General features: G+C 46.5%; 5 protein-coding genes across 7 annotated transcripts; all 5 read left to right on the top strand.

Moving 5' to 3' along the window:
• Positions 1 to 14,572: 14,572 nt before the first annotated feature.
• LOC137323862 (gamma-crystallin S-1-like) lies at positions 14,573 to 15,514 on the top strand. 2 transcript variants are annotated; one of them, XM_067987874.1, is made up of 3 exons: positions 14,573 to 14,581; positions 14,671 to 14,913; positions 15,239 to 15,514. In XM_067987874.1, exons 1-3 carry the CDS (start codon positions 14,573 to 14,575, stop codon positions 15,512 to 15,514), a joined length of 528 nt encoding a protein of 175 aa, XP_067843975.1. The 2 variants fall into 2 exon arrangements, with proteins under 2 accessions (XP_067843975.1, XP_067843977.1); XM_067987876.1 differs by having other exon boundaries at positions 14,671 to 14,917; positions 15,246 to 15,514.
• A 2,607-nt stretch (positions 15,515 to 18,121) lies between these two features.
• On the top strand, positions 18,122 to 19,086 carry LOC137323861 (gamma-crystallin S-1-like). 2 transcript variants are annotated; one of them, XM_067987872.1, is made up of 3 exons: positions 18,122 to 18,130; positions 18,224 to 18,466; positions 18,811 to 19,086. In XM_067987872.1, the coding sequence occupies exons 1-3, from the start codon at positions 18,122 to 18,124 to the stop codon at positions 19,084 to 19,086; spliced, it is 528 nt and encodes a 175-aa protein (XP_067843973.1). The 2 variants fall into 2 exon arrangements, with proteins under 2 accessions (XP_067843973.1, XP_067843974.1); XM_067987873.1 differs by having other exon boundaries at positions 18,224 to 18,470; positions 18,818 to 19,086.
• Positions 19,087 to 22,928: 3,842 nt separating this feature from the next.
• LOC137324036 (gamma-crystallin S-1-like) lies at positions 22,929 to 24,281 on the top strand. Its single transcript, XM_067988207.1, has 3 exons — positions 22,929 to 22,937; positions 22,969 to 23,262; positions 23,959 to 24,281. The coding sequence occupies exons 1-3, from the start codon at positions 22,929 to 22,931 to the stop codon at positions 24,232 to 24,234; spliced, it is 579 nt and encodes a 192-aa protein (XP_067844308.1). The 3' UTR covers positions 24,235 to 24,281.
• Positions 24,282 to 24,453: 172 nt separating this feature from the next.
• Positions 24,454 to 29,187, top strand: LOC137324035 (gamma-crystallin S-1-like). Its single transcript, XM_067988206.1, has 3 exons — positions 24,454 to 24,502; positions 27,843 to 28,120; positions 28,855 to 29,187. The coding sequence occupies exons 1-3, from the start codon at positions 24,454 to 24,456 to the stop codon at positions 29,128 to 29,130; spliced, it is 603 nt and encodes a 200-aa protein (XP_067844307.1). The 3' UTR covers positions 29,131 to 29,187.
• A 4,244-nt stretch (positions 29,188 to 33,431) lies between these two features.
• Positions 33,432 to 58,792, top strand: LOC137324034 (gamma-crystallin S-1-like). The gene is made up of 5 exons (XM_067988204.1): positions 33,432 to 33,536; positions 44,722 to 44,880; positions 55,645 to 55,726; positions 56,439 to 56,716; positions 58,517 to 58,792. The coding sequence occupies exons 1-5, from the start codon at positions 33,432 to 33,434 to the stop codon at positions 58,790 to 58,792; spliced, it is 900 nt and encodes a 299-aa protein (XP_067844305.1).
• The last annotated feature ends 3,251 nt before the right edge of the window (positions 58,793 to 62,043 follow it).

Raw genomic sequence — 62,043 nt, 5'->3', positions numbered from 1 at the left:
TGTATCAGAAAGCCTTGGGGCCAGTTGTTGCTGCTGAACCTCCCCCTCCCCTCCCGTCCCCCAGAGGATGCTTCTCCTTCAGTCATTCCTACAGTCTTTCCATTGCTTTGGTGTGGTTCCAACATCGACAAAAAGCAAACGGCCCTTTAATCAATGGCAGCATTTAAAGTACTGCAGCATAACATGATTCCCCCCACCCCCCCAACCCCTGCCAGAGGTGGTAAGCCAAGGACCAATGGTCTCAACACTGCAAACCCACCATGCTTACACAATGGAAGGCATTATAGGAAAAAGCAATAGGTTAGCACTGGAGTCACATGGACAAGCTGATGTCTCAAACCACTGCTAACCCACCAATCGGAGAAAAATCCAGCCTAATATCTACTAATTTTCTTTTAAACTACAAAAAGTTGCACAACAAATTAATGAACTTGCATTTGTATAGAACATTTCACATCCTCAGGATGTGCCAAAGGGCTTTACAGCCAATTAATTATTTTTGAAGTGTAGTCATGGTTGTTTTGTAGACAAACTCAGAAACAATCTTGTGTACAGCTAGGTCTCACAAACAGCAAATGAGATAAATGACCAGATAATCTGGTTTAGTGATGTTGGTTGAAGGAGGAATGTTGGCCAGGACACTGGGAGAACTCCCTGCCATGCAGGCTGTTCCACCTCAACAAACAGATGGGACCTCAGTTTAACATCTCATCTGACAGACAGCACCTTTGACAATGAACCAATCCCTCATTACTGCACTGAAGTGTCTGCCTAGATTATGTGCTCAAGAACAGGAGTGAGGTTTGAACCCATACTTTTCTGACTCAGAGACAAGGGGCATAATTTTAACATGACAGCAGGAACTCAGCGGGTGAGTGAATAGTCACATGGGAAACCCAGAAAAAATGTCCATACGTCGGCGCGAGTGATTGTGACTAAATTGAAGGCTCTTAATGTAACTTTCGGGTTTCACGTCTCCAAGCTGCGCATTGGGCCGTACTGCAAACCCGAATGACGTGCTGGGAACTGGAGTATTTAAAAGGCCATTGCAACCATGGATTTTGAAGGAGAAAGGTGGAATGTGCAGAGATGCAGCATCAAAGGACTAAGGCAGCACCGCAGTTTAACGACTCTTCGCTTGAGTTGCTACTGGCTGGGGTGAGGAGCAGGAGGGAGATACTGTACCCAGCTGATCGGAGGAAGTGTCCTGCCTCTGCCACCCTGAAGGCCTGGCATGAGATGGCAGAGGAACTGAGCAGCAGGAGCACGATGGCAAGGTCGTGGGTGCAGTGCAGGAAAGGCTTTAATGACCTGACCAGGTCAGGAAAAGAGAGTACAGTTACTGATTCACCTACATCATGTGGTATACATTACCCCCCTCTCACTCTGTCTTGCCAAGCCTACTCCATCACATCACTCCTCACACCCACTTAAGTCTCATTATCAACTTACCTTCACTTTCTGTGCGCTTCCTCATCTCCCCATTTGTGAACCCACCACTCCCACTCACCCCAATCCTGATGCAATGTGATGAATCTGTCTGATACTCACCCTCTGATGCATCTGTTTCATTGGTATCCTCACCCAAAGCAATGCATTCACTGGGTGACCACGTCACCTTCACTCACTCACAAGTCTGTTCTTTCTCCCCTTGAAGGATAAGTGAGCGCAAAATGCATGGGAGAGGAGTAGGACCGGAGGGGGGCCCACTACAACTAGTTGTCCTGACAGAGGAAGAGGAGGTGGCGTGGATCTCAGCCGCAGGGTTGAATGCCTGGCTGTCGGAGATGGCGAAACTGGTGACCCAAAAACAGCTGGTGACAGAACTTTAACGTCCTTGCCGCACATGATGAATTGATGTTATCAATGATTGACCTGTTGCACACCTCAGTTTGTTCATTGCAAACTAACTTCTACGATGATTGTTAATATTGCTTTATGTTCTCTTCCAGGGCCTTCACGGATTGATGAGGAGGCACGCGCCATAGAAGATGGCTATTCCTCAGAGGAGTTCCATTCCTCTGAGGGTGCACCATCACATCATATCCAGCTATGCACCAGCACAGATACTGGCACCTCGGTGGGTCCTGTTAGACAGATAGTTGGGTTATCAACTGGTGATTCACCACTTACAAGTGAGCACAAGCAGTCACTGGTGGCAGGGGCAGCTGTGGAGTGTCCGTGTCAGTGGACGCACTCCTTTCCAAGCTCTGCTCAGCTGGACACAGATGCTGAACCCTGGTGTCCATTGTTGAGAATGAGAATGATAGACGTACAGCTGCACCTTTGTGAGGTACTGGAAAATGTGCCATGCACTCTCTCCACAATAGCGGAGAGCATGGAGGAGTCCACCTCCAGCATTAGTGGAATGGTGGCACTGGTAAGTGTGGGGGTGTCTGCTATGGAGAGAATGTCAGCCTCCATTGACCTTCAAGCACGGCTCGCAATTGAGTCCATTCAGGCCATGACAACAGCTGTCCGGACTTTGGATGCCAAGTTGTCTGCCGCCTTAAACAAGGATGGTGTGTTGCCTCCCTGGTGCAAGGATCAAGGATGTCTCGGAGCGGCTACAGAACATTTTGGAGGGGGAGGGCGAACAACCAGCTGTCGTGGTGCACATAGGCACCAACGATATAGGTAAAAAAGGGGATGAGGTCCTAAAAGCAGAATATAGGGAGTTAGGAGGTAAATTAAAAAATAGGACCTCAAAGGTAGTAATCTCAGGATTGCTGCCAGTGCCACGTGCTAGTCAGAGTAGAAATAGGAGGATATTTCAAATGAATACGTGGCTAGAGGAATGGTGCAAGGGGGAGGGATTCAAATTCCTGGGACACTGGAAACGGTTCTGGGGGAGGTGGGACCAGTACAAACCGGACGGTCTGCACCTGGGCAGGGCCGGGACCGCTGTCCTAGGAGGAGTGTTTGCTAGTGCTGTTGGGGAGGGTTTAAACTAAAGTGGCAGGGGGTTGGGAACCTGAGCAGGGAGAGAGAGGAAAGCGTAACAGGAAGGGACAGAAGGTATGGAGTAATAGGTAAAGTGTTAAAAAAGGAAAAAGCAGGAACTAAGCGTCACAAAACAGATTTGAAAGTTCTTTATCTGAATGCACGTAGCATTCGTAATAAAATGGACGAGTTAACGGCACAAATAACTACGTATGGGTATGATCTTGTGGCCATTACAGAAACATGGCTGCAGGGTGACAACGACTGGGAATTAAATATGCCAGGGTATTTAACAATCAGGAAGGACAGGCAGGAAGGAAGGGGAGGTGGGGTGGCTATGTTAATAAAGGAAGGAATCACTGTAATACAGAGAAGTGATATTGGGACAAAGCATCAAGATAATGAAACAGTTTGGGTGGAGATAAGGAATAATAAGGGAAAAAAAACATTAGTGGGCGTAGTATATAGGCCTCCTAATAGTTGCAACTCTGCTGGAAGAAGTATTAATCAGGAGATAGTCGGGGCATGTAATAAGGGAACAGCCATAATTATGGGGGATTTTAATTATCATATTAACTGGACAAATCAAATTGGGCAGAGCAGCCTTGAGGACGAGTTCATTGAGTGCATCAGGGATGGATTTCTTGAGCAGTATGTAACTGATCCTACAAGGGGGCAGGCAACCTTGGACCTGGTCCTGTGTAATGAGTCAGGATTAATTAATAATGTCCTAGTTAAGGATCCCCTTGGAACGAGCAACCACAACATGGTTGAATTCCATATCCAATTAGAGGGTGAGAAGGTTGATTCTCAAACAAGCGTACTGAGCTTGAATAAAGGAGACTATGATGGTATGAGAGCGGAATTGATTAAAGTGGACTGGGAAAATAGATTAAAGGGTAAGACGGTACATGAGCAGTGGTGTTCATTTAGGGAGTTATTTTACAACTTTCAAAATAAATATATTCCACTGAGGAAAAAAGGGTGTAAAAGAAATGACAGCCACCCGTGGCTAAGTAAAGAAATCAAGGATAGTATCCGACTAAAAACAAGGACATATAAGGTAGCCAAACTTAGTGGAAGGATAGAAGATTGGGAATTCTTCAAAAGACAGCAAAAAGTAACTAAAGGATTGATTAAGAAAGGGAAGTTAGATTATGAAAAGAAATTAGCAAAAAATATAAAAACAGATAGCAAGAGTTTCTATAGTTATATAAAAAGAAAAAGGGTGGCTAAGGCAAACATAGGTCCCTTAGAGGATGAGACCGGGAAATTAATGGTGGGAAACATGGAGATGGCAAAAATGCTGAACAAATATTTTGTTTCAGTCTTTACAGTAGAGGACACTAAGAATATCCCAACACTGGACAAACAGGGGACTCTCGGGGGGGAGGAGCTAAATACGATTAAAATCACTCAAGAGATGGTACTCAGTAAAATAATGGGACTCAAGGCGGATAAATCCCCTGGACCTGATGGCTTCCATCCTAGGGTCTTGAGGGAAGTGGCAGTAGGGATTGTGGATGCTTTGGTGATAGTTTTCCAAAATTCCCTGGACTCAGGAGAGGTCCCGGCAGATTGGAAAACTGCTAATGTAACACCGTTATTTAAAAAGGGTAGTAGGCAGAAGGCTGGAAATTATAGGCCAGTTAGCTTAACATCTGTGGTGGGTAAAATTTTGGAGTCTATTATTAAGGAGACAGTAACGGAACATTTAGATAAGCATAATTTAATAGGACAAAGTCAGCATGGCTTTATGAAGGGGAAGTCATGTCTGACAAATTTGCTTGAGTTCTTCGAGGATATAACGTATAGGGTGGATAAAGGGGAACCAGTGGACGTAGTGTATTTAGACTTCCAGAAGGCATTATTACTTAAGATAAAAAATCACGGGATTGGGGGTAATATTCTGGCATGGGTGGAGGATTGGTTATCAAACAGGAAGCAGAGAGTTGGGATAAATGGTTCATTTTCGGACTGGCAACCAGTAACCAGTGGTGTTCCACAGGGGTCGGTGCTGGGTCCCCAACTCTTTACAATCTATATTAACGATTTGGAGGAGGGGACCGAGTGCAACATATCAAAATTTGCAGATGATACAAAGATGGGAGGGAAAGTAGAGAGTGAGGAGGACATAAAAAACCTGCAAGGGGATATAGACAGGCTGGGTGAGTGGGCGGAGATTTGGCAGATGCAATATAATATTGGAAAATGTGAGGTTATGCACTTTGGCAGGAAAAATCAGAGAGCAAGTTATTTTCTTAATGGCGAGAGACTGGAAAGTACTGCAGTACAAAGGGATCTGGGGGTCCTAGTGCAAGAAAATCAAAAAGTTGGTATGCAGGTGCAGCAGGTGATCAAGAAAGCCAACGGAATGTTGGCTTTTATTGCTAGGGGGATAGAATATAAAAACAAGGAGGTATTGCTGCAGTTATATAAGGTATTGGTGAGACCGCACCTGGAATACTGCATACAGTTTTGGTCTCCATACTTAAGAAAAGACATACTTGCTCTCGAGGCAGTACAAAGAAGGTTCACTCGGTTAATCCCGGGGATGAGGGGGCGGACATATGAGGAGAGGTTGAGTAGATTGAGACTCTACTCATTGGAGTTCAGAAGAATGAGAGGTGATCTTATTGAAACATATAAGATTGTGAAGGGTCTTGATCGGGTGGATGCAGTAAGGATGTTCCCAAAGATGGGTGAAACTAGAACTAGGGGGCATAATCTTAGAATAAGGGGCTGCTCTTTCAAAACTGAGATGAGGAGAAACTTCTTCACTCAGAGGGTGGTAGGTCTGTGGAATTTGCTGCCCCAGGAAGCTGTGGAAGCTACATCATTAGATAAATTTAAAACAGAAATAGACAGTTTCCTAGAAGTAAAGGGAATTAGGGGTTATGGGGAGCGGGCAGGAAATTGGACATGAAGCTGAGTTCGGATCGGTCAATGCCCTGTGGGTGGCGGAGAGGGCCCAGGGGCTATGTGGCCGGGTCCTGCTCCGACTTCTTGTGTTCTTTAGATTTGTGGTTGGGATCAGATCAGCCATGATCTTATTGAATGGCGGAGCAGGCTCGAGGGGCCGATTGGCCTACTCCTGCTCCAATTTCTTATGTTCTTATGTTCTTATGTTCTAGGAGACAGACATTTTAGCCGTGGCCTTAGAACACGTCACAGATCTGCTCCAAGCTCTTGTCCAGCAGGGTGGTAGGAGTGATGTGGCGTTGGCCCAGGAGAGGGATGATGGCGAAAGGGGACATGGAAGTGGAGACTCAAAGTGCTCCCACATCTCACCCGTTGCTCCCCCCTCAACTAGTTCCCACAATGCTGCCTCTTCTCCCAATGGCCATGTCTGCCCCTGCACAGGTGCAGGCGCAGCAGTCTTTGGTGGGGCCCTCACGGGCTCCAAAATCCAGAGGCCATAGGCAAGAGCATCTCAGCAGTCAGGGCAGGGATCTGAGCAACCTGCCACTACCTCTGCTGAAGCCACAGGGGATGCAACACAGAGAAGCAATAGGAAGAGGAAGGCAAAGTTTTGTGATCACCAAGGGGATGCACAAGGGTGTCTGATGCAATGTCATGTTTTTCATTTATATTTGTTTCTTCTTACCTGCACATTAAATGTTACTATTGTCACCACCACTGCCACGTTTTGTCCATTCTTGAGTCCCTTTTGTAAAAGAGCCCTTTCATGTGTTTCATTATGAACACCAAGGCTTGATGCCACCCATTGGATGTGTTGACAATGGGTGTATGCATGGTTGAAGGACTGTTTTGTGCAAATGGAAGGGAGGGAGGCTGGTGTTGGTGGTGGTGGTGGTTGTTCCAGGCGGCCTGAGTAGTTCACTATCTTCAGTTTGAAGATCTCTTTATGATATGAGTGTTAGATATGAGTGACTCCGTGACATCACAAGCAGCCATGTGCAGCAATGTGCACCGCTGCTCTGGCGATAGGTTCCCCATCTTCGTCCTCCTCCTCCTCCTCATTGTCTTCTTCAATTCTGCTGGCAGGTGCGGATGCTTCACGAGCACATTGGAGTTCCTTCACTTGTAATCCACTCTGTTGAGCGATGTTGAGCAGGACGCAACACATGACTATTATTCTGCACACCCTTGCTGGTGAATACTGAAGGGCTCCCCCAGATCGATCCAGGCACCGGAAGCGCATCTTCAGCATTCCTAAGGCTTCTTTAATGATAGATCTAGTGGTGATGTGACTGTCATTGTACCGCTGCTGTGCTTCATTGGTGGGGTTCCTCAGAGGTGTCATGAGTCGCATTTGCAGGGGGTATCCCTTGTCTCTAAGGAGTCAGCCCTTAAGTATGTCTTGTGCGTGAAAGAGGGCCGGGATAATGGATTCGTGCATAATGAAGGAACCATGGCAGCTGCCAGAAACAAAAGATGGGTGTAGAGGAGCTGTAAATGGCAACAGCAGAACCATTACCAGCACCTGCCATCCGAAAAAATGGGAGCAGTGGTTATGATTTTTACAGCTCCTCTAGACTCATCTTTTGATTCTTTACTTGTCCCATTACCACCCTCCTTGCCTTGCACCATCATCCCTTTTGTCATTTAATCACTCCTGCCCTCCACCCTATCACAGACCCTCCCTTTTGTTCTTTCCTCCCCTCTCCTTTCTCCCTCCCCACCTTTCCCTGGCTCTGTGCTTGCTTAAAAACTGTTAAATCTTTAACTTCTTCCAGTTCTGACGAAGGGTCATCGACCTGAAACATTAACTCTGTTTCTTTCTCCACAGATGCTGCCTGACTTGCTGAGTTTCTCCAGCATTTTCTGTTTTTATTTCAGATTTCCAGCATCCGCAGTATTTTGCTTTTGATTTAGGGAATTTATTATACTTAGCTATGAATCGAAAGGTACACCAATATCAATACGAGCTGGGATATGTGTTTCCTTGCTCGGCTGCGTCATCTCACAAACATACATGTTCCCCAATTGTTTCTCACATTATGTATACATTCACATCCTCTTAAATAACGGCAGATCAAAGTTATTCAACCAGAGAAGTTGATTGGCCACCTTGTATGTTGCAGAAACCATGATAAATCCTCATTCAATTTCAATTTAATTATTTTTTTAAAAAGATACATAATTACCATGAGACAAAAGTCCGGTTTTCATTTCAGATGGTAGAAGGGTTTCTGTAAAGTTTAGACTTTGAGGGGGAAGAGAAATACTTGGTGTAAAAGACAAATCCAATTCTTGGAGCCAGCTTTCCAATGGTAGGGATTGGGGGGAAGGATTTCAGGTCACACAGGATAGTAAAATCAAGGGCCCGATGTTAGCAGGCCTGCGGGTTCCCGGCGGGGGGGCTATCGGGCGCGTGGGTAACGCGCCCGGTGAAATGAGTGCATCCCCCGTGCGATCACAGGATAATTGAAGTCATTTACCTGTGGTTACGGGTTTTCCACTGCTCAGCTGCGCGTCGGCGGCCTGCGCATGCGCAGTGACGTCTGAGTGATGGTGGAGCTCTATTTAAAGGGGCAGTCCACCAATGCTCCTCCTGCTGCAAACAAGAAGTAGCACACCATGGAGCACCCCAGGGGTAAGGCTGCCCCACGATTTTCTGACGACTCACTCCAGCTGCTGCTGGACGGGGTAAGGAGGAGGAGGGAGACGTTGTTCCCCAGCGATGGAAGGAAGTGCCCTGCCTCCGCCACCAGGAAGGCATGGGCGGAGGTGGCGGTGGAGGTTAGCAGCAGGGGCAACACCACAAGAACATGGATCCAGTGTCGCAAGAGATTCAATGATCTCACTAGGTCAGGCCAAGTGAGTACACTAACGCATTCTCCCACACTCCGTCTTCCACATCACCTCTAACACCACACAACCCCTTCTGCACTGCCACCACAACGCTCTCGCATCAATCCTCACAGCCACTCAACTATCATCCTCACCGTGCCTGCACGTACTCACCGCCCCTGTCCCCATTCGAACACTACCACACACCCCAATCCCCATACAATGGGATGGGCATGTGGCACACGCATCCTCCCATCCATCTCCCACACGCTCAACCCACCCACACCAATGCTTGAATTGTCTCACAATGCAATCATCACTCAATCACGCATCTGTGTTTTGCCTTGACAGGAGAAGAGATGCAAGAACGCCTGGGAAAGGGCACGCACCGGAGTGGGCCCGCCACACGAGGTGGTTCTAACGCACGCAGAGCTGGACGCCTTGGAGATCAGCCACATGCTGCATTGCCTGTCCGTGGTGGATGGCGAGGCTGGGTCTGCAGAAACGTCCGGTAACGGAAAGCTGACACTCAGCACTCATGATCGCGAATGATCTTAGCATCACTTGGCATCTGCCGCACCTCAACATTTGTCCACATGCCTGATATTGCCCTTTGTTCTCTTGCAGGGCCGTCTGCGAGCGCCGTGTCTGTGGAGGGCGATTCCTCAGAGGACATGCCGGTCTCTGAGGGTCCATCGTCACATATGAGCCATGCATCCACCAGCGCAGATACACACATCTCGGTGGGTCCCCCTCCTCAATTAGTTGGGATTGCACATGGTGAGTCACCGTGCACATGTGAGCACGAGCAGACCCTGGTGGCAGGGGCAGCCGCGGAGGGTCCGCGTCGGTGGGAGCACTCTTCTCCAGGCTCTGCTCAGCCGGATCCAGATGCTGAACCCAGGGGGCCACCAGTCAAAAGGAGAGTCGTCGAGGGGCACCAGCACATTGCTGAGGTGCTGGAGAGCAGGTGCCACGCGCACTCTCCACAATCGCGCAGGTGATGGAGGAGTCCAACTCCTGCATGAAGGCAATGGTGGCACAAGTACAGGAGGGTATCCGCGAGATAGTGTCGCGGGTAGTTGCGGGAATGTCTGCGATGGAGGAAAGGCTAGCCTCCCTCGAGCGTCACGCACAGCTCAACATTGAGTCCACCCAGGCCCTGACAACGGCTGTTCGGATTCAGGGTGAGCAACATTCTGCCACCATAAACAGGCTGACAGATACATTAGAGGTGGCCTTGCAAGGTCTCACACAGGTCATCCAAACTGCCGTCCAGCAGGGTGGAAGGAGTGATGTGGGCCTAGGTCATGAGAGGGAAGATGGTGAACGGGGACATGGAAGTGGGGACGCTACTCAAAGTGCCCCCACGTCTCACCCGTTGCTCCCCTCTCAACCAGTACCCGCAATGGTGCCTCCTCTCCAGGTGGCCGAGTCTGCCCCTGCACAGGTGCAGGAGGAGCAGTCTGTGGAGGTGCCCTCACGGGCACCGAAACCCAGGGGGCGTCGGCCCAAAGCATCTACCAGGTCAGGGCACGAACAAGAGCAACCTGCCACTACCTCTGCTGGAGCCACAGGGGTAGCACCACGTAGGGGTTCCCGCAAACGTAAGGCTAGGGTGTTATGAACACAAAGGGAATGCACCAGGGTGTATGACAATTTGTTATGTTTTTATTTATACTCGTTTACTCCACATACACAATAAACACAATTGTTCTCACCACTACTGCCACCTCTTGTCCATTCTTGAGCAGCTTGTGCAATAGGTCCCTTTCGTGGGGCTCATCATGACGACAAACACATGGTCCCACCCATTGGGTCACACTACAGTGGGTGCAGGAGTAATCGCACCACTCTTCTGTGGAGGGGGCAGGTATGGCCGCTCCTCTGTCCAGGTAATGAGGTCTGGATGCCTCAGACAGTCTGATGTTAGGAGAACCGTTGACATATGAGTGCCTCCCTGGCCTGACGAGCATCCAGGTGAGCCGGTGTTCGGCCCATGGGTCCTTCCTCCTCCTCTTGCTCCTCCTCCTCCTCCTCCTCATCGTCGTCCTCAATATGGGTGGCGGATGTGCATGGGGCCTCCTCCAGCGGCACCCCTCTCTGTAGTGCCATGTTGTGCAGGGCACAACAGACAACTATAATGCGTCCCACTCTGCGTGGCGCGTATTGGAGCGCTCCCCCAGAACGATCAAGGCACCTGAAGCGCATCTTGAGCACCCCTATAGCCTGCTCAATTGTAGACCTGGTAGCAATGTGGCTGTCATTATATCCACGCTGTGGCTCGGTGGTGGGGTTCCTCAGAGGTGTCATAAGCCACGTGTGCAGGGGATATCCCTTGTCGCCGAGGAGCCAGCTGTGGCCGGTGTTGGGAGCTTGGAAGAGGGGCGGGACGGTGGACTCCCTGAGGACGAAGGCATCGTGGCAGCTGCCAGGGTATCTGGCGCACACGTGTAGGAATCTCTGGCGGTGGTCACAGATGAGCTGGGCGTTCATGGAGAGATGCCCCTTCCTGTTGATGAACAGTCCTGGCTCATGTGGAGGTGCCCGTATTGCTATATGGGTGCAATCGATTACACCCTGCACCCGTGGGAAGCCAGCCACAGCATGGAATCCAACCGCCCTCTCCATCTGGCTGCGCTCATCCATGGGGAAGTTGATGTAGTGCGAGGCCCTGTGGAACAACCCATCGGTAACCTGCCTTATGCACTTGTGTGCAGACGACTGACAGACCCCGGTGATGTCCCCGGTGGCACCCTGGAAGGATCCGGAGGCGAAGAAGTTGAGGGCAGTGGTGACTTTGATGGCGACGGGTAAGAAGATGCTGCTTGGTCCATCCTGGAGCAGCTCGTCATTAAGGAGGCTGAAGATGTCGGCGACTACCTGGCGACTGACTCTGAGTCTCCGTGTGTACTGCTCCTCAGAGAGGTCCAGGAAGCTGAGCCTCGGTCTGTGGACCCTGTGGCGAGGGTAGTGCCTCCTGCGACGCATCTCTCTCTGCGGTTGCCCTCCCTCCTGCTGTGCAGGTGGATGTGCCACAGCACCGTGTTGTGGGGCTCCATGTGTCTGAGGCGGACGGCGTGGCCTGCGAGGCTGCTGAGGCTGTTCGTCCTCCGAGGAGGTCAAGGCGGCCCCCATCTGGAAGGTGTAGGTCTGAGGGGTTCTGCAAGGTAGGTAAGTGTGTCCTCGCGGTGAATCTTCTTGCTAGGAGGAGGGTGGTGGAGGGCAAGCGTTGCCCTTTGTGACGGAGTGGCCTCCTGCGTTGGTGAAGGGTCTCCCCCCACCCCCCAACCCCCCACCCCCCCCACCACCCCCACCCCCACCTGTGGAATGCACCTTGCCAGCTGCCACAGGCTGCTGGCTGCAACACGTCCATTTGAACTGGGAGTGTTTCCCCCAGTATGGGAAACAGTCTCAGTTCAGTGTAAAATCCCACCCCTCCTAATAAAACAGCTCAATCAGGCCTGTAAACGACCTGAACGAGCAAGATAAATACTTACAAGTGGCATCCCGCTGGCTTTAATTGCCTGCGGGATTCCCACCTGCGGGGTCTGCGCGCGCACGCCGGCGCGTCCGTGGGGAACCCGGAAGTGGGCAGGTTCGAGACGGGATCCAGTCCCGCTCCGGGATTCCCCAATTTTCGGGGCCCCCCCACCGAGAACGCACCCGATAGCGGGTGGTAAAATCAAGCCCCAAAAGTCCAATAGATGAAATAAGGACCAAGATTAAAACTAAGAGGTGGCAGCTGTTGGTTGGACTTGTGAGAGTCACTTCATAACTTCGAACCCTAAATTCTGGATTCGCTTTTTGTGATTTTCTCTGGACTGGCTCCAGTGTTTTAATTTTTTTGTGAAGGTTTGCACAAAATAGGGCCAATTTTGAGTCCTGGCTGTTCTTGTTAAGAGACACTGGAGCCATTTAGAGGCCTCGGCTCCATTTCCAATCCACTGATGATCTGCAGGGGCCAAATGGGTACTCCACTGGAGCTCGTCGACCTGCTAAAAAAAAATTAGTTATTTCCCAAGCCGTTTAATGTGTGGCCTCCAGCAGCCCCTGTAAGGGCTATGGGTTACGCTGCTCACCGTCTGGTATAATTGGGTGCAGCTTGCATGGTGCTGCTCTGCCAATTTGTACTTTGAAATTTCAATAGGGGTCTAGGGTTGCCAACACTGGTTGGACATATTCCTGGAGGTGTTATCACATGACCTCCTGCCTCCAATCACCCTGCCCCCACCATTGGTCGCCCAACATGTCTGATATTTTTATAATTCAAAAACAAACGTGTTCCCAGAACATTTTTTTAAAAATGTAATTTTTTTAATGCCCCTAGGTTTCTCCTGGGTTTCTCGCAGCAGTGCCCTGGAGATTAATCTTTAATTCCTGGAGACTCGAGGGTTGACATCCATATTGGGGTCCTATATACGCCATAAGCCCTCAATTTGCATATTTTAATAAGGTTCCCGCCTGATTTGGGGGGCGGGGGGATGTGCCTGGTTCGTCCTAAATTTAACAGGACTAGACAGACTAGATGCAGGGAGGATGTTCCCGATGGCTGGGGAGTCCAGAACCAGGGGTCACAGTCTCAGGATACGGGGTATGCCATTTAGAACTGAGATGAGGAGAAATTTCTTCACTCAGTGGTTGGTGAACCTGTGGAATTCTCTACCACAGAAGGCAGTGGAGGCCAAATCATTAGATGTATTCAAGAAGGAGATAGATATATTTCTTAATGCTAAAGGGATCAAGGGATATGGGGAAAAAGCAGGAACAGGGTACTGAGTTAGACGATCAGCCATGATCATTTTGAATGGTGGAGCAGGCCCGAAGGGCCGAATGGCCTACTCTTGTTCCTATTTTCTATTTTCTATGTTTCTATGTCCTTGTAAAAGCTCTGGGCAAAATGGTGGCGGGCAGGATCGGAACGGGAACGGGACTGTAAGTGCAGCACTCCGATTTTAGGGCCGCTACCACCCCATTTCCGCCCAGCAGACCGAGTTAAAATTGGCACTAATATTTTAAATGGGGTCTCAGCAAAGTTAGAATAACTTTCTTTGACATTATCAAACTGTCATCTACTGTCGCAATGCATTCCAGAATTTTGGTCAGCCTTTCTTGGGCCATTTTCCTAATTGGTTCTGAGGTTTTTGAATACTTTTTTGATATTAGTTACGTGGTCATAAAGCTCAGTGTCATCAACAAATCTTATAATTTTAAAAGCCCTACTCTCCTTCAAGCCATTTAAAACCAGTGTAAATAGTAGGGGACCACAGTAGATCCTTGCAGGACTCAGCAGGTTGAGGGATGGCTTATATGCTTCCAAAATCATGCTGACTATTCCAGATTTTGTCTGTGTTCTTTAGATTGATATCAATAGTACCATGTATAATGCTTTTCAGCATTTCCCCACTAAAATCTGATATACAATTTCCAAAATCCTTAGATTTATTCATTTTTATAGTCATACCACTCTGGATGTCCACCATTGTATAACCCAGCCAATTGTTGGTGGACATTTTTGTCCCCCACCTTGATCAGTTTAGCAGGTGATCACACTGCATCATTGTAAACAGAACGGGATGTTTTTGGAATTGAAACTGTTCCAAAAGTTCAGCAGAACCAGAGTATAGCAAGCACAGAACAATCTCAATCTTTATTCTTTTTTTCATGCAACAATTAAAATGACACGTTGGCAAAAGGGAAAGAGGTGATTTGAAGTGATTCTTTTCAATGCATGTGACACGTGTTTAGTTGCTTTTTTGCTGATTTTCAGTCCTGAATCATTAGAATGGCAAAAGTACAGTAGCATATAAATACAAAGCTGTATGAAGCAGGGCTATGATTAGTCAGTCACCAAGCTAACTGTCGACTCAAAATGGGAAAGGTAAGGATTTTGTATACGTTGCATTATAATTCTTCATTAAATATTTCTTAGTTTGACAATTTAGTAATTGAACTTATGTCTCTTCTCAGATCATCTTTTACGAGGACAGGAACTTCCAGGGTCGGCACTACGAGTGCAGTACTGACTATGCTGACCTGTCCTCTTACTTCAGCCGTTGCAACTCCATCCGTGTTGAGAGTGACTGGTGGGTGCTGTATGAGAGACCCAATTACATGGGATATCAGTATGTTCTGAGCAGAGGAGAATATCCTGACTACCAGCACTGGATGGGATTCAATGACAGCATCGGGTCATGTCGCACCTACCCATATGTAAGTTGTTATTTTGTCCTTTGTGTTCCGTAGTAATTGAGGTTTAATGAATGATGAATACGCTCAGCATTGAGTCTGTGGGTGTCAAATGGGTAATTTCATGTCTATTGTGGCTTCTTATGTGCTGCATTTAACTGCCCTCATTTCTGGAACAGCAGTAAGGCCAGTTAGGTTCTTAAGTTATAAAAAGAGTATTCCATGTTCTATATGATATGTACACTGGTGATAAACATTATACACCCCGCCTGATTTTACTTTCCATTGTCAAAATCTATAGCTATATATTTAAGCTTTTTTTTCTAATATGATCTTATTTCTATTACAGTACCGAGGTGGAAATTACAGAATGAGGATTTACGAGAGGCCTGACTTTGGAGGACAGATGATGGAATTCATGGATGACTGTCCATCTGTCTACGATCGTTTCCGCTACCGTGACATTCACTCCTGCCATGTGATGGACGGTTACTGGACCTTCTATGAACAACCCAACTACAGAGGCCGACAGTACTTCATGAGACCCGGTGAATACAGGAGATTCAGTGACTGGGGCGGCAACAGCTCAACTATCGGATCTTTCAGGCGCATGAGGGACTTCTAGATTGTTCTTGAAAAACATGATTTTGTCTCTCTGAAATTTTCTTAAGATTAATAAAATATCCTCTACTTAACAAACATCTTGATTCATTTATATTTGGATAATGGTGAAAATCACAGAGAAATCTGATGGAAATCTCAGGTTGGGCTCTCGTGCCGAGTATTTTATTCTTTGATCTCAGCTCATGAATTGATTTCAATTTAGTAAATGCAGATTTAAGAATGAATGTTGTCCATGATAGTAACAATACAATACATGGACTTCATGAAAGTGAACATCAAAATGTAAGTCATGAATGAGGGCTGCTTGTCCCATGAATGAAATCCAAGGTTCTCATTTCGATATCATCTCAGTTGACTAAAGGAAACCTGGAATAAGAATCAGGCACTTTTAAAGTAAAAATATCCACAGCATTTAGTCCAGCTTCACTCTCGTCCTCAACTCCAAGAGAATGTAACTCCTTTTTAAAGTAAAAACATTGAAGATCACATCAGAAAACAAAATTATAGTGAAACCCACTTCCAATGTTCACCACATTCAGTGAAGAAGTGGATATATTGCTTATTGTAGAAATTCAAAACTCACGTTTGATTCAATGCTGTAACTGTACACACGCTCGTGGTTCTCACTGTAAGTCGATTGTACAACTCAAATCTCAGTAGCAAAAATACTTCCAGGGAACTTATTGGATGGGCTGCGAGAAGGATTTTTAACGAAATCCTGGCTATCTTGCAGTCAGGAAAATGACACTTCCAACGGAGAGTCGATTTGATTGAAGTGCACTCTGCTCCGACATCGCCTGGGAGATCAGCCCTGAAACCTGAGAGAGCAGGCAGTGAAAATAATGAGAAGGTTTGGATCACTGAGCTCTTCTCCACTGTGAAGGGCAAGTTGTGGTCTCACTGTGGATTGACGGAGATCGCAGGAGGTAACATGGCTTTGGGGAGGTAGGATAGGTCCAGTTGTGATGCTCCAACCATCATGCGTGTGGGGCAGCCCTGATGGCCTTTTCCTACCCTACATTTTTGTACGTTCGTATGTTTTCAGGAACCATTTTTGCCATTAAAAGATAAAACATTCACCATGGTTTTATACACAGCAGAATATGTACAATTGGCTAAGTCATGAGTGTATAGTGGCTTAACATTATATTAAAAATCTAGATGTCGAATTTCACTTCCTGTATTCTTTATTTTTACTTATCAGGTGCAAAAAGTCAATTCCACACTTAGCACTTTTTCATTCCACGATTTAGTTAAAAAATTTAATGATTTAACTGACAGTGCTGCTTCTAAATTAACCCAAGTAGAAAAGTTGCTAGTTTGATAAAATATAAATTTACGAATCACAGGAGGTTCTGTTATTGCACTCAGTCAGGTAAGGTGCACATTTGCACTATTTGCCAAATCAATCGCAACTCTGCAACTGGTTCCTTGTTGGAATGTAACCTCAGTCATATTTTTATTAAAAGTCATAATTGATATTCTGTATTGAAGTGACCTTCCTCAGCTCACTGACTTGAACAATGACCAATAATAAATGTTTCTTATCTGTTTTTAATCATTTGTCTACTTTACCCCCTTATATAAGCTTCGAGATTTATGGATCAAATACAGCAAAGGACGGGGGCAAATTGTCACACTACAATCCTCTGCACAGTCTTGTTCCCAACCCAAGTTGTTCTGTTTTGAGGGAGCTCAAAATAGAACTGGATTACTCCTCAATCAACAGGAAAAGGCAGTGGGAAATTACAGTGATCTCTGGGAAAGCAGTGATCCCTGGGAGAGTGCACAGATCTCAGGGAGATGACAATGAACTCACATCTTTTTTCCAAGTTATCTCTAAGGACACCTATCTGGCCCTTAACACTTGCCACTTGGACAAAGACAGCTGAAAGCTACTTTCAATCTTTGTCGTTGTTTTCCACATTTTAACGTTCCATCGTTCTCTTATTTATTTGAATATTCCTATTAGTTGTCCCGGTCATTGAAACAAAAAAGCAGACAGTAAGTTTCTATCCGAGACTCTGTTTAAACGAAATAAACAATGTATGATCTGTAATTTGTGTTAATAAACACCACCTACAATATGGCTGCACATGAAGGCAATAATGTCATCAGATTGGTGCTGGCTGTGATATCATTGTTTGAAGGTTTTTGGGAGGGGGCAGTGGTGCAATCTGGAAACTAAACTCACTCGCAATTATACATCAATCAGATGTGTACAAGGCAATGACCGAATCGACATGCTTTTGTACGTTTGTCTTCATCTTGGCCAGTTTGGGAGCAGAACCAGGCGGCTACACCAAACCATTTGAAACAGACCTGGGCGACTTTGGATCTGAGATTGTTCCAGAACTGCTTTGTTCAAACAACAATTAAAATGACAGGAAGGCAAAGGGGAAAGAATAAATGAAACATCAGGAATCTTTCAGGTGTTTTCTATAATGAATGCAACATGTGTTTTGTTGATTTTTGCTGATTTTCAATCCTGAATCATTAGAATAACAAAGATACAGCCCAGAGTGGCCTTTCTGCCCAGCATATAAATACCAAGCTGTGTGAAGCAATGAAACATTCAGTCAGTTACTAATCTAACTGTGAGCTCAAAATGGGAAAGGTAAGGAGAACTCAGAATTTATTCTTTGTATTGTAATTCTTCAATCTCCTAGTTTGAGAAATTATTAACTTACAAATCTATATCTTTCCACAGATCATCTTTTACGAGGACAGGAACTTCCAGGGTCGGCACTACGAGTGCAGTACTGACTATGCTGACCTGTCCTCTTACTTCAGTCGCTGCAACTCCATCCGTGTTGAGAGTGACTGGTGGGTGCTGTATGAGAGACCCAATTACATGGGATACCAGTATGTTCTGAGCAGTGGAGAATATCCTGACTACCAGCACTGGATGGGATTCAATGACAGCATCGGGTCATGTCGCACCTACCCATATGTAAGTTGTTATTTTGTCCTTTGTGTTCCGTAGTAATTGAGGTTTAATGAATGATGAATACGCTCAGCATTGAGTCTGTGGGTGTCAAATGGGTAATTTCATGTCTATTGTGGCTTCTTATGTGCTGCATTTAACTGCCCTCATTTCTGGAACAGAGGAAGGCCAGTTAGGTTCTTAAGTTATAAAAAGAGTATTCCATGTTCTATATGATATGTACACTGGTGATAAACATTATACACCCCGCCTGATTTTACTTTCCATTGTTTTCCGCCACTGCCCAAAGTGAAAATCTATAGCTATATATTTAAGCTTTCTTTGCTAATATTATTTTCTTTCTACTACAGTACCGAGGTGGAAACTACAGAATGAAGATTTACGAGAGGCCTGACTTTGGAGGACAGATGATGGAATTCACGGATGACTGTCCATCTGTCTACGATCGTTTCCGCTACCGTGACATTCACTCTTGCCATGTGATGGACGGTTACTGGACCTTCTATGAACAACCCAACTACAGAGGCCGACAGTACTTCATGAGACCCGGTGAATACAGGAGATTCAGTGACTGGGGCGCCACCAACGCAACTGTCGGATCTTTCAGGCGTATGAGGGACTTCTAGATTGTTCTTAAAAAACATCATTTTGTCTCTCTGAAATAGTCTTAAGATTAATAAAATCTCGTCTACTTAACAAACATCTTGGTTCATTTATTTTTGGATGATGATCAAAATCACATAGAAATCTGATGGAAATCTCAGGCTGGGGTCTCATGCCGAATATTTTACCTCTGATCTCAGCTAATGAATTGATTTCAATTCAGTAAATGCAGCTTTAGGAATGAATGTTGTCCATGATAGTAACAATACAATACATGGACTTCATGAAAGTGAGCATCAAAATGTAAGTCACGATGAATGAGGGCTGCTTGTCCCATGAATGAAATCCAAGGTTCTCATTTCAATATCATCCCAGTTGACTAAAGAAAACCTGGAATAAGAATCAGGCACTTTTAAAGTAAAAATATCCACAGCATTTAGCCCAGCTTCACTCTCGTCCTCAACTCCAAGGGAATGTAACTGCTTTTTAAAGTAAAAACATTGAAAATCACATCAGAAAACAAAATTATAGTGAAATCCACTTCCAATGTTCACTACTTTCAGCGAAGAAGTGGATATATTGCTGATGTAGAAAGGCAAAAATCACGTCTGATTCGATGCTGTAATTATAAACACGCTCATGGTTCTCACTATAAGTCAATTGTACAAGTCAAACCTCAGTAGCAAAAATACTTCTGGATTACTTATTGGATGGGCTGCGAGAAGGATTTTTAATGAAATCCTGGCTATCTTGCAGTCAGTAAAATGACACTTCTAATGGAGAGTCGATTTGATTGAAGTGCACTCTGCTCCGACATCGCCTGGGAGACCAGCCCTGAAACCTGAGAGAGCAGGCAGTGAAAATAATGAGAAGGTTTGGATCACTGAGCTCTTCTCCACTGTGAAGGGCAAGTTGTGGTCTCACAGTGGATTGATGGAGATAGCAGGAGATAACATGGCTTTGGGGAGTTGGATAGGTCAATTGTGATGCACTCACTCACCTAACGAAGGAGGAAGCCTCCAAAAGTTTGTGATTTCAAATAAAGCTGTTGGACTATAACCTGGTGTTGTAAAACTCCTTACATTTGTCCACCCCAGTCCATCACCGGCATCTCCACATCCCAGCTATCATGCATGTGGAGCAGCCTTGATATACCTGCTGGTCTTTTCCTACCCTTCATTTTTGTATGTTCGTATGTTTTCAGGAACTACTTATTGGTGTTAATACATAGAATGTCTATTAGGATTTTATACACAGCAGAATATGTACAATTGGCTAAGTCATGAGTGTATAGTGCATTAACATTTTACTATATTAAAAACCTGGATGTCGAATTTCACTTCCTGTATTCTTTATTTTTACTTATCAGGTGCACAAAGTCAATGCCATCCTGAGTATTTTGTTTTTTCCACGATTTATTTAAAAAATGTAATGATTTAACTGACAGTACTGCTTCTAAACTACCCTGAGTAAAAAAGTTGCCCGTTTGATAGAATATGAATTTATGAATCACAGGAGGTTCTGTTATTGCACTCAGTCAGGTAAGGTGCACATTTACACTATTTGCCAAATCAATCACAAGACTGCAATTGGTTCCATGTTGGAATACAACTTTAGTCATATTTTTGTTAAAAGTCATAATTGACATTCAGTATTGAAGTGACCTTCCTCAGGTCAGTTACATGAACAATGATCAATGATTAATGTTTCTTATCTGTTTTCAATCATTGGTCTACTTTCCCCCCCTTATGTAAGCGTCAAGATTTATGGGTCAAATACAGCAAAGGTTTGGGGCCAAAGTATCACAGCTACAATCCTCTGCACAACCTTGTTCCCAACCCAAGTTGCACTGCTTTGAGGGAGCTCAAAATAGAACTGGATCACTCCTCAATTAACAGAAAAAGGCAGTGGGAAATTACAGTGATCTCTGGGAAATTATAGTGATCTCTGGGAAAGTACAGTGATCCCTGGGAGGGTACACAGATCTCAGGAAGATCACAATGATCTCACATCCTTTTTTCCAAGTTATTTCTAAGGGGACCTACCTGGCCTCTAAAACTGTGTCGCTTGGACAAAGAAAGCCTAAAGCCTGAGAGAGCAGGCAGTGAAAATAATGAGAAGGTTTGGATCACTGAGCTTTTCTCCATTGTGAAGGACAAGTTGTGGTCTCACAGTGGATTGATGGAGATAGCAGGAGATAACACGGCTTTGGGGAGGTAGGATAGGTCCAGTTGTGATGATCCAGCCATCATGCGTGTGGGGCAGGCTTGATGGACCTGCTGGCCTTTTCCTACGCTTCATTTTTATATGTTCGTATGTTTTCAGGAACCACTTATTGCCATTAAAAGATAGAACGTTTACCAGCGGAATATGTACAATTTGCCAAGTCATGCGTGTGTAGTGCATTAACATTTTACTATATTAAAAATCTAAGATGTCGAATTTCACTTCCTGTATTCTTTATTTTTACTTATCAGGTGACAAAGTCAATTCCATCCTGAGCCCTTATTTCATTCCACGATTTATTTAAAAAATATGAAAATAAAAATATTTAAACTGACAGTACTGCTTCTAAACTACCCCGAGTACAAAAGTTGCTCGTTTGATAGAATATGTATTTATGAATCACAGGAGGTTCTGTTATTGCTCTGAGTCAGGTAAGGTGCACATTTGCACTATTTGCCAAATCAATCACAAGACTGCAACTGGTTCCTTATTGGAATACAACCTCAGTCATATTTGTATTAAAAGTCATAACTGGTATTCTGTATTGAGATGGCCTTCCTCAGGTCAGTGACTTGAAGAATAACCAATAATAAATCGGTCTTATCTGTTTTTAATCATTTGTCTACTACTCCCCCTTTATATACGCTTGAAGATTTATGGATCAAATACAGCAAAGATTTGTGCCGAATTAGCGCAGCTACAATCCTCTGCACAGTCTTGTTCGCAACTCAAGTTGCGCTGATATGAGTGAACTCAAAATAGAAATAGATTGCTCCTCAAATAACAGGAAAAGGCAGTGTTCGCTGGGAAATTACAGTGATCTCCCGGAAAGTGCAATGATCTCACATCCTTTTTTCCAAGTTATCTCTAAGGAGAACTCTCCGGCCATTTCCACTTTGCCGTTGGGACAAAGAAAGCTGAAAGCTCCTTTCAATCTCTGACGTTGTCTCCCACATCTTAACTTTCTATTGTTCTCTTACTGATTTGAATATTCCTATTAGAAGTCACGAATTTTGAAACAAAAAAGCAGACAGTAAGTTTCAATCAAAGACTCTGTTTCAACTAAATAAACAATGTATGATCTGTAATTTGTGTTAATAAATACCACCCACAATATGGTTGCACATGAAGGCAATAATGTCATCAGATTGATGCCGGCCGTGACATCATTGAATGAAGGATTTGGAGAGGGGGCAGTGGTGCAATCTGGAAACTAAACTCACTCGTAATTATACATCAACCAGATGAGTACAAGGCAATAACCGAATCGACATGCTCTGGATATCTTTGTCTTGATCTCGGCCAGTTTGGGAGCAGAATCAGGCGGTTAAACCAAACTATTTGAAACAGACCTGGGTGACTTTGTATCTGTGATTGTCCCAGAAGTGCTTTGTTCAAACAACAATTAAAATGACAGGAAGGAGAATGGGAAAGAATAAATGACACATCAGGCATCTTTCAGGTGTTTTTCTACAATGAATGCAACATGTGTTTTGTTGATGTTTGCTGATTTTCAGTTCTGAATCGTTAGAATAACAAAGATACAGCCCAGAGAGGCCTTTCTGCCCAGCATATAAATACCAAGCTGTGTGAAGCAGTGAAACATTCAGTCAGTTACTAATCTAACTGTGAGCTCAAAATGGGAAAGGTAAGAACTCAGATTTTATATATTGTGTTAGAATTCTTCATTCTCCCTCTTCATTAATTTGCAAATCTATATCTTTCCACAGATCATCTTTTACGAGGACAGGAACTTCCAGGGTCGGCGCCACGAGTGCAGTACTGACTGTGCTGACCTGTCCTCTTACTTCAGCCGCTGCAACTCCATCCGTGTTGAGAGTGACTGGTGGGTGCTGTATGAGAGACCCAATTACATGGGATACCAGTATGTTCTGAGCAGAGGAGAATATCCTGACTACCAGCGCTGGATGGGATACAATGACAACATCAGGTCATGTCGCACATACCCATATGTAAGTTACCTTTGATGATTTGTATATGTTACCCAGATTGAGGACTAGTAAATGATAACTTGCTGAGCAATTGAGCTGTCGGTGTCAACTGAGAAAACAAGTAAGCGGTTTTCACGTGTAGTAAAGCTTTGAGTGCGGTATATCTAAATGATCTTATATTTGTAATAATTATTAAGATACACATTTACGTTCTTATGAGCATAATTATCCAACCTTAAAAGACTAGGTGACATATGATCTGTGTACCAGTCCAAAGTTTCAATAAAATACGGGAATATAATTGGATGAATTAGTTCACAATAATTAACCAATTAGAATTGAATGCCTAATTGTTCGATTGGAAGTTTGGAATGTAAAAATACCACCCACAGTGAGACTCAGAACTTAAGCACCTTATCGTTAATCACCTATCGTAAATAGTTAAGAAAAGCAAGAGAGACCATGTAATCTCAATCTAAAAAAGGAATGATATTGACATTAAAAATGTCCTATCTGAATGTGTCCTAATAGAATCAGTCCTGAATTTGCTGTTACAAACATTTTACTGTTTCTCTGTATCAGTCTACACAAGAGCCGCTTACTGTTCAGAAACATCATCTGTAACCTTTCTTAAGCTCCCTTCTCACCAGGAGGCTGTCTTTCTAGACACTGAACATTTATAGTTTCTTCACTAATATGATCTTATTTATATTACAGTACAGAGGTGGAAACTACAGAATGAGGGTTTACGAGAGGCCTGACTTTGGAGGACAGATGATGGAATTCATGGATGACTGTCCATCTGTCTACGATCGTTTCCGCTGCCGTGACATTCACTCCTGCCATGTGATGGACGGTTACTGGACCTTCTATGAACATCCCAACTACAGGGGCCGACAGTACTTCATGAGACCCGGTGAATACAGGAGATTCAGTGACTGGGGTGGCAACAGCTCAACTATCGGATCTTTCAGGCGCATGAGGGACTTCTAGATTATTCTTGAAAAACATGATTTTGTCTCTCTGAAAGTGACTTAAGATTAATAAAATCTCCTCTACTTAACAAACATCTTGATTCATTTATTTTTAGATTATGGTGGAAATCACAGAGAAATCTGATGGAAATCTCAGGCTGGGGTCTCATGCCGAGTATTTTACCTCTTTGATCTCAGCTAATGAATTGATTTAAATTCAGTGAATGCAGATTTAGTAATGAATGTTGTCCATGATATTGACAATACAATGCACGGACTTCATGAAAGTAAGCATCAAAATGTAAGTCACGATTAATGAGGGCTGCTTGTCCCATGAATGAAATCCAAGGTTCTCATTTCTATATCATCTCAGTTGACTAAAGGAAACCTGGAATAAGAATCAGGCACTTTTAAAGTAAAAATATCCACAGTATTTAGTCCAGCTTCACTCTCGTCCTCAACTCCAAGAGAATGTAACTGCTTTTTAAAGTAAAAACATTGAAGATCACATCAGAAAACAAAATTATAGTGAAATCCACTTCCAATGTTCACTACTTTCAGTGAAGAAGTGGATATATTGCTCATGTAGAAATGCAAAAACCGCATTTGATTCAATGCTGTAACTGTACACACGCTCGTGGTTCTCAATGTAAGTTGGTTGTACAACACAAAACTCAGGAGGAAAAATATTTCCAGGGTACTTATTGGGTGGGCTGCAAGAAGGATTTTTTTAATGGAATCCTGGCTATCTTGCAGTCAGGAAAGCGATCCTTCTAACGGAGAGTCGATTTGATTGAAGTGCACTCTGCTCCGACATCGCCTGGGCGACCAGCCCTAAAACCTGAGAGAGTAGGCAGTGAAAATAATGAGAAGGTTTGGATCACTGAGCTCTTCTCCACTGTGAAGGACAAGTTGTGGTCTCACAGTGGATTGATGGAGATCGCAGGGGATAACATGGCTTTGGGGAGTTGGATAGGTCCAGTTGTGATACTCCAGCCATCATGCATCTGGAACAGGCTTGATGGACCTGCTGGTCTTTTTCTACCTTCATTTTTGTATGTTTGTATGTTTTGAGGAACCACTTATTGCCATTAATACATAGAACATGGTTTAACACACAGCAGAATATGTACATTTGGGCACGTCATGAGTCTGTAGTGCATTAACATTTTACTATATTAAAAATCGAGATGTCGAATTTCATTTCCTGTATTCTTTATTTTTACTTATCAGGTGACAAAGTCAATTCCACCCAGAGCCCTTATTTCATTCCATAATTTATTTTAAAAATGTAGTGATTTAACTGACAGTACTGCTTCTAAACTACACTGAGTACAAAAGTTGCTGGTTTGATAGAATACGAATTTATGAATCACAGGAGGTTCTGTTATTGCACTCAGTCAGGTAAGGTGCACAGTTCACTATTTGCCAAATCAATCACAACTCTGCAATTGGTTCCTTGTTGGAATGCAACCTCAGTCATATTTTTATTAAAAGACATAATTGATATTCTGTATGGAAGTAATCTTCCTCAGGTCAGTGACATTAACAATGATCAATAATAAATGGGTCTTATCTGTTTTTAATCATTGGTCTACTTTCCCCCCCTTATATAAGCTTCAGGATTTATGGGTCAAATACAGCAATGATTTGGGGCCAAAGTATCACAGCTACAATCCTCTGCACAACCTTGTTCTCAACCCAAGTTACGCTGATTTGAGGGGGCTCAAAATTGAACTGGATTAGTGCTCAAATAACAGGAAACGGCAGTGTTCTCTGGGAAAGTACAGTGTTGTCTGGGAGAGTACACGGGTCTCAGGGGACATACAATGATCTCACATCCTTTTTCTCAACTTATCTCTAAAGGGAGCTATCTGACCTTTAACACTTTACTGTTGGGACAAATCAAGCCAGAAGCTACTTTCAGTCTCTGCAGCTGTTTTGATATGGTGGCGGTTGGCAGCGGCAGAGGGTGTGTGAAAACTTACCTTTTCCGGCACGATCGCGATGTAATTGATGGTGATTAAAATTCTTTCAGAATTTCGCACCCCGCAGTCAGCCTGATTGACAGGCTGGCTGGCGACAGGAGCAGCAAATCCGAGGGGGCAGGAGACAAACACAGAGAGCGAGACCTCATCCTGTGCTGGAACAGAGAGTGGAGGACGTTGAAGATCGGGGAGTGGGGGAGGGTGGAAGAATGGAAGATTGGGGGGGAGAGGGGACGATCGGGGGGGGGAAGCTCGAGGAGGGAGGGGGAAATTGGGGAAGAGAGTCCAGCTCGGGGGGAAAGGGGCAGTTTGGGGTAGGGGAGAGAGGGTGATCGGAGAGGGATATTGAGGGGGGGGGAGAGGGGCAGATCAGAGAGGGACATCAGGGGGGGAGAGGGATATCGGAGAAGGACATCGGGTGAGGGGAGAGGGACATCGGAGAGGGAGACATCGGGGGGAGAGGGGGACATCGGAGTCGTAGACATCGGACATTGGTGCAGGGTGGAAAGGTAGGTTTATTTTGCTTTTAACTCTGTGCAATGGTTTTTTATTTAACTTATTTTGTTTATTTTTGCCTGATCTGACGTGACCAGGCGTGAATCAGAAGCTGTGGGAAAGCCGCCCAAGTAAGTTTAAAATCGTTTCAACTATCTACTATGTCAGAAGTAAAGTACCTTAAGTACCTCAACGAGGTACATTTGGTTCTTTAACTATCATGCCGACGGGACTTCTGGTAGCGTGAAGCGGGCGCGCTCACAGGCTCGTCTGTGGGCAACTCGGAAGTCGGCGGGTTGGAGCCGACTTCCGAACCCTCTTGGGATTTTTGCCATTTTCACAGCCCCCCTCCCCCCCACTCCCAACGCACCCACAATTTGATTTTAAAATTGAGCCCCTTAACTTTGTATTGTTCTCTTAATTATTTGAATATTCATATTAGAAGTCCCGAATTTTGAAACAAAAAAAGACAGTAAGTTTCCATCCAAGTCTCTATTTAAACTAAATAAACAATTTATGATCTGTAAATTGTGTTAATATACACCATCCACAATATGGCTGCACATGAAGGTAATAATGTCATCAGATTGGTGCTGGCTGTGATATCATTGTATGAAGGTTTTTGGGAGGGGGCAGTGGCGCAATCTGGAAACTAAACTCACTCGCAATTATACATCAATCAGATGTGTACAAGGCAATAAACGAAGGAACATGCTCTGGATACGTTTGTCTTTACCTCGGCCAGTTTGGGAGCAGAACCAGGCAGTTACATCAAACTATTTGAAACAGACCTGGGTCACTTTGGATCTGAGATTGTTCCAGAACTGCTTTGTTCAGCAACAATTAAAATGACAGGAAGGCAAAGAGGAAAGAATAAATGACACATCAGGAATCTTTCAGGTGTTTTTCTGCAATGAATGCAACATGTGTTTTGATGATTTTTGCTGATTTTCAATCCTGAATCATTAGAATAACAAAGATACAGCCCAGAGAGGCCTTTCTGCCCAGCATATAAATACCAAGCTGTGTGAAGCAGTGAAACATTCAGTCAGTTACTAATCTAACTGTGAGCTCAAAATGGGAAAGGCAAGAAGAACTCAGATTTTATACTTTGTATTATAACTCTTCAATCTCCTAGTTTGAGAAAATATTAATTTGCAAATCTATATCTTTCCACAGATCACCTTTTACGAGGACAGGAACTTCCAGGGTCGGCACCATGAGAGCAGTACTGACTGTGCTGACCTGTCCTCTTACTTCAGCCGCTGCAACTCCATCCGTGTTGAGAGTGACTGGTGGGTGGTGTATGAGAGACCCAATTACATGGGATATCAGTATGTTCTGAGCAGAGGAGAATATCCTGACTACCAGCGCTGGATGGGATTCAATGACAACATCAGGTCATGTCGCACATACCCATATGTAAGTTGATGGTTTGTATATTTAACCCAGATTGAGGACAAGTTAATGACAACTTGTTGAGCAATTGAGTTTGTCAATGTCAACTGCGAAAATACTTCAGCTGTTTTCACGTGTAGTAAATCTTTGTGTGTGGTATATCTAAATGACCTGATATTTGTAATAATAATAATAAAGATACAGTTAGGTTCTGAAGAGCATAATTATCCAAACCTAAAAGATTAGGTGACATATATGATCTGTGTACCAGTCTATAGTTTCCATAAAATATTGGATGAATTAGTTCACAATAATTAACCATTTAGAACTGAAAAGCTAATTGTTAGATTGGAATTATAGAATGTAAAAATACCACCTACTGCAAGACCCTGATCTTAGGCATCTTATCATTAATCACATGACTTAAAAGTAAAAAAAATGGAACCATCAAATTGCAATCTGAAAAAGGGATAAATATTGATACTAAAAATGTCCTATCCGTATGAGCCCAAACAGAATCAGTCCTGAATTTGCTGTTACAAACATTTCACTGTTTTTCTGCATCATTTACACAAGCATGTCTTGGTTACTTCAGTTAGCAGAGAATCAACTTTTTCAATAGATGTTACTGAACTGATTCTTGCTTTTCAGAAACATCATCTGCAACCTTTCTTAAGCTCCCTTCTCACCAGGAGGCTGTCTTTCTAGACACTGAACATTTATAGTTTCTTCACTGATATGATCTTTTTATATTACAGTACAGAGGTGGAAACCACAGAATGAGGGTTTACGAGAGGCCTGACTTTGGAGGACAGATGATGGAATTCATGGATGACTGTCCATCTGTCTACGATCGTTTCCGCTACCGTGACATTCACTCCTGCCATGTGATGGACGGTTACTGGACCTTCTATGAACAACCCAACTACAGAGGCCGACAGTACTTCATGAGACCCGGAGAATACAGGAGATTCAGTGACTGGGGCGGCAACAGCTCAACTATCGGATCTTTCAGGCGCATGAGGGACTTCTAGATTGTTCTTGCAAAACATGTTTTTGTCTCTCTGAAGTGGTCTTAAGATTAATAAAATCACCAGCGCTTAACAAACATTGTCATTTATTTTTAGATTGTGGTGGAAATCACTTAGAAATCTGATGGAAATCTCAGGCTGGGCTCTCATGCCGAGTATTTTACCTCTTTGATCTCAACTAATGAATTGATTTAAATTCAGTGAATGCAGATTTAGGAATGAATGTTGTCCATGATATTGACAATACAATGCATGGACTTCACGAAAGTGAACATCAAAATGTAAGTCACGATGAATGAGGGCTGCTTGTCCCATGAATGAAATCCAAGGTTCTCATTTCTATATCATCTCAGTTGACTAAAGGAAACCTGGAATAAGAATCAGGCACTTTTGAAGTAAAAATATCCACAGCATTTAGTCCAGCTTCACTCTCGTCCTCAACTCCAAGAGAATGTCACTCCTTTTTAAAGTAAAAACATTGAAAATCACATCAGAAACCAATATTATAGTGAAACCCACTTCCAATGTTCACCACATTCAGTGAAGAAGTGGTTATATTGCTCATTGTTGAAACGCAAAAGCCACATTTGATTCAATGCTGTAATTGTACACATGCTCGTGGTTCTCAATGTAAGTCAGTTGTACAACTCAAAAAAATGACACTTCTAATGGTGAGTTGATTTGATTGAAGTGCACTCTGCTCCGACATCGCCTGGGAGAGCAGCCCTGAAACCTGAGAGAGCAGGCAGTGAAAATAATGAGAAGGTTTGGATCACTGAGCTCTTCTCCACTGTGAAGGGCAAGTTGTGGTCTCACAGTGGATTGATGGAGATAGCAGGAGATAACATGGCTTTGGGGAGGTAGGATAGGTCCAGTTGTGATGCTCCAGCCATCATGCGTGTGGGGCAGGCTTGATGGACCTGCTGGCCTTTTCCTATCCTTCAATGTCGTATGTTCGTATGTTTTCTGGAACCACTTATTGCCAATACTACATAGAACATTTACCATGTTTTATACACAGCAGAATACGTACAATTGACAAAATCATGATTGTGCAGTGGTTTAATATTATATTATACCAAAAATCTAGATATCAAATTTCACTTCCTGTATTCTTTATTTTTACTTATCAGGTGCACAAATCGTTCCATGATTTATTTTAAAAATCTAGGGCCATGCAGACACTGCGACAACGGATGAACGGACACCGCGCAACAATCTCCAGACAGGAGGGTTCCCTCCCAGTTGGGGAACACTTCAGCAGTCAAGGACATTCAGCCACCTATCTTCGGGTAAGCGTTCTCCAAGGCGGCCTTCGAGACACACGACAACGCAAAATCGTCGAGCAGAAATTGATAGCCAAGTTCCGCACCCATGATGACGGCCTCAACCGGGATCTTGGGTTCATGTCATGCTACACGTATCCCCACTAGCGAAAAAAGAGTTATCTGTTTTTAATACAACTGATCATTCTCTCTCTTTCTCTTCCTTTTGGATGTTTCTCTCTCTCTCTCTCTGTCTTTGGGTTCTGACCGTTTGTATATTCAGTAGTCCTGTATGTAATGTCTCTCTGTCTGAACACTAAACGACTCCTTTGATTGCCTTGACAACTGGCAGTTGGAAAGATTATCTGTAATCACCAGGCATCGTTCTCTGACTATATATGCGGTACCTTCCATGGAATCCCACACTCACCTGACGAAGGAGAAAGCCTCCGAAAGCTTGTGTTTTTCAAATAAAACTGTTGGACTATAACCTGGTGTTGTAAGATTCCTTACATTTGTAGCTGTGAAGGTCACCGTGGTGCTGAATTTCTAAGGCTCAGGAGCATTTCAGGCCTCTGCTGGCGACATGTGCAACAAGACGTACTGTACCAGATGAGGATCAGTTTCAACACCTTCCCTTTGCACAGGGACAAGCAGAACGAGTGAGCACAGGGGTTCACCCGCATTGCTGGCTTATCCATGGTGCAGGGTGCCATTGACTGAATGCATATCGCCCTGCGTGCCCCACATATCAACTCAGCCACTTTTGTCAACTGAAAGGGCTTCCACTCCCTCAACGTGCAGCTGGTGTGTGATCACACGCATCGAATCATGGAGGTCGATGCCCGCTACCCTGGGAGCAGTCACGATGCCTTTGTCATGCGGCAGTCCAAAGTGCCAGCTATCTTTCACCTGACTCGGCAAGTCAAAGGCTGGCTACTGGGTGACAAGGGCTATCCCCACACGACGTGGCTCATAACACCGGTCAGGAATCCACACACACGTGCACAGCAGGCCTATAATGAGAGCCATGCTACCACACGCAACATCGTGGAGCACACCATAGGTCCCCTCAAACAACACTTGTGCTGCCTGGACCGGTCTGAAGGAGCACTGCAGTACTCCCCTGAGTGGGTGGGCAGATTCGTGGTGGTCTGCTGCATGCTACACAACCTCGCCATCATGAGGGACCAGCCTTTGCCACCAATGATTAGAGAAGACCCTGAGCCAGAGGTGGAGGAGGAGGAGGCTGAGGAGGAAGAGGCGGAGGAGAGGGTGGAGCTGGAAGAGGTAGTGGAGGAAGATGCAAGTGTGCAACAGGAATCACACGCCTTGCCTGCAAGGGCTGTGCGTGCTCGCCTGATCCGTGCCCGCTATTAATAATTGGGACTACATCCCCCAACTCACCAACAGTCCTACATTCCCCACCTTTCCCCTCCCACAAGACAATCAAATCACCCTCCATCAGATCACACATTGGTGTCCCCAGCTCATTGCATAAATAAAAACCACCACCAAATGCAAAATCAAAGTCTCATTTATCAATGAATAAATGAAATTATGCAAACATGACAGAACTATTCACCCTTGTGCATTCCCTTAGTGCCTGTTGTCCGTGTGCCTTTACCTATCCTCGTGCTCCTATGAGCTGCTTCCCCAGTGGCTGGAGCATGGGTGGTGGAAGGCTGCTGGCCTTCAATGGAGGAATGTGCAGATGGCCTTGGAGGACGACCTCGAGCAGCTCTGGGCCTGGAGGGCCCGGCTTCAGACTGCACCATCTCAGCATAGGCTGCAGCAGTCTGGCCTGGCTGGCCGACAGGCAACAACAGGGGCACTGGCGGAGTGGCAGGGGTGGGAGCAGGTCCGACTGCCATGGCGCCACTGCCACTCTCCCTGGGCGGCGCCTCAGGATTCCTGGTGATCAGCTGGAGAACGGATTGCTGGAGTGCTGTGATGTCCTGGAAGCCCCGTTCCACAGTGGTCCCCAGAGCCATGATAGCAGCAGTCTGAGCTTCCAACGCAGCAATCTGAGCACTAAATACAGCAGTCAGATCTTGGATGGCAGATATTTGTGCTTCAGTGAAAGCTGTGACATCAGTCATCAGACGCTGCATCATGGTGGGTTCCACAGGTGCGCTGATGGAGGTGACCACCCGTTCCATGTTGGAAAGGATGGGCTCCAAGCTCTGCGCAAAGCCTTGTGCCAAGTTGGAGCTGGACTCCTCCATGCCCCTTCTCATTGTGCTCAGGCTTTCTGGCAGTCTTTCCAGTGCCCCAAGCATTTGTTGGTGTACGCCCATCAGCCGTCTTCTGTAGCCTGGCCCATCGAAGTCCCCATCTGACTCCTCTGCAGCAGAACTAGTGAGCGACCTCGCCCTCTGGCGAGCTGGCACCTGTGGTATCAGTTTCCCCCGCCCCGGCTCCTGCGCACTTGTGCTCAGTGTCTCACCACATGCAGATCCCTCCTCTAACCTGACCTCTAAAGGACACGCAGTGTCAGTCTCTGAGCTGGTAGATGCGAGTGTCAGATCGAGTGACGGTGTGGCTTCAGTGTTCCCCTCCTACTCCTCCTCAGAAGGTTCTGCCAAAAGTTCTTAGATATCTGCAAAGACAAATGGAAACAGGTTGAGTTGCGGAGTGGGGAGAGGAGCGAGTAAGAGGTGCGTGCTGACAGCATCTGCTGCACGTGAGTCAGAAAAGATTATGGGAGGAGGAAGATGTGGAAAAGGAGAAGGAGCATTAGATATGCAGAGACCCCCCTTTCATCGGGACCTCCAGCACGGCATGTTGTCACAGCTACAGCGAAGGCCCGCCCAATGATCCTAAGTGCAGTCTCCTCGAGGGGGGTGAGGACGTGTAAATGTGCCCGTGCACCCTCAGGCCCCTCCTGCTGCCAGCTGTTATGTGCCACCTTCTCCTGCAAGACAGAGGACAGTGTGTCAGTGAGTATCCTGCGAGGTGTGTGGTTGATGTGACTGTCATGGTCGAATAGCTGCCAGTTTGTGTGAGCTGTGAGTGATGGTTGTGTGGCCTGCAAGTATGGGTGAGATGCAGCATGCTGAGTGCAGCATTGCGTATGGATGGGCAGCGTTTGTTGATGCGTGGTTGACGGGAGGTGTCGTGCATGGAACAGTGGTTCAGTTGGTAGGATGTGGCACTTGACACTCGCATTCACTCACCTTGACCACTCGTGTCAAATCATTGAACTTCTTTCGGCAATGCACCCACGTGCATGGTGCAGCGCTCCTGGCGTTTAGTTCCTGTGCCACAGTCTGCCAATGCCTGCAGAGCTGCAGTCTGGAGGGTCTCTGGCCACCCTGCTGGTACATGTTGGCCCTCCTTTCTCCATGCCTTCCACCAGGGCCTCCAGAGAATCATCAGAGAAGTGTGGGGCCCTCTCCCATGCCGGTCCAGCTTTCCTCATGGCCATCTTTCCCTCTTGCAAGTAAGCTGTGTACCTGCCATTTGAAATGTGCACCTGCACCTTTAAGAGGTGCAGGCTGCTGATGATGTGCGCTGTGCACGCCCCATTTCCAACTTCCTCATTCTCCGTGCAGCCTCTCAGCAGCGCGGGTTGTGCTGGCTGCTCAGAGATATCATGATAAGTATCATGCAGTTTACACGCTGCCTGCATAGGGTCCATCGGGCATGGGGTTCTAGCGCATCACACTACCCCCACCCGAAACGGACCCTTTTCCAATTTTTTCCCGCGTAGTGATTTAACTGACAGTGCTGCTTCTAAACTAACCCGAATACAAAGGTTGCAAGTTTGGTAAAATATGAATTTATGAGTCACAGGAGGTTCTGTTATTGCACTCAGTCAGGTAAGGTGCACATTTGCACGATTTGCCAAATCAATCACAACTCTGCAATTGGTTCCTTGTTGGAATGTAACCTCAGTCATATTTTTATTCAAAGACATAATTAATATTCTGTATGGAAGTGACCTTCCTCAGGTCAGAGACATTAACAATGATCAATAATAAATGGATCTGATCTGTTTTTAATCATTGGTCTATTTTCCCCCCCTTATATAATCTTCAAGATTTATGGGTTAAATGCAGCAAAGGTTTGGGGCCAAAGTATCACAGCTTTGTAAGGGGTTTTGTTTCCAGGGCTTATTGTAGGTCAGCCAGTTATGTTTTCCTGAGCTGCCCTGCCCGCTGTGCGGTTTCGAATCGCTTTCCCCTTCCTGATTCTGAGCTCAGGACTTATCGAGTGGTAACAAAGACAGACAAACAGACCAGTGGATTGGTGCAAGGAAAGCCAATGTTTATTAATAAGAAAACTAAAACTACAAGGTAAACAGTATTATACAGAAGATAAAAGGAATCGCTATGGATGTAATACAGTCTTACACTTAACGGGGTGGAAGAAAACGGACACATCGAGGGAAAATTCTAAAATCACAATTTTAGCAATACCCCTTTAACTCCCACCCTTACACCTAGCTAGGTTGTCTTGTGACGGCCAGAAAAAAAAATAATGCTCACCGATGAAACGGATGAAAAGGCCTGGCCCCTGTGCCTTGCTGCTACCGTCGACACGTGGTTGCGATGTTTACTGGACGGCCTTCCTTCTTGGTTGCTAGCAGGCAAACAGGACACCGGGCCGAGGCGAAGAGAAAAAGAGAGAGAGAGGTTCTGGGACGCCCCAGTGATACCCTCCCGGTGACAGGTTATTTTCGCGCCTCATCAGTTTGCTCCATTGTCCGATTTGGGCGTGAAAACGTAAGACAAGAGGGCCCCGATCTTGGCCCATTTACATTAATGGCCGGTACCTGTACTGATCTGTTCCATAACTGCTTTCCATTGTTCCGAATGTCCCTTGATGGGCTATCTTTAGACCTGGGATTACTCCTGCTCGAATTTTGATTGTGTGATCCGGCAACGTTGATGGCTTGCCTCAGGGCATGAATGCAACTGCATTGTTCAAAGAGCCCTGTCTGCTCTTGTGGAAAGGTGTTTACAGACGTGTTAAACACGGAGCCTGCCAAGCTGTCAGAGAATCCAATTTCAAATGCTGCAGGCCTTTGGCCATGTGTCTGACCGCAGCCATTTTGAGAGACCCTGGATTTTTTAAAACACAGTCACACCAGGGTTTCTTTAATAACTCCAATAAATCTTTGGGGGCGGGGGGGGGGGAACATGTGAAATTTTGCGTAACCCTTCAGCTTCAATCTTCTGCACAGTCTTGTTCCCAATCCAAGTTGCGCTGCTTTGAGGGAGCTCAAAATAGAACTGGATCTCTCCTCAATCAACAGGAAAAGGCAATTGTAAAGTGTTTTCTGAGAAAGTACAGTGATCTCTGGGAAAATACAGTGTTCTCTGGAAAAATACAGTGTTCTCTGGGAGAGTACAGTTATCTCTGGGAGAGTACAATGAGCTCTGGGAGAGGACAGTGATCTCTGGAAAATTATAGTGTTCTCTGGGAAAATACAGTGATCTCTGGAAGAGGACAGTGATCTGTGGGAGAGTGTAGTGATCTGTGGGAGAGTGTAGTGATCTGTGGGAGAGTGTAGTGATCTGTGGGAGAGTGTAGTGATCTGTGGGAGAGTATAGTGATCTGTGGGAGAGTATAGTGATCTGTGGGAGAGTATAGTGATCTGTGGGAGAGTACAGTGATCTGTGGGAGAGTACAGTGATCTGTGGGAGAGTGTAGTGATCTGTGGGAGAGTACAGTGATCTGTGGGAGAGTGTAGTGATCTGTGGGAGAGTGTAGTGATCTCTGGGAGAGTGTAGTGATCTGTGGGCGAGTGCAGTGATCTGTGGGAGAGTATAGTGATCTGTGGGAGAGTACAGTGATCTGTGGGAGAGTATAGTGATCTGTGGGAGAGTGTAGTGATCTCTGGGAGAGTGTAGTGATCTGTGGGAGAGTGTAGTGATCTCTGGGAGAGTGTAGTGATCTCTGGGAGAGTGTAGTGATCCCTGGGAGAGTGTAGTGATCCGTGGGAGAGAGTAGTGATCTCTGGGAGAGTGTAGTGATCTGTGGGAGAGTGTAGTGATCTCTGGGAGAGTGTAGTGATCTGTGGGAGAGTGTAGTGATCTCTGGGAGAGGACAGTGATCTGTGGGAGAGTACAGTGATCTGTGGGAGAGTATAGTGATCTGTGGGAGAGTGTAGTGATCTGTGGGAGAGTGTAGTGATCTGTGGGCGAGTGCAGTGATCTGTGGGAGAGTGTAGTGATCTCTGGGAGAGGACAGTGATCTGTGGGAGAGTACAGTGATCTGTGGGAGAGTATAGTGATCTCTGGGAGAGTGTAGTGATCTGTGGGAGAGTGTCGTGATCTGTGGGAGAGTGTAGTGATCTGTGGGAGAGTGTAGTGATCTGTGGGAGAGTGTAGTGATCTGTGGGAGAGGACAGTGATCTCTGGGAGAGTACAGTGATCTCTGGGAGAGTGTAGTGATCTGTGGGAGAGTGTAGTGATCTGTGGGAGAGTATAGTGATCTCTGGGAGAGTGTAGTGATCTCTGGGAGAGTGTAGTGATCTCTGGGAGAGTGTAGTGATCTCTGGGAGAGTGTAGTGATCTCTGGGAGAGTGTAGTGATCTCTGGGAGAGTGTAGTGATCTGTGGGAGAGTACAGTGATCTCTGGGAGAGTGTAGTGATCTCTGGGAGAGTGTAGTGATCTCTGGGAGAGTATAGTGATCTCTGGGAGAGTACAGTGATCTGTGGGAGAGTGTAGTGATCTCTGGGAGAGTGTAGTGATCTGTGGGAGAGTGTAGTGATCTGTGGGAGAGTGTAGTGATCTCTGGGAGAGTGTAGTGATCTGTGGGAGAGTGTAGTGATCTCTGGGAGAGTGTAGTGATCTGTGGGAGAGTGTAGTGATCTCTGGGAGAGTATAGTGATCTCTGGGAGAGTACAGTGATCTGTGGGAGAGTACAGTGATCTCTGGGAGAGTGTAGTGATCTGTGGGAGAGTGTAGTGATCTCTGGGAGAGTGTAGTGATCTCTGGGAGAGTGTAGTGATCTGTGGGAGAGGAGAGTGATCTCTGGGAGAGTGTAGTGATCTGTGGGAGAGGAGAGTGATCTCTGGGAGAGTGTAGTGATCTGTGGGAGAGTGTAGTGATCTGTGGGAGAGTGTAGTGATCTGTGGGAGAGTACAGTGATCTCTGGGAGAGTGTAGTGATCTGTGGGAGAGTGTAGTGATCTCTGGGAGAGTGTAGTGATCTGTGGGAGAGTACAGTGATCTCTGGGAGAGTGTCGTGATCTCTGGGAGAGTGTAGTGATCTCTGGGAGAGTGCAGTGATCTCTGGGAGAGTGTAGTGATCTGTGGGAGAGTATAGTGATCTCTGGGAGAGTATAGTGATCTGTGGGAGAGTGTCGTGATCTCTGGGAGAGTATAGTGATCTCTGGGAGAGTGTAGTGATCTGTGGGAGAGTGTAGTGATCCGTGGGAGAGTGTAGTGATCTCTGGGAGAGTGTAGTGATCTGTGGGAGAGTGTAGTGCTCTGTGGGAGAGTATAGTGATCTCTGGGAGAGTGTAGTGATCTGTGGGAGAGTGTAGTGATCTCTGGGAGAGTGTAGTGATCTGTGGGAGAGTGTAGTGATCTCTGGGAGAGTGTAGTGATCTCTGGGAGAGTGTAGTGATCTGTGGGAGAGTGTAGTGATCTCTGGGAGAGTGTAGCGATCTCTGGGAGAGTGTAGTGATCTGTGGGAGAGTGTAGTGATCTCTGGGAGAGTGTAGTGATCTGTGGGAGAGTGTAGTGATCTCTGGGAGAGTGTAGTGATCTCTGGGAGAGTATGGTGATCTGTGGGAGAGTGTAGTGATCTGTGGGAGAGTATAGTGATCTGTGGGAGAGTACAGTGATCTCTGGGAGAGTATAGTGATCTCTGGGAGAGTGTAGTGATCTCTGGGAGAGTACAGTGATCTGTGGGAGAGTGTAGTGATCTCTGGGAGAGTGTAGTGATCTCTGGGAGAGTGTAGTGATCTGTGGGAGAGTGTAGTGATCTCTGGGAGAGTGTAGTGATCTCTGGGAGAGTGTAGTGATCCGTGGGAGAGAGTAGTGATCTCTGGGAGAGTGTAGTGATCTCTGGGAGAGTGTAGTGATCTCTGGGAGAGTGTAGTGATCTCTGGGAGAGTGTAGTGATCTGTGGGAGAGTGTAGTGATCCGTGGGAGAGAGTAGTGATCTCTGGGAGAGTGTAGTGATCTCTGGGAGAGTGTAGTGATCTCTGGGAGAGTGTAGTGATCTCTGGGAGAGTGTAGTGATCTCTGGGAGAGTGTAGTGATCTCTGGGAGAGTGTAGTGATCTGTGGGAGAGTGTAGTGATCTCTGGGAGAGTGTAGTGATCTCTGGGAGAGTGTAGTGATCTCTGGGAGAGTGTAGTGATCTGTGGGAGAGTGTAGTGATATGTGGGAGAGTATAGTGATCTCTGGGAGAGTGTAGTGATCTGTGGGAGAGTGTAGTGATCTCTGGGAGAGTGTAGTGATCTGTGGGAGAGTGTAGTGATCTCTGGGAGAGTGTAGTGATCTCTGGGAGAGTACAGTGATCTCTGGGAGAGTGTAGTGATCTCTGGGAGAGTGTAGTGATCTGTGGGAGAGTGTAGTGATCTGTGGGAGAGTGTAGTGATCTCTGGGAGAGTACAGTGATCTCTGGGAGAGTGTAGTAATCTGTGGGAGAGTGTAGTGATCTCTGGGAGAGTGTAGTGATCTCTGGGAGAGTGTAGTGATCTGTGGGAGAGTGTAGTGATCTCTGGGAGAGTGTAGTGATCTCTGGGAGAGTGTAGTGATCTGTGGGAGAGTGTAGTGATCTCTGGGAGAGTGTAGTGATCTGTGGGAGAGTATAGTGATCTCTGGGAGAGTGTAGTGATCTGTGGGAGAGTGTAGTGATCTCTGGGAGAGTGTAGTGATCTCTGGGAGAGTGTAGTGATCTGTGGGAGAGTGTAGTGATCTCTGGGAGAGTATAGTGATCTGTGGGAGAGGACAGTGATCTCTGGGAGAGTGTAGTGATCTGTGGGAGAGTGTAGTGATCTCTGGGAGAGTATAGTGATCTCTGGGAGAGTGTAGTGATCTGTGGGAGAGTGTAGTGATCTCTGGGAGAGTACAGTGATCTGTGGGAGAGTGTAGTGATCTCTGGGAGAGTGTAGTGATCTCTGGGAGAGTGTAGAGAGTATAGTGATCTCTGGGAGAGTGTAGTGATCTCTGGGAGAGTGTAGTGATCTGTGGGAGAGGATAGTGATATCTGGGAGAGTGTAGTGATCTCTGGGAGAGTGTAGTGATCTCTGGGAGAGTGTAGTGATCTGTGGGAGAGTGTAGTGATCTCTGGGAGAGTATAGTGATCTGTGGGAGAGTGTAGTGATCTGTGGGAGAGTGTAGTGATCTCTGAGAGAGTGTAGTGATCTGTGGGAGAGTGTAGTGATCTGTGGGAGAGTATAGTGATCTGTGGGAGAGTGTAGTGATCTGTGGGAGAGTGTAGTGATCTGTGGGAGAGTGTAGTGATCTCTGGGAGAGTACAGTGATCTCTGGGAGAGTGTAGTGATCTGTGGGAGAGTGTAGTGATCTCTGGGAGAGTGTAGTGATCTGTGGGAGAGTACAGTGATCTCTGGGAGAGTATAGTGATCTCTGGGAGAGTGTGGTGATCTGTGGGAGAGTACAGTGATCTCTGGGAGAGTGTAGTGATCTCTGGGAGAGTGTAGTGATCTCTGGGAGAGTACAGTGATCTCTGGGAGAGTATAGTGATCTCTGGGAGAGTGTGGTGATCTGTGGGAGAGGAGAGTGATCTCTGGGAGAGTGTAGTGATCTCTGGGAGAGTACAGTGATCTGTGGGAGAGTGTAGTGATCTGTGGGCGAGTGCAGTGATCTGTGGGAGAGTACAGTGATCTCTGGGAGAGTGTAGTGATCTCTGGGAGAGTGTAGTGATCTGTGGGAGAGGAGAGTGATCTCTGGGAGAGTACAGTGATCTGTGGGAGAGTGTCGTGATCTGTGGGAGAGTGTAGTGATCTGTGGGAGAGTGTAGTGATCTGTTTGGAGAGTGTAGTGATCTCTGGGAGAGGACAGTGATCTGTGGCAGAGTGTAGTGATCTCTGGCAGAGTGTAGTGATCTGTGGGAGAGTGTAGTGATCTCTGGGAGAGTACAGTGATCTGTGGCAGAGTGTAGTGATCTCTGGGAGAGTGTAGTGATCTGTGGGAGAGTGTAGTGATCTCTGGGAGAGTACAGTGATCTCTGGGAGAGTGTAGTGATCTCTGGGAGAGTATAGTGATCTGTGGGACAGTTGTAAGGGGTTTCTTTTTTTACTGTTTCTCCGGCTTATAATAGGTCAGCCAGTTATGTTTTCCTGAGCTGCCCTGCCCGCAGTGCGGTTGCGAATCGCATACCCCTTCCTGATTCTGAGCTGAGGACTTATCGAGTGGTAACAAAGACAGACAAACAGACCAGTGGATTGGTACAAGGAAAACCAATGTTTATTAATAAGAAAACTAAAACTACAAGGTAAACAGTATAATACAGAAGATAAAGAAATCGCTATGGATATAATACAGTCTTACACTTATCGGGTTGAAAGAAACGGACACATCGAGGGAAAATTCTAAAATCACAAGTTTAGCAATATCCCTTAACCCCCAACCTTACACTGATGCTAGGTTGTCTTGTGGCGGCCAGAAAATTAATGCTCACCGGTGAAAACAGATGAAAAGGCCTGGCCCCTGTGCCTGCTGTTGCCGTCGACATGTGGTTGCGAGGTTTACTGAATGGCCTTCCTTCTTAGTTGCTAGCAGACAGACAGGATAGGGCCAAGAGGCGAAGAGAGCAGCTAGAGAGAGAGATACTGGGCAGCCCCAGTTATACCCTCTTGGTAACAGGTTTTTTTCATACCTTATCAGCTTGCTTCATTGTTTGATTTAAGCACGAAACGTAAGACAAAGAACCCCATCTCTGGCCCATTTACATTATGGCCGTTTCCTGTATCGATCTGTTCGCTAACTGCTTTACCATTGTTCACCTTTTGTCCTGCGATCACTTCCTGCTCGAATTTTGATGTGTTGGCCGGCCATGTTGATAGCTTGCCTCAGGGCTAGAATGCAGCTGCATTGTTTAAAGAAACCTGTCTGAGACACGAAGCCTGCCAAGTTGTTGAGAATGCAATTTCAAATCTGCCGGTCCTCGGCCATGTGTCTGACTGCAGCCATTTTGAGAGACCTTGGATTTTTTAAAACAGTCACACCAGGGTTTCTTTAATAACTCCAATAAATCTTCGGGGTGGGGGGAACATGTGAAATTTTGCGAATCCCTTCACTCCCCCCTGTGGATACTTAAACTTGCTTGAAGTGTCCATGGAAGGTGAGCAAAGATTTCTGACTGTCGCAAACAACCTTCCCCTTCATTTACCTATCCCTAATCCCTCGACACATACATTCCCTTACTTGGAGAGAACCCCAGTGTATGGCAGGCATTCGGATAGAAAACAAGGTTGAAGTACAACAATCCCAGCACGGAGGGGTCCAAATACCCCTGCACCACTTGGGATGAAACAGTATTTCGCATACTATACAACACAACAATGAACAATCTTTATTCAAAATAACATCAAAACGTAAACATTACTTTATTGAAAACAACAAACGGAAGGGACCATCTTTATTAAAATAATGAAACAGGCTGCCATCACTCGCAAGGGATGCGTCCCCGAACTCACACGGGTGTTTCGTCTACCCGAGCATACTGGTCCTTCCATACCCTTTGTGTCCTAACTACTACCTCGAGACCCCTATTCCTACACTGGACGCAAACCAGGTAGAGGACGATCCCGAGCTGACAGATTACTAGCACGTGTGATGCCAGACGAATCCAGGAGGGGACCTCTATATTCTCAAAGATGTCCCATCAGGGTGGGGTCGTAATACTCAGAATATCGGCCCCTATCTGGACAGTCATCTGTTCCAGCGTGTAAAAGTGTTTTTGGGACACCCCTACTGCTTTTAATAATTTAACGAGGTGTTCTGGGAGAGGGGGGGATCTGATAGCCAAAGTGGGCTACATACTTTTGGAGGTTGGTGAAATTCTCTTTCACAGTGAGGTGAACAGTGGATGGTTCAGGGATGGGGACAATTCGTATCTGTGCCACTTGAACTTCTGCCTCGGGTTTAAAGCAGAAACTGCTGTCACTCACCGCACACCAGCTGTGCTGACCATGCTGGTAGTGAGACGCTGCTGTGGTGACGCAATATGTCCCACCTCCTATATACGCCACCTGTGGGGGAACATGGCCTTGTGCCATGGCTTCCATGGTGCAGTTTATCGGCTTCGCGTCAGCAGCTCTGAACCTGCACTGCGGATTTGAATAGGCGTTCAAGTGCTGGGGACACAGGATTATGTGTGATCCCCGGCTCTGGCACCCCGAGAGGTCAGTACCAGTCATACCATGCTCCCACTTTATGACGTAGGATGGGACCGCTGTGAAACGAACGTGTGCACCCCCCTGAATGACACCAATGTTCTCCACCCTGTACACCGGCGTGGGTCGGGCCGTCCCGCCCATGACTGGCATCCTTACAACTATCCCTATGATGGTGTGGTTGGAACGCCCACAGTCCACTGGGACTGGGTAGGCCTCAGAAGCTAAGCGGAGCTGGCACGGACTTAATGTATTCTCAAAAGGGTGGAGGGCTGCGAGGTGTTTGTTGCTGATCCAGGAGGGGACTAAACCTTGCTTTAAATCCTCCAGATTGCTGCGGGCCTCGCCCAGCAACCATGCCCCATACAGCACGCACACTTCATTCTGCGCCGCCTGGTCTGACGTATTCCGACCCTCCCTAATGAGCACATTCACCGTCTCTGCATGCTTTTCCAGCTCCGCTATGATCTCCTTTAAGTGGAGAGTCATGGCCTGATCTTCGTGCAGTTCCGAACCCACCACCTTATTCGCATCGATTAATATTTTCTTTAATTGAGTTTTTAAACCATTAATCTGGGTCTGCAGCTCGATGTCATCTAAGCTGTTGATGACAGAAGACCCCGGGTGAAAACCAGTTAAGACATCGTTAAAAACACCCCTTCTTTGTCTCCCAATCCCGTCCAAAAGCTCATGGGTGTATAGTCTGGTTCTTGAAGGGATTCGCAAAATTTCACATGTTCCCCCCACCCCGAAGATTTATTGGAGTTATTAAAGAAACCCTGGTGTGACTGTTTTAAAAAATCCAAGGTCTCTCAAAATGGCTGCAGTCAGACACATGGCCGAGGACCGGCAGATTTGAAATTGCATTCTCAACAACTTGGCAGGCTTCGTGTCTCAGACAGGTTTCTTGAAACAATGCAGCTGCATTCTAGCCCTGAGGCAAGCTATCAACATGGCCGGCCAACACATCAAAATTCGAGCAGGAAGTGATCGCAGGACAAAAGGTGAACCATCAAGGAACATTCGGAACAATGGTAAAGCAGTTAGCAAACAGATCGATACAGGAAATGGCCATTAATGTAAATGGGCCAGAGATGGGGTCCTTTGTCTTACGTTTCGTGCTTAAATCAAACAATGAAGCAAGCTGATAAGGTATGAAAAAAATCTGTTACCAAGAGGGTATAACTGGTGCTGCCCAGTATCTCTCTCTTGAGCTGCTCTCTTCGCCTCATGGCCCTATCCTGTCTGTCTGCTAGCAACTAAGAAGGAAGGCCATTCAGTAAACCTCGCAACCACATGTCGACGGCAGCAGCAGGCACAGGGGCCAGGCCTTTTCATCTGTTTTCACCGGTGAGCATTAATTTTCTGGCCGCCACAAGACAACCTAGCATAAGTGTAAGGTTGGGGGTTAAGGGATATTGCTAAACTTGTGATTTTAGAATTTTCCCTCGATGTGTCCGTTTCTTTCAACCCGATAAGTGTAAGACTGTATTACATCCATAGCGATTTCTTTATCTTCTCTAATATACTGTTTACCTTGTAGTTTTAGTTTTCTTATTAATAAACATTGGTTTTCCTTGTACCAATCCACTGGTCTGTTTGTCTGTCTTTGTTACCATTCGATAAGTCCTCAGCTCAGAATCAGGAAGGGGTAAGCGATTCGCAACCGCACTGCGGGCAGGGCAGCTCAGGAAAACATAACTGGCTGACCTATTATAAGCCCGAGAAACAGTAAAAAAAGAAACCCCTTACAGAAATGGCGAGTCAGGCAGGAGCTGAGACGAAAGTGTGTAACAAGACAGACAGTGGTGCGGAGGAGGAATCCGCAATGGAGATAAGGTTGTCTGCCTATGTGTGCGGCAAGGTAAATATCGCGAAAAAGTGGGTGGGCGATATGTTAAAGGCCGAGCGTCCCATAGATGCAGCCATCCAGTGGACAGCAAGTAAACAGTATAAGAAAAGTATTGAGAAGGCGGTCTGGCTCTTGTGTTTTAAAAAGCAGGTCTTGGTACTAGACCGTGCTGTAGCAGTACAAGCAGCCAAGATTAAACAGTTGACCCTAGAGCTGCATGAAAAGACAACAGCGGAAGAGAAAGGGGTAGCGGCGCTCGAGGCAATAAACCAAGAAAGGGCGCAGATGGCAAGGGACCACCAGGCAAAGGTAGAGCGCCTGGAATACCAGATCGCTGAGCTCAAAAGTAGCGCTAGAGGTAGAATGGAACACCTGGAATACCAGGTCAGAGAGGCGAGAGGCAGTGAGGTGAGGTTAATGGATAAGATCCACAGCCTCACCCAAGAATTAAAAGAGCAGGAGGAGAAAGTAGGCGAGGTAAAGGCAGCATATAAGCTGGCCTGCGCCCAGGGGTTTGAGGACGCAGATCATGGCCCCTGCAGGCAAGAAATAGAACGTTTGGGCATGGCCTTAGCGAGGGCGAAGGGCATGGTATGCCTCCTTAGCCCGAAGGCGGGCCAGTCGGATTTTACCGGCAACCCAAGCAGGGAAGTCCCACAGGCAGCTCCCAGAACGACACTGGTTAGGGAACCAGAGGCTTCACGGCCATCACCCATAGCCCCGAGTTTTCAGGAGGTTTGGCAGCAAGGGGGGGTGGAGGATGAAGCATTAGGGGAGACCCAGCAATTCCTGGTAGATAGACCAGGACCGGGACCAGTGTACCCCCTCCGACAACGGAGGTACGGCCCGCCCGCCGATGGCGAGGACCTAGGGGCCATCCAGAACCAGTTTGTAGTGCCGCATGGCACCCCACAGCTCAGGGCCATGGTTAGCCATATCCCTAAGCTTACAGTGAGGGGAGACCCGTCTCTACACTTCCGTGAGATAGAGCAGGCAGCGTGCGTTAATGACTGCGATGAAGCAGAACAAGCAAAAATGCTGCTGTTTTCTCTGGGGGGTGACCTCCTCCAAACCTTATCAGATGAGTGCAAAAGGGTGCAGAAAGATTACGAGGAGTTAAGGGATGAGATATTGGAGGCCATGGGACTAAATGATGGGAGTCCGTTCGCCCGGGTGGGAAGAACGGTACAGCTTCCAGGCGAGTCCCCACAGGCTTTCGCAGACAGGCTGCGGCCAGTCTACCGGAGCGCATGCCCGGGAATGCCAGGGCGGACACTCCTGAACAGAGATCAATTAGCCCACTGGCTCCGCTGTCTCATGACAAACTGCCTGCCCCAAATTCGAACACGAGCTGCGGCCTGGTTTGACCCCCGTAGCCCCCAGACCACCGAGGAAACGGTGATCCGCCAGCTCACGATAGCATTTAAAAATATCAGGGGTATCGAGACGCCCCAACCCAAGGGGAAAGTCCACGAGGTTAAATCAGGGGCCCAGCATAAAAGGGAATGGCACCAGGAAGGGAATCGTCCCGCCCAGGCTAAGTTAAACTGCTTTGGGTGCGGGAAGGATGGCCACTTGCGCAAAGATTGTAAAAACCCCTGGAAGGATACTAAGGGAAAGAATCCCACCGCCCTAGCCCAAAAGGCAGCGACGGTGGAGGCAGAGGCAGGAATTGCCCCCGCTGCCATGGAGTCATTTTTTGAGGCCATGCGATCTTTTATGGCCAGCCAGGGAAGAATAGCAGCCACTACTGGTGTGGTAGCTCCCTCAGCCCCCCCTGACGATGCCCCGCTATGACTAGAGAAGAAAGCGCAGATCGGTCAGCAGGAGGTGAAATTCCTGGGCCTGACCGTCCGCACAGGGGAAAGAGCCATAGACAAGGCTAGAAGGGAAGCGGTCCAAGAGCTATCGGTCCCCAGTACTGTGGAGGTGAAAAAGCAGGCAGCTGGGATCGAACCCGAGGTTAGAAATCCCCAGCTCCCAGCAGGTCACAGCTCACAGGCAGCACCTGCAGGTGCAGTCAGGGGAGGAGTCACCCAGACCCCTGTCCAAACCACTCCCCCTCTCTTCTGGGACTCAGGTGGGGAGGAGGAGGAGCCCGAGGCAGGTAACCCCACCCCCGACCCAGGTTTTGAACCTGGAGAGGAAGACTCTCAGCCTCCGGCAGCAGGCAGCGAAGGGTTGCCTGTCCCCAGCTCAGACTTGGGAAGGGAGGAGCCACAGGGGAAAAGCCCCCAGCCAGCGAGGGCTGCGACCCACAGCAAGGGTCCGCTCGCCAGGGTAGCCCCACCAACAGCACTTCCTAGGAGGTCCCCTCGGACACCCCAGCCAAGGAAGACATGGTCGCCGGCTCCCCAGTTTAAAAGGGCTACCTCCCGTGCTAAAGTTAAGTCGAAAGACAAAGGTCCTCAGCCAGCAGTCGCGGGCTGTGAGGGACCGGAAGTAAAGGTCAGTACAGCCAAGCCGCAGGGAGCAGCCTGCAGCAGTCCTGACAGAATTTGAGCTGGCCGCTCGGAGACGGGCGGCGGATGTATATAACTTTAGCAGTTAAGTTTGTAGTTTTAAGTTAAGATGTATAGGTTTATTATAAGGTGTGGAACCGTAATGTAATTTTAAGATGGAACCGTTCCAGTGTTGTCAACGTGAGCCGAGGTCGAGGGACCCGCTCACACTTCATCCGAGTCAGGCAGCCTATAGGGAGCCCGGCCAGATGTTAAATTTTATCAGTTTGATTTTTCAGATGGTGACAGAACCAGACTAAACACCCACAGCTTTTGGACAGGATTGGGAGACAAAGAAGGGGTGTTTTTAACGATGTCTTAACTGGTTTTAACACGGGGTCTTCTGTCATCAACAGCTTAGATGACATCGAGCTGCAGACCCAGATTAATGGTTTAAAAATGCAATTAAAGACAGGGTGGAGAACATTGGTGTCATTCAGGGGGGTGCACACGTTCGTTTCACAGCGGTCCCATCCTACGTCATAAAGTGGGAGCATGGTATGACTGGTACTGACCTCTCGGGGTGCCAGAGCCGGGGATCACACATAATCCTGTGTCCCCAGCACATGAACGCCTATTCAAAACCGCAGTGCGGGTTCAGAGCTGCTGACGCGAAGCCTATAAACTGCACCATGGAAGCCATGGCACAAGGCCATGTTCCCCCACAGGTGGCATATATAGGAGGTGGGACATATTGTATCACCACAGCAGCGTCTCACTACCAGCATGGTCAGCACAGCTGGTGTGCGGTGAGTGACAGCAGTTTCTGCTTTAAACCCGAGGCAGAAGTTCAAGTGGCACAGATACGAATTGTCCCCATCCCTGAACCATCCACTGTTCACCTCACTGTGAAAGAGAATTTCACCAACCTCCAAAAGTATGTAGCCCACTTTGGCTACCAGATCCCCCCTCTCCTAGAACACCTCGTTCAATTATTAAAAGCAGTAGGGGTGTCCCAAAAACACTTTTACACGCTGGAACAGAAGACTGTCCAGATAGGGGCCGATATTCTGAGTATTACGACCCCACCCTGGTGGGACATCTTTGAGAATATAGAGGTCCCCTCCTGGATTCGTCTGGCATCACACGTGCTAGTAATCTGTCAGCTCGGGATCGTCCTCTACCTGGTTTGCGTCCAGTGTAGGAATAGGGGTCTCGAGGTAGTAGTTAGAACACAAAGGGTATGGAAGGACCAGTATGCTCGGGTAGACGAAACACCCGTGTGAGTTCGGGGACGCATCCCTTGCGAGTGATGGCAGCCTGTTTCATTATTTTAATAAAGATGGTCCCTTCCGTTTGTTGTTTTCAATAAAGTAATGTTTACGTTTTGATGTTATTTTGAATAAAGATTGTTCATTGTTGTGTTGTATAGTATGCGAAATACTGTTTCATCCCAAGTGGTGCAGGGGTATTTGGACCCCTCCGTGCTGGGATTGTTGTACTTCAACCTTGTTTTCTATCCGAATGCCTGCCATACACTGGGATTCTCTCCAAGTAAGGGAATGTATGTGTCGAGGGATTAGGGATAGGTAAATAAAGGGGAAGGTTGTTTGCGACAGTCAGAAATCTTTGCTCACCTTCCATGGACACTTCAAGCAAGTTTAAGTATCCACAGGGGGGAGTGAAGGGATTCGCAAAATTTCACATGTTCCCCCCACCCCGAAGATTTATTGGAGTTATTAAAGAAACCCTGGTGTGACTGTTTTAAAAAATCCAAGATCTCTCAAAATGGCTGCAGTCAGACACATGGCCGAGGACCGGCAGATTTGAAATTGCATTCTCAACAACTTGGCAGGCTTCGTGTCTCAGACAGGTTTCTTTAAACAATGCAGCTGCATTCTAGCCCTGAGGCAAGCTATCAACATGGCCGGCCAACACATCAAAATTCGAGCAGGAAGTGATCGCAGGACAAAAGGTGAACCATCAAGGTACATTCGGAACAATGGTAAAGCAGTTAGCAAACAGATCGATACAGGAAATGGCCATTAATGTAAATGGGCCAGAGATGGGGTCCTTTGTCTTACGTTTCGTGCTTAAATCAAACAATGAAGCAAGCTGATAAGGTATGAAAAAAACCTGTTACCAAGAGGGTATAACTGGGCTGCCCAGTATATCTCTCTCAGTATATCTCTCTCTTGAGCTGCTCTCTTCGCCTCTTGGCCCTGTCCTGTCTGTCTGCCAGCAACTAAGAAGGAAGCCATCCAGTAAACCTCGCAACCACATGTCGACGGCAGCAGCAGGCACAGGGGCCAGGCCTTTTCATCTGTTTTCACCGGTGAGCATTAATTTTCTGGCCGCCACAAGACAACCTAGCATAAGTGTAAGGTTGGGGGTTAAAGGGGATATTGCTAAACTTGTGATTTTAGAATTTTCCCTCGATGTGTCCGTTTCTTTCAACCCGATAAGTGTAAGACTGTATTACATCCATAGCGATTTCTTTATCTTCTGTATTATACTGTTTACCTTGTAGTTTTAGTTTTCTTATTAATAAACATTGGTTTTCCTTGTACCAATCCACTGGTCTGTTTGTCTGTCTTTGTTACCACTCGATAAGTCCTCAGCTCAGAATCAGGAAGGGGTAAGCGATTCGCAACCGCACTGCGGGCAGGGCAGCTCAGGAAAACATAACTGGCTGACCTATTTTAAGCCCGAGAAACAGTAAAATAAGAAACCCCTTACATTCTGTCAACGTTTGAAAAATCAAACTGATAAAATTTACGGAACATCTCTTTTAAGAGGGCTTGATACAACTGTGCGGTCTCTGTGGGGCACCACGCGGGTAGGTGTATCTCGGTGAGGTTTAAAATCACGGAGGCTACCGCGTAGTGCACCCCTTGATACAGCACCTGGTCTGTAGGTACGAGCACCAAGCCGTTCCCTGGTCCCTTGGTGGTGGCGGGGCATCCCTCTACTATCATACGTGACGTCACAGTCGTGGGCAGGGGCTGTCGGGGGCGGGTTACTAATTCAGTGGCATTAACCGAGATTGGGGAGTATGGGATCACGCATGCGCTCAGGCGCAATTTCCAGTCCATCCCCCTCCCGTTATCTTGCCACTGGCTGTGGAAAATGATGGAAATGCCTGTGGGGCAGACTTTCTCTGAACCCCACATACAGACATAGATCCCCTGATCCGGTTCCCACCATTTGTCCCAGCACACACTTAACCCTCCCTGGGTCCCTGTGATGGTCCTGTGGGTGTTATTCCCTAACCTTTCCCACTCTACCCTGGGGTTCCCCATATCCTTACTTAATTTCCTAAGCCACTACCACCTATCCAGGGGAACATTGCCTTTACATGACAAACATATTCCTTTTCCCACGGTGACGCTAATCCTTGGGGTGATAATTCGTATCCTCGGGCACTGGAGGGAGGTTTCCCTGTATGAAAAACCGGCCTGGCTCGAGTACTGGGTCGAATTTGACCCCAGCCATCCGGGCCAGCTCCCCTCGTGAGTGTACAAGGTGATTTCATCCGCCTCGCGTAGGCCACTCCCATCGTGGGCGAGGGGCGCCGTTTTTCCGGAGCATCCGAAGATGTGGTGGTCCTCGGTGTCGCCCCTTCTCGCGAGGCTCAGTCCAGACAGGGCGAGCAGGATCACTCCTTCGAACATTCCCTGTAAAAGATAAAGAACATCTGGCCGGGCCCCATACAGGCTGCCTGGCTTGGGTGAAGTGTGAGCGGGTCCCTGGACCTCGGCTCACGTAGACAACACTGGAACGGTTCCATCTTAAAATTACATCACGGTTCCACACCTTATAATAAACCTATACATCTTAACTTAAAACTACAAACTTAACTGCTAAAGTTATATACATCCGCCGCCCGTCTCCGAGCGGCCAGCTCAAATTCTGTCAGGACTGCTGCAGGCTGCTTCCTGCGGCATGGCTGTACTGACCTTTACTTCCGGTCCCTCACAGCCCGCGACTGCTGGCTGAGGACCTTTGTCTTTCGACTTAACTTTAGCATGGGAGGTCGCCCTTTTAAACTGGGGAGCCGGCGACCATGCCTTCCTAGGCTGGGGTGTCCGAGGGGACCTCCTAGGAAGTGCTGTTGGTGGGGCTACCCTGGCGAGCGGACCCTTGCTGTGGGTCGCAGTCCTCGCTGGCTGGGGGCTTTTCCCTTGTGGCTCCTCCCTTCCCAAGTCTGAGCTGGGGACAGGCAACCCCTCGCTGCAGGCTGCCGGTGGCTGAGAGTCTTCCTCTCCAGGTTCAAAACCTGGGTCGGGGGCGGGGCTACCTGCCTCGGGCTCCTCCTCCTCCCCACCTGAGTCCCAGAAGAGAGGGGGAGTGGTTTGGACAGGGGTCTGGGTGACTCCTCCCCTGACTGCACCTGCATGTGCTGCCTGTGAGCTGGGAGCTGCTGGGAGCTGCTGGGAGCTGGGGATTTCTAACCTCGGGTTCGATCCCAGCTGCCTGCTTTTCCACCTCCACAGTACTGGGGACCGATAGCTCTTGGACCGCTTCCCTTCGAGCCTTGTCGATGGCTCGTTCCCCTGCGCGGACGGTCAGGCCCAGGAATTTCACCTCCTGCTGGCCGATCCACGCTTTCTTCTCTAGTCATAGCGGGGCATCGTCAGGGGGGGCTGAGGGAGCTACCACACCTGTAGTGGCTGCTATTCTTCCCTGGCTGGCCATAAAAGATCGCATGGCCTCAAAAAATGACTCCATGGCAGCGGGGGCAATTCCTGTCTCTGCCTCCCCCGTCGCTGCCTTTTGGGCTAGGGCGGTGGGATTCTTTCCCTTAGTATCCTTCCAGGGGTTTTTACAATCTTTCCGCCAGTGGCCGTTCTTCCCGCACCCATAGCAGTTTAACTTAGCCTGGGCGGGACGATTCCCTTCCTGGTGCCATTCCCTTTTATGCTGGGCCCCTGGTTTAACCTCGTGGACTTTCCCCTTGGGTTGGGGCGTCTCGATACCCCTGATATTTTTAAATGCTATCGTGAGCTGGCGGATCACCGTTTCCTCGGTGGTCTGGGGGCTACGGGGGTCAAACCAAGCCGCAGCTCGTGTTCGAATTTGGGGCAGGCAGTTTGTCATGAGACAGCGGAGCCAGTGGGCTAATTGATCTCTGTTCAGGAGTGTCCGCCTTGGCATTCCCGGGCATGCGCTCCGGTAGACTGGCCACAGCCTGTCTGCGAACGCCTGTGGGGACTCCCCAGGGAGCTGTACCGTTTTCCCCACCCGGGCGAACGGACTCCCATCATTTAGTCCCATGGCCTCCAATATCTCATCCCTTAACTCCTCGTAATCTTTCTGCCCCCTTTTGCACTCATCTGATAAGGTTTGGAGGAGGTCACCCCCCAGAGAAAACAGCAGCATTTTTGCTTGTTCTGCTTCATCGCAGTCATTAACGCACGCTGCCTGCTCTATCTCACGGAAGTGTAGAGACGGGTCTCCCCTCACTGTAAGCTTAGGGATATGGCTAACCATGGCCCTGAGCTGTGGGGTGCCATGCGGCACTACAAACTGGTTCTGGATGGCCCCTAGGTCCTCGCCATCGGCGGGCGGGCCGTACCTCCGTTGTCGGAGGGGGTACACTGGTCCCGGTCCTGGTCTATCTACCAGGAATTGCTGGGTCTCCCCTAAAGCTTCATCCTCCACCCCCCCTTGCTGCCAGACCTCCTGAAAACTCGGGGCTATGGGTGGTGGCCGTGAAGCCTCTGGTTCCCTAACCAGTGTCGTTCTGGGAGCTGCCTGTGGGACTTCCCTGCTTGGGTTGCCGGTAAAATCCGACTGGCCCGCCTTCGGGCTAAGGAGGCATACCATGCCCTTCGCCCTCGCTAAGGCCATGCCCAAACGTTCTATTTCTTGCCTGCAGGGACGATGATCTGCGTCCTCAAACCCCTGGGCGCAGGCCAGCTTATATGCTGCCTTTACCTCGCCTACTTTCTCCTCCTGCTCTTTTAATTCTTGCATGAGGCTGTGGATCTTATCCATTAACCTAACCTCACTGCCTCTCGCCTCTCTGACCTGGTATTCCAGGTGTTCCATTCTACCTCTAGCGCTACTTTTGAGCTCAGCGATCTGGTATTCCAGGCGCTCTACCTTTGCCTGGTGGTCCCTTGCCATCTGCACCCTTTCTTGGCTTATTGCCTGGAGCGCTGCTATCCCTTGCTCTTCGGCTGCTGTCTTTTCCTGCAGCTCCAGGGTCAACTGTTTAATCTTGGCTGCTCGCGCTGCTACAGCACGGTCTAGTACCAAGACCTGCTTTTTAAAACACAAGAGCCAGACCGCCTTCTCAATACCTTTCTTATACTGTTAACTTGCTGTCCACTGGATGGCTGCATCTATGGGACGCTCGGCCTTTAACATATCGCCCACCCACTTTTTCGCGATATTTACCTTGCCGCACACATAGGCAGACAACCTTATCTCCATTGCGGATTCCTCCTCCGCACCACTGTCTGTCTTGTTACACACTTTCGCCTCAGCTCCTGCCTGACTCGCCATTTCTGTAAGGGGTTTCTTTTTTTACTGTTTCTCGGGCTTATAATAGGTGAGCCAGTTATGTTTTCCTGAGCTGCCCTGCCCGCAGTGCGGTTGCGAATCGCTTACCCCTTCCTGATTCTGAGCTGAGGACTTATCGAGTGGTAACAAAGACAGACAAACAGACCAGTGGATTGGTACAAGGAAAACCAATGTTTATTAATAAGAAAACTAAAACTACAAGGTAAACAGTATATTAGAGAAGATAAAGAAATCGCTATGGATGTAATACAGTCTTACACTTATCGGGTTGAAAGAAACGGACACATCGAGGGAAAATTCTAAAATCACAAGTTTAGCAATATCCCTTAACCCCCAACCTTACACTGATGCTAGGTTGTCTTGTGGCGGCCAGAAAATTAATGCTCACCGGTGAAAACAGATGAAAAGGCCTGGCCCCTGTGCCTGCTGTTGCCGTCGACATGTGGTTGCGAGGTTTACTGGATGGCTTCCTTCTTAGGTGCTAGCAGACAGACAGGACAGGGCCAAGAGGCGAAGAGAGAAGAGCAAGAGAGAGATACTGGGCAGCCCCAGTTATACCCTCTTGGTAACAGGTTTTTTTTTCATACCTCATCAGCTTGCTTCATTGTTTGATTTAAGCACGAAACGTAAGACAAAGGACCCCATCTCTGGCCCATTTACATTATGGCCGTTTCCTGTATCGATCTGTTCGCTAACTGCTTTACCATTGTTCCGAATGTACCTTGATGGTTCACCTTTTGTCCTGCAATCATTTCCTGCTCGAATTTTGATGTGTTGGCCGGCCATGTTGATAGCTTGCCTCAGGGCTAGAATGCAGCTGCATTGTTTAAAGAAATCTGTCTGAAACACGAAGCCTGCCGAGTTGTTGAGAATGCAATTTCAAATCTGCCGGTCCTCGGTCATGTGTCTGACTGCAGCCATTTTGAGAGACCTTGGATTGTTTAAAACAGTCACGCCAGGGTTTCTTTAATAACTCCAATAAATCTTCGGGGTGGGGGGAACATGTGAAATTTTGCGAATCCCTTCAGATACCTGGGAGATTACAGTGATCTCTGAAAAAATACAGTGTTCTCTGGGAAATTATTGTGTTCTCTGGTAAAGTAGAATGATCCCATCGAGATTAAAACGGTCAATGCAGAAGCATAATGTTATCTCGGAAAGTACAGTGATCTATGGAAAAGCACAATGATCTCTGGGAAAGTATAGTGATCTCACATCCTTTTTTCCAAGTTATTTCTAAGGAGACCTATCTGGTCTTTAACACTTTGCCGTCGGGACAAACAAAGCTGAAAGCTACTTTCAATCTTTGTCATTGTTTTCCACATCTTAACTTTCTATTGTTCTCTAACTTATTTGAATATTCCTATTTGTTGTCCTGAACGTTAAAACAAAAAAGCAGACAGTAAGTTTCTTTTCAAGACACTGTGTAAACCTAATAAACCAAGTATGATCTGTAATTTGTGTTAATATACACCACCCACAATATGTGGGAAATGGTGAACTTGTCCACTTTGGCAGGAGGAATAGAAAAGCAGTATATTATTTAAATGGAGAGAGATTGCAGAACTCTGAGGTGCAGAGGGATCTGGGTGTCCAAGTACATGAATCACAAAAAGTTAGTATGCAGGTACAGCAAGTGATCAGGAAGGCAAATGGAATGTTGTCATTTATTGCAAGGGGAATGGAATATAAAAGTAGAGATGTTTTGCTACAGTTGTACAGGGCATTGGTGAGACCACATCTAGAATACTGTGTGCAGTTTTGGTCTCCTTATTTAAGAAAGGACATAATTGCTTTAGAGGCGGTTCAGAGAAGGTTCACTCAACAGATTCCTGGGATGAGGGGTTCATCTTATAAGGAAAGGTTGGACAAGTTGGGCCTGTATAGACTGGAGTTTAGAAGAATGAGAGGTGGTCATATTGAAACATGTAAGATCCGGAGGGGACCAGAAGGGGCAGAAGCTGAGAGGATTTATCCCCTTGTGGGAGAGACTCGAACTCGGGGCCACCGTTTAAAGATAAGGGGTCTCCCATTTAAGACAGCGATGAGGAGAATGTTTTTCTCGCAGAGGGTCATGAGTCTGTGGGACTCCCTTCCTCAGAGAGCGGTGGAGGCAGGGTCATTGAATATTTTTAAGGCTGAGTTGGATGGATTCCTGATGATCAAGGGTGTCAAAGGTTATAGTAGGTAGACAGGAAAGTAGGGTTGAGGTCACAATCAGATCAGCCATGATCTTATCAAATGGCAGAGCAGGCTCGAGAGGCCGAATGGCCTAATCCTGCTCTTAATTCGTATGTTTGTATTAATATGGCTGCACATGAAGGTAATAATGTCATCAGATTGGTGCTGGCTGTGATATCATTGTCTGAAGGTTTTTGGGAGGGGGCAGTGGCGCAATCTGGAAACTAAACTCACTCGCAATTATACATCAATCAGATGTGTACAAGGCAATAAACGAAGGAACATGCTCTGGATACGTTTGTCTTTATCTCGGCCAGTTTGGGAGCAGAACCAGGCAGTTGCACCAAACCATTTGAAAGAGACCTGGGTCACTTTGGATCTGAGATTGTTCCAGAACTGCTTTGTTCAGCAACAATTAAAATGACAGGAAGGCAAAGAGGAAAGAATAAATGACACATCAGGCATCTTTCAGGTGTTTTTCTACAATGAATGCAACATGTGCTTTTTTGCTTTTTGCTGATTTTCAATCCTGAATCATTAGAATAACAAAGATACAGCCCAGAGTGGCCTTTCTGCCCAGCATATAAATACCAAGCTGTGTGAAGCAGTGAAACATTCAGTCAGTTACTAATCTAACTGTGAGCTCAAAATGGGAAAGGCAAGGAGAACTGATTTTATACATTGTATTGTATCTCTTCAAACTCCTAGTTTGAGAAAATATTAATTTGCAAATCTGTATCTTTCCACAGATCATCTTTTACGAGGACAGGAACTTCCAGGGTCGGCACTACGAGTGCAGTACTGACTATGCTGACCTGTCCTCTTACTTCAGCCGCTGCAACTCCATCCGTGTTGAGAGTGACTGGTGGGTGCTGTATGAGAGACCCAATTACATGGGATATCAGTATGTTCTGAGCAGAGGAGAATATCCTGACTACCAGCGCTGGATGGGATTCAATGACAGCATCGGGTCATGTCGCACCTACCCATATGTAAGTTACCTTTGATGGTTTGTATATTTTACCCAGATTGAGGACAAGTTAATGACAACTTGCTGAGCAATTGAGTTTGTCAATGTCAACTGGGAAAACACTTCAGCTTTTTTCACATTGAGTCAAGCTTTGTGCGTATTATATCTAAATGACCTGATATTTCTTATAATAATAAAGATACACAGCTTGGTTCTTAAGAGTATAATTATCCAAACTTAAAAGAGCTGAATTCCAGATGTGAGGCGCGAGTGACTGCCCTTGACATTAAGGCAGCATTTAACCGAGTGTGGCATCAAGGAGCCCTACGAACATTGAAGTCAATGGGAATCAGGGGGAAAACTCTGCAGTGGCTGGAGTCATGCCTGGCACAAGGGAAGATGGGAGTGGTTGTTGGAGGCCAATCATCTCAGCCCCAGGGCATTGCTGCAGGAGTTCCTCAGGGCAGTGTCCTTGGCCCAACCATCTTTAACTGCTTCATCAATGACCTGCGCTCCATAATAATGTCCGAAATGGTGATGTTCGCTGATGATTGCACAGTGTTCAGTTCCATTCGCAACCACTCAGATAATAATGCAGTCCGTGCCCGCATGCAGCAAGACTTGGACAACATCCAGGTTGGGGCTGATAAGTGGCAAGTAACATTCATGCCAGACAAGTGCCAGGCAAAGATCATCTCCAACAATAGAGAGTCTAACCACCTCCACTTGACATTCAATGGAATTACCATTGCTGAATCCCCGACCATCAACATCCTGGGGGTCACCATTGACCAGAAACTTAATTGGACCAGCATACATAACTACTGTGGCTACAAGAGCAGGTAAGGGGCTGGATATTTTGCGGCAATGGACTCACCTCCTGACTCTCCAAAGCCTTTCCACCATCTACAAGGCACAAGTCAGGAGTGTGATGGAATACTCTCCACTTGCCTGGATGAGTGCAGCTGCAACAAAACTCAAGAAGCTCGACACCATCCAGGACAAAGCAGCCTGGTTGATTTGCACTCCATCCCACACTCTAAACATTCACTCCCTTCACCACCGGCACACTGTGGCCGCAGTGTGTACCATCGACAGGATGCATTGCAGCAACTCGCCAAGGCTTCTTCGACAGCACCTCCCAAACCCGCAACCTCTACCACTTAGAAGGACGAGGGCAGCAGACACATGGGATCAGCACCACCTGCACGTTCCCCTCCAAGTCACACACAATCCCGACTTGGAAATATATCACTGTTCCTATATCCTTGTTGGGTCAAAAACATGGAATTCCCTACCTAACAGCACTGTGGGAGAACCTTCACCACACGGACTGCAGCGGTTCGAGAAGGCGGCTCACCACCACCTTCTCAAGGGCAATTAGGGATTGTTAATAAATGCTGGCCTTGCCAATGACGGCTATATCCTATGAACGAATATAAAAAATCTAGGTAACAAATGATCTGTGCACTAGTCTAAAGTTTCAATATGATACGGGAATATAATTGGATGAATTGGTTCACAATAATTAACCAATTAGAATTGAATGCCTAATTGTTCGATTGGAAGTTTGGAATGTATAAATAACACCTACAGTGAGACTCAGAACTTAGGCATCTTATCTTATCATTTACACAAGAGCTGCTTTGTGACTTCAGTTAGGAGAGAATCAGTTGCTTCAATAGATGTCACTGAACGGTCTCTTGCTTTTCAGAAACATCATCTGTAACCTTTCTTAAGCTCCCTTCTCACCAGGAGGCTGTCATTCTAGACACTGAACATTTATAGTTTCTTCACTGATATGATCTTATTTATATTACAGTACAGAGGTGGAAACTACAGAATGAGGATTTACGAGAGGCCTGACTTTGGAGGACAGATGATGGAATTCATGGATGACTGTCCATCTGTCTACGATCGTTTCCGCTACCGTGACATTCACTCTTGCCATGTGATGGACGGTTACTGGACCTTCTATGAACATCCCAACTACAGAGGCCGTCAGTACTTCATGAGACCCGGTGAATACAGGAGATTCAGTGACTGGGGTGGCTACAACTCAACTATCGGATCTTTCAGGCGCATGAGGGACTTCTAGATTGTTCTTGAGAAACATGATTTTGTCTCTCTGAAACAGTCTTAAGATTAATAAAATCTCCTCTACTTAACAAACAAGTTTGTCAGTTATATTTAGTTAATGGTGAAAATCACAGAGAAATCGCATGGAAATCTCAGGCTGGGCTCTCATGCCGAGTATTTTACCTCTTTGATCTCAGCTAATGAATTGATTTCAATTTAGTAAATGCAGATTTAGGAATGAACGTTGTTCAAGATATTGACAATACATGCTTTCCCTTTCATTAATCCATGTTGACTTTGTCTAATCCCGCTGATATTTTCTAAAAATCCTGTTAACACATCCTTTATAAAAGACTCTAGCAAATTCCTTACTACTGATGTTAGGCGAACTGGTCTGTAGTTCCCTGTTTTCTCTCTCCCTCCCTTTTGAAATAGTGCAGTTCCATTTGCCAGCCTCCAATCTGCAGGAACTGTTCCATAATCTATAGAATTCAGGAAGATGACAACTATTGCATCCACTATTTGCATGGCTACCTCTTTTAGTGCTCTGGAATGCAGTTTATCAGGCCCTGGGGATTTATCGACTTTCAGTCCCATTAATTTCCCCAGCACAATCTTTTTATTGATACTAATTTCCTTTCATTCCTCCATCTCACTCGTTCTTTGGTTCCCTCGCATTTCTGGTAAGTTGTTTGTGTCGTCTTCTGTGAAGACAGAACCAAAGTATTTGTTTAATTGCTCTGCCATTTCCTTGTTCCCCATTATAAATTCTCCCGTTTCTGACTGTAAGGGGCCGACATTTGTCTTCACTAATCTTTTTCTTTTTACATACTTGTAGAAGCTTGTACAGTCCACTTTTATGTTCATTGCAAGTTCACTTTCGTACTCTATTTTTCCCCTCTTAATCAATCCCTTGTCCCTTATTTGCTGAATTCTAAACTGTTCCCAATCCTCAGGCTTGCTGCTTTTTCTGGCAACTTTATATGACTCCTCATTGGATCTAATACTATCTTTAATTTCTTTTGTTAGCCATGGTTGGGCCGCTTTTCCTTTTGTGTTTTTTGCGCCAGAAGGAATGTATAATTGTTGCAATTCATGCATTCGTTCCTTAAATGTGAGCCATTGCCTATCCACCATCATGCCTTTTAATGAAGCTTCCCGATCTATCAGAGCCAACTCACTCCTCATACCTTCATAGTTTCCTTTCTTTAGATTTAGGATCCTAGTTTTGGATTGGACTACTTCACTTTCCATCTTAATGAAGACTTCTATCATGTTAAGGCCACTCTTCCCCAAAAGGACCCGCACAACAAGATTATTTATTAATCCCTTCTCATTGCACAATACCCAATCTAGGATAGCCTGTTCCCTGGTTGGCTCCTCAATGTACTGGTCTAAAAAATCATCTCGTACACACTCCAGGAATTCATTTGGTTTGGCCAGTCTGTATGTAGATTAAAGTCACCCATGATTACTGTAGTACCCTTGTTACATGCATCTCTAATTTCCTGTTTGATGCCATCCCCGACATTACCATTATTGTTTGGAGGCCTATAGACTACTCCCACCAGTGTTTTCAGCCCCTTGATGCTTCTTAACTCCACCCAGACTGATTCTACATCTTGATTTTCTGAGCCATTATCCTTTCTCACTGTTGCTCTGATTTCATCCTTTACTAACAATGCCACCCCACCTCCTTTTCCTTTTTGCCTGTCCTTCCTAAATATCGAAAGCCCTTGGATATTCAGCTTCCAGCCTTGGTCACCCTGCAGCCAAGTCTCTGTAATTGCAATTATATCATATCCGTTTACATCTATGTGTGCTGTTAATTCATCTTCATTATTACGAATGCTTCGTGCATTCAGATACAGTGCCTTTAGATTTGTCTTTTTAACATTTTTAGACATCTTAACATTTTTATGTACTCTCGCCCCATTAGTCTTATTACCATTTTTTCTTACCCGGACTCTATTTGTTAGTGCACTCTTTTGTTTGTACGGTCTGTCCCTTCCTGACACAACCTGGTTATCCTTACCCCAATCACGTTCCTGCACTGCCTCCTTGTCTTTACTCTTTAACATGCTCGATTTCTCTCCAGCGGGACCCTTCCCCCCCACTTCTTTAGTTTAAAGCCCTATCTACCTCCCTAGTTATTTGATTTGATAGAACTCTGGTCCCAGCACAGTTCAGGTGTAGTCTGTCCCAACGGAACAGCTCTCTCTTTCCCCAGTACTGGTGCCAGTGCCCCATGAATCGAAACCCACTTCTCCCACACCAATCTTTGAGCCACGCATTCATCCCTCTGATCTTATTGACCTTATGCCAATTTGCTCGTGGCTCAGGTAATAATCCAGAGATTATTACCTTTGTAGTTCTGCTTTTTAATTTAGTCCCTAGCTGCTCAAACTCTCTCAGTAGAACCATTTTCTTAGTCCTACCAATGTCATTGGCACCAATATGGACCACGACAACAAGGTCCTCCCCCTCCCACTCCAAGTTCTTCTCCAGCCCGGAGGAGATAACCTTAACCCTGGCACCGGGTTGGCAACATAGACTTTGGGACTCATGCTCCTGGCTGCAGAGAACAGTGTCTATCCCCCAAACTATACTGTCGCCTACTGCAACCACCTTCCTTTTTACTCCCCCCACTTGAACGGCTTCGTGTACCACGGTGCCGTGGTCAGTTTGCTCGTCCTCCCTGCAGTCCCACACCTGTCCACAAGGTTTGCAAGTACTTCAAATCTATTGGACAAGCCCAGGGACTGAGTCTCCTGCAATAATGCCTCCTGGACCCCCGAACCTGCCTCACTCACACTCACACACTCCTGTCCCTGACCACGTGTCAGTTCTAAAGTATCTAATCTAAGGGTTGTGACTGCCTCCTGGAGCAAAAGGTCCAGGTAGCTTTCTCCCTCCCTGATGTCTCGCAACATCCGCAGCTCGAACTCCAGCTCCTCAACTCGAGGCCGAAGTTCCTCGATCCGCAGACACTTACTGCAGATATAGTCACCCTGGACAATAATGTCCATAAGTTCCCACATATTGCAGCAGGAACACATCTCTTGTTATCCCATTATTTTATTTATTTAATTAATTAAGAGTTAAACAAATTATTTACCTCATTTAATTTATTAGATTAATTAAATTAAGTTTAGTTTTTAAAATTTAGTTATCTGCTATATGTTAACTCAGAACTTAGCCCACAGTCACTACCAATCACTTACCTGCCTCACCTGTGACGTCACACTGCAGATTTCTCTGATTGCAGGT

The sequence above is a fragment of the Heptranchias perlo genome, chromosome 7 (genome assembly GCF_035084215.1).
Source record: "Heptranchias perlo isolate sHepPer1 chromosome 7, sHepPer1.hap1, whole genome shotgun sequence".
In the NCBI taxonomy this organism is placed as follows: Eukaryota; Metazoa; Chordata; class Chondrichthyes; order Hexanchiformes; family Hexanchidae; genus Heptranchias; species Heptranchias perlo.
This window is presented reverse-complemented; position numbering and strand designations above follow the sequence as displayed.

Coding starts and splice junctions, on each gene's coding strand:
- LOC137323862 (XM_067987874.1), top strand. Junction 14,914..15,238: donor CATGTCGCACCTACCCATAT/GTAAGTTGTTAT, acceptor TTTCTATTACAG/TACCGAGGTGGAAATTACAG.
- LOC137323861 (XM_067987872.1), top strand. Junction 18,467..18,810: donor CATGTCGCACCTACCCATAT/GTAAGTTGTTAT, acceptor TTTCTACTACAG/TACCGAGGTGGAAACTACAG.
- LOC137324036 (XM_067988207.1), top strand. Junction 23,263..23,958: donor CATGTCGCACATACCCATAT/GTAAGTTACCTT, acceptor TTTATATTACAG/TACAGAGGTGGAAACTACAG.
- LOC137324035 (XM_067988206.1), top strand. CDS start 24,454: ATGAATGTTGTCCATGATATTGACAATACAATGCACGGACTTCATGAA. Junction 24,503..27,842: donor AATGCACGGACTTCATGAAA/GTAAGCATCAAA, acceptor TCCTAGTTTGAG/AAAATATTAATTTGCAAATC. Junction 28,121..28,854: donor CATGTCGCACATACCCATAT/GTAAGTTGATGG, acceptor TTTATATTACAG/TACAGAGGTGGAAACCACAG.
- LOC137324034 (XM_067988204.1), top strand. CDS start 33,432: ATGGGTGAGATGCAGCATGCTGAGTGCAGCATTGCGTATGGATGGGCA. Junction 33,537..44,721: donor ATGGAACAGTGGTTCAGTTG/GTAGGATGTGGC, acceptor TTTAAAAAGCAG/GTCTTGGTACTAGACCGTGC. Junction 55,727..56,438: donor CAAGGGTGTCAAAGGTTATA/GTAGGTAGACAG, acceptor TCCTAGTTTGAG/AAAATATTAATTTGCAAATC.